Source organism: Cupressus sempervirens, chromosome 2 (assembly GCF_028749045.1).
Source record: "Cupressus sempervirens isolate cs-2001-9-10 chromosome 2, ASM2874904v1, whole genome shotgun sequence".
Classification (NCBI taxonomy): Eukaryota; Viridiplantae; Streptophyta; class Pinopsida; order Cupressales; family Cupressaceae; genus Cupressus; species Cupressus sempervirens.
This window is the reverse complement of record NC_143119.1, coordinates 127,078,072-127,148,924: the sequence shown is the minus strand read 5'-3', so window position 1 is coordinate 127,148,924 and position 70,853 is coordinate 127,078,072. Positions and strand designations below refer to the sequence as shown.

Below are 70,853 nucleotides of genomic sequence, written 5' to 3'. Positions count from 1 at the left end.
TGAATGTGGAAAAGATGATGAAGCCCCCAAATGAGCTCCTTAAATGTAAGAGATCTCCTCTCTAATAGCTTGAAAAAGGATCTCCTTAAATATTTGAATGTTGGAAGGTCTAAGTGCTTCTTACTTGTGTATGTGATTGTGGATCTATGTAAAATGAGTAAAATGGACGTAATTATAAAGGATTTAGAAAAAAGCTTTCTTCCACTGATTGACCATACACAAAATGATTCAGGAGCATCCTAGGCTTTCTTGCAATCCTGCATGTTGGAGTTGAGTGCCAATAGTTTCCAATTTTATGTTGATGTCGAGCTATCTAATGGATGTCGAGTTACTATAGCTCAAATGGATGCCAAGTTATTGTAGCTCTAGTGGGTGTCAAGTTACTATAGCTCTAATGGATGCCGAGTTACTGTAGCTCCTAGTGGGTTTCGAGTCACTGTAGCTCTAATGGATGCCAAGTTACTATAGCTCCTAGTAGGTGTTGAGTTACTATAGCTCTAATGGATGCCAAGTTACTGTACCTCCTAGTGGATGTTGAGTTACTGTAGCAATCTTGTGTTGACCGAATGTTCCTTCATGTACCGAGTGAACCTATTGGTGCCAAGTTTTCTAGTGAATGTTGAGTGTTTCTGTATGTGTCGAGTACCAGTATTGGTCTTGGTTGTTCATGCTGAGTTGTTTGTGAGTTGACTTTTGGCATTTAATTTATGTATGGGTATTTAATTTGTGTTGCGGCCGACTTGTGGCTCAACATATGTTTAATGTAAGGGATTTAATTTAGTCTATAATGAGTTGGGCCAACTTGTGGCTTAGTTGGGTATAAGTAAGGGGTTTTGTGGAGTCTTTAGGGGGAGTTATTCATTTAAGCTTGGAGAAGGGGATGAAGTATAGATGTGAATTTCGAAGAGCTAGGGCTGCGGCTTGAGAACCAAAGGATTGCTTGGTGGACCTTAGGGTACAAGTGTGGATTCTTCTTAGTGTTCTTATCAAATTGTGGATCTGAACTAGTTGGAATAGAGTTTGTAAGTGGATCTTACTGGGTCTTGTAGAATTAATTTTGTAATTGCTATTGTCTTTGGCCCTATTTTGGAAGGCCTTATAGCTAGGCATATTGCATGTAATCAGTTATATCTATGAATAAAGCATTGTGATTTGGTATCAAATCTTGTAATATTGTTGTGTTTCCACTGTGTGGTTATTTGCTAGGGGTTTGGACATCTCCTTTGGGGATTCTCTTGCCTTGCACTACGTTAGATGGTATCAGAGCGAAGGTTGTTCCTGAATGTGTTGACAAATTGTCAAAGCTGAGGAAGTTTACACCAAGATTTGTAAAGAAGATTGATCTTGTGGCCGACTAATCTTCTAGATTGGTAAATTTGTTGCTTAGGGTTTGCTAAAATTTTGGAAGATGCCTCCAAGAAGATTAGACCCTAGGGAAATTGATGATCTTAGTGATGTTGTAGAAGAATAGATCTCAGAGAAGGTTAAAGCAGATTTTAGAAATGAGATGGAGGAGGTTAAAGCCAATTTTAGATCTCAGATAACATTGATGAAGAGTGACACGATTGCTAAAATTGTAAGTGCTTTAGGTGGTGTACCTAGGCATGTGGGTACTAAAGGTAGTTATGAAGAAGTTGCCGAAGACTTCGAAGATGCTGGATCGAGTGGTGAGGACATAGCTGATCATATGGAGAGACCTATTGGAATTAGGGATGGTCAGTTTGTGTGACCTAGATCTCATTTGAAGCTGAAGCATAAGATGGAGGTTTCTAATTTCTTAGGTACTTTGAATCTTGAAGACCTGATTGATTGGATTGGTAAATTGAAAGACTACTCTGAGCTTGAGGATATTGAGGATCCACTCAGAGTGAGGTTGGCACAAACTAAGTTGAAAGGACATGCTGCACTTTGGTGGAAAGAATTGCAAAGAGATAGAGAAGAGGAAGGTGAAATGAAGATCTCTAGATGGAGATTGATGATGACTAATTTGAAGGCTAAGTTCATTCCTAATGATTATGAACTTGAGCTAATTAAAAGGTTGCAAAATCTGAAACAAAAGGATATGTTTTGAAAGATTATACCGAGGAGTTCTACAAGTTGACTATTTAGTCTGATCATAGAGAATTGTTAAAGGAAAAGGTAGCATGGTATATTAATGATTTTAGATTCAATATTCAAGATGAGGTTGGTATGCTAAATATTTCTTCAGTTGAGGATGCTTATCAGTATGCTTTGAGAGAAGAGGAGAAGCTAAAGAGGAAGAATCAAGGTAGTTCCTGAGGGAAGGAGAAGTAGGATAGCTCAATAGAAGCTAAACCAAAAGCATAAGTTGAACCAAAACTTGTTGAACAGAAAGGAAGGATGAGTGGAGGTGGGTTCAAAGATAATTGTTTCAAGTGTGATCAAGAAGGGCATAAATCTTTTGAATGTTCGATTGGGAGGACAATTGATGTTGTGAATGAGGTTTAGTCCAGGATAGTCAGCCTAAGCAAGGAGACAGTTTGTTGGCTTGATGAGTACTAGTTGGTGAGAGGATGTTGGATTCTTGTAAGAGGACTAGTTTGTTTAGGACTTGTTGTAAGTCTAGTGGCAAAATTTGCAAGGTGATTATGGATGGTGGTAGTATTGATAACCTTGTTGATGAAGAGATGGTTTAAAAAATTGATTTGAAGAGAGTGAGACATTATTATCCTTATAGGATTGACTGGTTGCAAGGTGAGCATGCTTTGGAAGTGAGGGAGCAATGCCTTATTGATTTCCAGATTAGGTTGTATAAGGATCAAGTGTTGTGTGATATTGCGGACATGAACAATTCTCATATGTTGCTTGGTAGACCTTGGCAGTATGATTGCAGGGCTATGCATGATTGTATCAAGAATGTGTTTACTGTTGAGAAAGATGGCAAGAAGTTTTCCCTAATTCCTTTGCAGAATGAAGAGCTTGGAAGGAGGAACCTGAGTATTGGTAGTTGAGTTGAGTTAGCAAATTTTGAGAAGGTTGGAGATGAGTGTGGAAAGTAGACTTGTAGCACACCTCAAATGGATGTGAAGAAGTAGAAGAAGAACAAGGGAAAGATCGTATAAATTGAAGATTTGGAGGATATGTATGTGAAGAACCAGTTTGGGATTTATGTGTTGAATCCCAGAAAATGTTTTTCCAGTTACTAGAACATCTTTTTGAACCTAGGGTGTCTAATGTAGGCGTATCCTAGGCTTTCTTGCAATCCTGCATGTTGGAGCTGAGTGTGAATAGTTTCTAATTTTATGTTGTTGTCGAGCTATCTAATGGATGTCGAGTTACTGTAGCTCTAGTGGGTGTGGATTTACTGTAGCTCAAATGGATGCTGAGTTATTGTAGCTCTAGTGGGTGTCGAGTTACTATAGCTCTAATGGATGTTGAGTTATTGTAGCTCCTAGTGGGTGTTGAGTTATTGTATCTCTAATGGATGTTGACTTATTGTAGCTCCTAGTGGGTGGTGAGTTACTGTAGCTCTAATGGATGCTAAGTTACTGTAGCTCCTAGTAGGTGTCGAGTTATTGTAGCTCTAATGGATGGCTAGTTACTGTAGCTCTTAGTGGATGTTGAGTTTTCTAGTGGATGTCGAGTGTTCCTATATGTGTCGAGTGCCAATATTTTTCTTGGTTTTGTTCATGCTGAGTTTCTGTGAGCTAACTTTTGCCATTTAATTTATGTATGGGTATTTAATTTGTGTTGTGGTTGACTTGTGGCTCGACATATATTTAATGTAAGGGATTTAATTTAGTTTGTAATGAGCTGGGATGACTTGTGGCTTAGTTGGCTATAAGTAAGAGGTTTTGTGGAGTCTTTAGGGAGAGTTATTCGTTCCAGCTTGGAGAAGGGGATGAAGTATAGATGTGAATTTTGAAGAGCTAGGGCTGTGGCTTGAGAACCAAAGGATTGCTTGGTGGATCTAAGGGTACAAGTGTAGATTCTTCTTAGTGTTCTTATCTAGTTGTGGATCTGAACTAGCTGGAATAGAGTTTGTAAATGGATCTTGTTGGATCTTGCAGAACTAATTTTGTAATTGTTGTTGTATTTGGCCCTAACCCGGAAGGCCTTATAGTTGGGCATATTGCATGTAATTAGTTATATCTATGAATAAAGCGTTGTGATTTGGTATCAAATCTTGCATTATTGTTGCTTTGTTGTTGTGTTTCTACTATGTGGTTATTTGTTGGGGTTTTGGACATCTCCTTTGGGGATTCTCCTGCCTTGCACTACATCATAAAATTAATGTCTCAAATCAACACTAATGCATAGATTGAGAAGGAGACCCAAAAATGGGTCCTTATCAAGGATGCACTACATCGTCAACAACACACTATGTCATAGATGAAGTACCATGTCCTTGACTCCTAGGTCTGAAAACCCTTGGGATTCCCTTAGGGTCCTAGAATAGGCTCTAGTTCTGGGCAAATGCAAATCTCGAGAAATCCCTATTTCGGTGTAAAAAAGAGATTTGGAATGATTGGAAGAAGCAAAGGGAGGACCCAAATAAATAGATCCTACCTCAAACTCTTCACCATTAAAGATGAGTACCAAGAAGGATCTATTAGGTCCTACCCCAATTCCATCTAGGAGGAATAAGAAGAGATGAGAAGAAAGGCATAATGCAAATAAAATACACATCTAACATTAAACCTCACTAAATAGGTGTTAAACCATCATTGAATTGAAGGGCTTCCAATTTAGGATGATACCCTCCTTTGTAAAGGGCAACACATTATTCTTACAAATTTTTTTTGATAGAAACTAGACTTGTTAATGGAGCTATTGCGGAGATTATTGGTATCATTTAAAAGCTAACTTGGAGGCCACTAGAGGTGCCCATGTATGTTATAGCATATTTTGAGAATTATAATGGGCCACCATGGAACCATGAAGATCCTAAATGTACACTAACTGTACCTATCACTTTGTGCAGTCAGAGACAACTTCCAATCACCATGTCATGGGATATCATTGTACATAAATCCCAACAACTTATGGTACAAAAAGAAATAATGGATATTGGCGTAACTGAGAAACAAGGTTTGACTTTTACAATTATATCTAAATTTAAATCAATCAATGAAGGATTTTAATAACATCTACGAGACTAAAGAAACCTATAGGACCCACTAGAACAAAAAGCAAGCACATCCTTGAGACAAAGGGTGTGAGAACATTAGGCCTTTTAAAGCTACTTCTTTAAGATTTCTCTTCAACAATGAATGTCAATCACTAAATATGCTTTCCTGTCTAGCTGTGTTGCCTCAAAAAGAGTACCTAAATTGCTTGCTTCTAGAATTTCCCCATAGTTGGAGTGGATGCCATTGTATGTTGGGAATCCCATGAGGAAGTGTCACTTGGTCTCTACCACTCCTGTGTTGCAAAATAAACATATTCTTTCCTCCTACTCTTCCTTACGTATCGTCCATCTACCCATTTCACATCTCAAATGATGAGACCTCATCCTAAGTTGTTCTATGAGTATTTTAGCTCTCCATTTGATATTTTCTCCTCAATATCATTTCTCCTAATGGGCTTGCATTGGATTAAATTCTTTGATATAATAATCTTTTTGTGTCCATTTTGTTTTGACCACATGTAACTCCAGAATTTTTCCTTTGCAATTTTTTTTATTCCAACATTTTTATTTGAACATTAATGCATACTAACATTCCATTTTCCCATCCATTTGACATTTTTTCTTCATCCACGTGTTCTTTCTTTTGTCCATCATTTCTTCCATGATCAACTTAGGCCAATGATGATTTTTCATACTTTGGGATTTCTTTAAATAACAAAATAACTGAATAATTGTTGAGGCCTCTAAAGGGAAGATGCTTGTTTCTACCAATAGGATCTCATTATGAACCATTCTTTAATTTTGAGATTGTTGATGATTAAATGCTTTTGGGTTCTTTCTATTTGTCTCCATTTCTGATTAGACATGTTGTTGCCCCAAATCTCACAACCATAAAGGACTACTGAGGTAGCTAACAAACTAAAGAGCATCATTTTGGTTTTCCAATCCAATATTTCTTCATTCCTGCATCTATTTTATAAAGAATTGGGTGTTTTCCAACCTTCTTGAATTCTTTCTTCTCTATATGTTTCCCAACTAAGTTTTTTGTTGAAGTCGATTCCAATGTATTTGTACTCATCAACAATCTCTAATTGATTTCCACTTTGTTTCTTTTCAAAGAGAAAATCATCACTTTGGTTTTGCTAGTGTTCACTTGCATCTTGACCACCTAATAGAAGGCCCCAAGCACCTTGAAGTGTTCACTCGTATCATTGATAGTTTTAGCAATTAAAATGAGATCATCCACATAAAGAAGTAGCTTAATCACATGCTTATCTAGTTGAACCCCATCACCATCATTCTTATCTAATCATTCTTCTAATTTATCAATATATAACCCAAAAAAAATTGGTGAGAGGGGGCAACCCTGTTTGACACCTATATCATTGCCAAAGCTCTTTGAAATCCCTTCTGTAGTTCTAATTATAGCCACAACTTGCTCGTATAGTCTACGTGTCCCAACTTTAAGTTCAGCTGGAATTTTTTGTTCTTCCTTTATAAGCTAGAGTTTGTCATGTGATATTGTGTCAGAGGCCTTTTTAAAGTCAACAAAGAAACAAAAGGCCTCCACACCCTATATCTCCATATTTTTTCAACCAAGAATCTTAGTGTAAGACCATGATCAACAATGGAGTGTTTTGGTCTAAACCCTGCTTGCCCCTAAGCTCTTTATTCGACCCACTTGTTGATCTTGCATTCTACCGTGCTACTGAAGAGTTTTCCCAAGAGGGGATTAATCATAATAATGCAATAACTTGATGGATGATTCATTTCATTGCTTTTGTGGAGATGGATTAATATGTTAGTTATTAAGTTTTTAAGAAACCCCTCTTTATTGATATCATTAAAAATGTGATAAATATGAGGTGCCAAGATATCACTACCCCATTTTAGATGTTTAACTTATAACCCATCAATGTCTTGGGCCTTTCTCCTTCCAATTTATTTATGCCTTGGAAGATGACTTCAATAGTAAGAAGTTCATTTGTGGCCTTGACTATTGGAGGTCTATTCTTGTCTTTTTCGTGCTCGTATAACATCCTTGCATATTTGAGTCATTGGGCCTTGTGATGTTGTTTTCTATCTGCTCTCTCTTTTGTTACAACTTCTTCTTGAACTTATTGGGTTTTTTTTAACCTAGGGTGATCAAATCAATCCTTCTCTTTCTCACATAAGATTCTTTCTTACCTCTTAACAACTCGTCATACACTTTTTAGTTCTCTTTACTTGTTCTCTTTAATAACTTTCTCTTAGCCAACTTGCATTCTTCATCAAACCAAGGTTTTTTTGGGAAAGTATTTTTTGCCTCTTTTTGGGGTTTGGTTCTTTTACACTTCTCTAATTCCTTGTGAATCAGAGAAACTAAGGTATCTTTGTGTACCCTTTGTTGATTTGTGTGTGTAACTTCTCTTTCAAGGCTCCAAATCAACCTTTCAACAAAATCATTAAATATTTTCTAAATTTCCTAGTTCATTATAATTGTGCTCTACGGGGACCCTTTCTTTTGCTTAAGGTGGGTGTCTTTTCCTTATTGCCCCTTCAAGAAGGCCAATTTTTTTAAAAATGGATTGCGGTTTGACCTTAGCTCTATGGGATATTCTCTTATTTCTATATCTTTTACCCTTTTGATGTGATCTTGAGAGCATACAACATAGTTAACAATGCTTTTCCCATTGTATTTTTTGCATGTAATGCCTCTTGAGCTTGGCCACACTTTCATGCCATTACATATTACCATATTATATAAGCTACACAAGCCCAATAATTTTGCTCCATAATGGTTGACATTGCCTTTGCTATCCCGTGATGCTCTTTTTCAAAACTAATCATTATCCTCTTCTAACTATAATGGGTCATTTCTTTCATTATAGCTTCAATTCAGATTGAGAGGTTGATTATTTGTTATCCTAGCATTGAAATCTCCAATTATGAGGGCTTCCCCTAGAGTATTAAAAATAGAGATATCCCTTTTCAATGACCTGTATGGATCATCTCAATTTAGGTTCTTTTGAACTTGTATATTTTTTATCCCTTCAATACAAAGTAGTAAGTTGCTACTCTTATATTAATATAGTAGTAAGTTGCTACTCTTATATTAATATGATTCTCTATAATTTTCAACCATATGTACTCTTTGTATGGGCCTTCTTTCTCTATACTTAGACATTTTCCTAATAGCCTCTTTAATCAAAATAGTGATTCCACCATATACTTTTCCACTATTGGTTCTTTTGTTCCAAACTCATTTTTTTGTTTTAACCCTCAAACTTTGAGTCTTTATGTCCATAATGTTCATGTGTTTCCATGAGCAAGATAATGTCTTTAACTCTAGATATGGAGCCTAAACCATGTCTTATTTTCCATGGGCAACCTTTATAATTCCAACTGATTATATCTAGGTGTTCTTGCCCCCCCCCCCCCATTTCCTATTTCTTATGTCTTGATCTTTCATTGATCAAGGCCTTACCATTCTCAGCCATACCCACTTTCCATCCCCCCTTGTTGCCTTTACCTTTTCCCATTATTTCCTTCTTTCTTCTTTCTGAGAAATGGAAGATCTTTATCAACATATATGTGTGCGCCTTTGAGGAGCCTCTTAATCCTCAGTATTACGTTCTTGTCTTCTATGTTCTTCAAAAATACCCTTCCATGTTTGCTAATATTATCTTTCGTCTAGTTACTGGTCCTTTGTGCTTGTTGGATTATTCCACGCCACTCTAAATGGTCCTTAAGGAAATATCATATCAAATATTTTGTGTTCTCCTTTTCTCCATAGTCTTTTAATCCTTTAATGATGATATTTTCTGCCTTATCATTTCTATGTTTCTCCTCTCAAATATGCCTTCTTACTTGCTTTTCTATGAAATCACTTGACATGTTTAACTGTCCTCTCACTACTTGAGTCCATGATTTGTCTTCTTCTATTTGCTCCCTGAGTTGGTTTTCTCTTAACTCCATGTTTGCCAATACATATTGTATTTCTTTAATTCGTGTGTTGTCTCTTCCACCCTCATTTAATTTGAATCCTCATGTTGATTTTTATTTCATCCACAACTTGTCCTAATAGAATCAACTTGTACTCGTCTTTTTCCATATTGAACTATAGTTTTTGAATTTGTTCTTTGATTGCATTCAATGACTGCCTTTATCCTACTTTCCTATGCATGATTCCTTATTTATACAGCCCAAAGCCTCTCTTTCATGAACATCAACTCATTAATAAAAAATTTGGACACGATGTTAAGGGTGTTGAAGATGGGCTGTATGTATTTGTGGTTTCGTTTTTTGCTGCTTCTATCATGTCTGCTGCATGAGACCCCCCTCAAGATTTGAGGAATGAGACTCAATATTCTTACTTTCCTCTCCTTTAATTTGTCGCTGGTCATGCTGCTCAACCATTCATAAAGTTTTCAACATAGTTCTTGGAAGTATATCTATTAGTTTCCCCCCTTCTTGCATACTTAGCTTGTCAAATCTTCCTATGTCTTATAATTCTTTTGTACTATTTATCATTGACATATATACATTTCTCACCCAAGATTGGTTTATTATCTTGGTACTGGCCTAGCTTGGTATATGTATCCCTACCTTAGATATTAAAACTAGGATTACAAACTACAGTTTGGGTAGTTGTAGAGGGCATTCTAGAAAATTTGAAAGGATCAAAGAACCCTTTTGGGTTAACATCCCAAACACATGCCTATGTTCTAGTTTATCTCTTGAGACTCATCATTTGTTTGAGTCTTTCTTATTGTGATATTGTTTCTCTATCCCATTTTCACTCCAACACTTGCTATTTCCACCTCTGATCCTGTCAACTCATCCTGAAAATTGGTGCCTATTGTTACCATGTTGTCGCTAGTTTTAATGGGATCTGATAGTTCTTATTCCCCATTCTCCCTCATATCTTTTGACTGAGTTTTGCCCACACTGGTAAATAGACAGGCTCAATATTCGAACTCTCTCACCTTTGATAGATACTCCAAAATGCAAAGTAATCCGTATACATTTATATGAAAAAAAAAGAAGCTAGCCTAAATCATATTGCACTTCAAAAAAAAAAAAATTATTTCAATGCACATAACAATAAAAAATGAAAATATTCTATCAAATATTTTACTTAATTACAAAACTTAATTTTAATAGAAACATAATAATAATGTTCAAGATGTTCAAGAACATCATCAAAAGTATACAAAAATATATTTTAATTTTAATAGAAACATAGTAATAGTGTTCAAGATGTTCAAGAACATCATCAAAATGTACAAAAATATATTTTAGTTATTAAAAAAAAAGGAGAAAAAAAAGAATACAAAATATCCGCTTAACTCTTACATTTTTGGACCTTGGTTATGGAAGCGGGATTCGAACGCTTATTTATTTATTTATTTGTTTTTTTATCAAAATCTAGGGAGCGGGATTCGAACGTTTTCTTCAAGCCAACGAGAAAACGGATATAAGAACTGAAAACACAACAGTGGCAGCTCCCGCAAAAAAGGGGAGGTAATTTCAAAGGTTAGAACAAACGCAAACCATATTCGATCTAGAAAGCCGGAAAACCGCTAATAACAATGGTTAAATTCTCTCCCGGGGACGAGCATAGCAGCAGTTCAAAGAGACCCAGATTGAGCTCTGCTGACGAAGCTCAACCACTGATGCCGCGAAGGCGAGAAAGTGAAATCATGTTTTCTGGGTCAGGGAATGACACGAGTAACGGCATGGTTGCTTTCATTGACTCCGAGACTCTCGACTGTTGTATTTGTATGGAACCCCTTTCAGCTCCAGTGTTTCAGGTACGGCCGATTGCATTCTTCCTCAATTTTTTTTTGGGAATTATAAAATGTCATGTTACGGAGAACAATTAAACGAGGGGGCTGTGTATGTCATCGAGCCCCGATTATATGCATTTGCCATCACATTAATTGAACAAGTCGACTATCTAGTCATGATGCGTGAATTTATTGTTTTATTTAACTAGAATGAAACCATTCATGACTATTTATCATCGTATAACTAGAATGAAACCCTAGTGACCTCAACATGAGATAAACCTTTTCACCAGTTGGGGCCGACTATCAGTTTCTTGGAAGAATATAGGAAATTCAAAAAAGTTTACAGGATGCTAAGTTTTCGGCCCAATAACTTATGAAGGCTCCCGGATAATGAATATAAACAGCTGGAAATGTTTTCAGTCTATATCCTGGAGTTCCCGCAAGTTTCTTGTACATGAAAACACTTTGTAATCCTGAAATGTAGAATGAATTTCTATTAATATACTAACGCAGTTTCTGGGATGCAGAGAAAAAAGTGTTAAATTTGAGGAAGGAAAAGGACCAGGAAGTGCAATCACAAGGAAAATTTTGAGGAAGCAAAGAATTGTTCAAGGAACTAATAGATATAGAATTGTTATGATTTAATGAGCTAATTTTACATTATTCCAAGCAGGAAGAGGAGGAAGAAAACTGCTTTGAAATCAAGAGCATGGAAGGTTGGTATATATTGAAGAGAGAGGTAAATATAACATGCAGAAGAAAAGGAAATGAAGCTTGAACATTGAAGAATTATCACGTGGGATGAGATATTTACTAACACAAACCATGGACAGATAATTGACCATAGAAAAGAACCCTTGTTGTCGTTAGAATGTAGCACATATGATGCAGGAGCATCCGAGTTCACAAGCAAGCTTGTGTCAACAAAAATTATTTCCATGTTTCAGCTCAGTTTTGTTTTGTTTACATTGTTTTTGGTAGTCTTTTTCTCTAGGAGAATTTTGACCAAATGGAGAACACCATCTTGTTAAATGCTTAATGGGTATTTGTAGTTTCATTAGGTAAACTTTGGGTGAAAACTGACTTAGTTATGCAAAACTAGAGGTTGTCGCTTAACTAGGATCCAAGTTAGAGGTTTGGACAGTTCCGAGAATCCCAAGAACTTTGGAAAAGTTACGTTTCGTACCGAACACTCCAATTGTTCCTAGTTCCTGGTGGAGTCGTTGATAGTTGCTTGTTCCCTTCCCTTTCCTTGACTGTTTTGATTACCATTGAAAATATCAACATAGCCTATGGTGACCCCATAGCTACTTTACAAACTTTTCACGAATTCAAGTCGTTCCTAGTAGAGCGAGAAGCTTCAATAGGTGCTCTTTCAGAGTATAGACTTACCCTTTTAAAGCAAAATCTTGGGTTGGGTCTTGTTAGGATCAAGCAACCCTGAGAAGGGGTGGGGGAGAATCAATGTTGCATCACTTTTAAACAATTTATCCTTTCTATAACAATGACATACAATAATTGAAGTGATAAAACATAACATAAACCATACACCGCAAAGGAACGCATAACACCATCAGTTGTTCTCGAGGAAACTTTGGCCAAGGAAAAACTTCGGTGGGTATTGAACCCACAAGATAATGCACTAGTATAAAAGTGTTCCTATTAGGATATCTGACCTTTTTAGGAGTTGACAGAATACATCTAATACATAAGTCCTTATTAAAGGACAATACCCTATTAATGGTCTTCAACCCCAGTAGGAGTTGATGAGAAAAAAAAGGGAGTTCACAAAAAAGGGAGTGTATATGAGCAATGTTAGTATGCTAATAGAAACCAAATTTAAATAAAGCTTCTACAAACTAAACAAAATTCATAAACTTCAAGATAGACTAAGATGAGCTCTCAATTGAGAATATGAGCCATTAATGGACTCTCTCAATAAGAAGCTCTCTTGTTGAGTAGCTTTATCTAAATGGATAGGATGTATGCTCAATATGCTTCCAAAGGCTTCAATGGATGATTGTGGATTTTTGGTGTGGATAGATGGCTTTAGTATGGATTTGGCTCTCAAAATAGCATTATAACTTTACTTCATGGATTGTGTTATTTTGCAAAGGGGAAGGATCCAATTTATAGGCAAGAGGCTTGAGGGATTGAGGGCTAAGATGCAAGGATGGGAAAAAGCTCATGGAGGGCTCAGATTGCATGAGAAGAGAGCACATGGATTGTGCTTCCTTATAGCCAATCAAGGAGTGACACATGTCACATGGTGAGAGGATGGAGGAAAGGGGAAGGATGAGTCAACAAAGGAGGCTCAAGGGATAAAATCTTCATAAAGACCCTCATAATGACTTGTAAGAGCAATAAAAGGGCTTGTAAGAGTCATTTATGACCTAGTGGACTTCATAAAGTTTTATGGTTGAGATATTTTGAGGGTGATGAGAGCAATTTCGACTTGGACTTGATTAGGAAGGTTTTAAGCTTGTTTAGGCTTGTGCAAATGATTAGAAGATGGATTAGGATGGTTTAGGATTAGCTTAGGGATAGACAAGTGGATGGCATTTAATGAAGGTGGGTGAAGGAGGAGATATTTGTTAACTTTGGCTTGGGTTAGTAAGTTTTAACCCATGTTTAGGGAATGTGACAAGGTTAGGAGGTGATTAGGATTAGGTTTAAAGACATCTTCTAGAAGAGTCTAGACTTTGGATGAGGATAAAGACTTTCTAGAATAGTCTAGAATTTCCTAGGATGAGGATGAAGACTTTTTAGAAGAGTCTAGAACTTCTTAGGATGAGGATAAATTAGATTTTTAGGAAATAAATAAAGTTTTATTTATTTCAAGGGTTTGGGTTGAGGAGATATTTATTAAAACTTTTTTAATAAACATAAGGATTAATATTTAATCTTAATTAAATATTTTGAGTTGGGATTAGGGGTAGGAAATGATGGGATTAGCCTTTAATTAAAATTAAAGAAGGATTAGAAGATTTTGAAAGAGGTTAGTGGTCTTAAGGAAATTGGCCAAGTTTTGGGCAAAAAATTTTTTTTTTATTTATTTTGGGTTTTTTGGTCAATTTATTAATTAGATAATTAATAAATAAGGAAATAATGTTTAAATAAGATTTAAACATTTTTGGGAGGGATTTCTTAATTAAATATTTTTAATTAAGATAAAGGGATTTAATGGCATAAAAATTAATTAATTAATTAAATAAATAATTAATTAATAAATGATGATGTCATCAGGACTTTTTCAGAAAATAAAAATACTTTATTTTCTAAAGGTTTTTAGGTGTCTACATTTTGCCCCTCTTTGATGTGATGCCGCAAGTGGCATGGCATCAAAGATAAGAAAATAAGATGCCCAAGGCTAGAGCAGAAGATGAGAGAATGGACTGTGAGATGCCCCCTCAAGAAGGTAGCGGGGAGAGAGAGCGAGGCTCGATGGCTTCTTGAAAAGTACAAGAATCTCGGATGAGCAAGGAAACTCAGATTGGCAAAGAGAAGGTGCTGAATTAGCTCAAACTCTCACTATGGGAGAATGATAAAGGAGAATCAGATGCAGAAGAGGAAGCAAGCTTAAGACCTTAGGGAAGGTGGAGGATGAAGGAGCAGAGCGCTATAAAAAAGAATCCAGGATAGGGAGATGGATGAGGGGATTATAAAGCTGATGCAACAGGATTTCAAAGAGTCAGATTGGTGGAAGATGAGTTTCGGAGATCCCTAAGATTAGGATTGTGGATCTCGAAAGATGAGGCTTGGTGGATTGATTTGGATTGGTGGATCCCTAAGACTAGGATTGTGGATCCCTAAAGCTAAGAGTGATGAGTGATTCAAAGAGATACTGATGCATAAGCTGGGGTAGGAGAGACGGATGCTGGATATGGATGGGGGATAATGGAGATGAAGGAAAACCATTGAAGCTTTTTGAGCGGGGGGATACTTCAAAGAGAAGTACCACCATATAGTTGAGCACTAGATTTGCTATAGGACTATTGGTTGATTGCCAAGATTACCAAGAACATCAAGGCCTTTTCACCAACCGTCCAAAGGACTGACAAACTAACTCAAAACAAACACACAAGGATTGCCCCAGCATTACACATGAATCTTAGAGGAAGCAGCGTGGAAACGACACTGGAGAACCCACAAGCAGAAAAGAAAAACAAACGAAAGACCTGATCAAGACCTTACGCTCTAATTGCCCCATTCGCAGCATACCATGATATGGAAGATCGTGGCAACCTTGAGGAGGGAACAAGGAGATTGCTTGGAAAAGATACTTCAAGACCCAAAAGGGAAGATCCCAAATCAAAAGAAAGTGAAAATCCAAAAGAGAGCCGTTTGCCAACGAGATGGGTAGGACAAGGTACTAACGGACCAAGATCAGACATGAGGAAAGCTATATCCTGCAAGGACCTATCGGAGAGCACCGAAGCTGGTGGATTTGGATGAGTGATGCGTCTGGCAAGCTGAACTAAGAAAGATAACACTTTGGTGACAGGAAATCTAGCTAAAGGATGCGTTGGAATAGCTAACCAAGATGTGTGATGGGTGCAAGATGCTGATCAAGGACGAACTGACACGAACGCTGGATAGATACAATGGTACTAAGCTAAAGAGGATGTACAAGCTGATGGACCAAGATATGTTACAAATGTACAAGTTTGTTCATGTTTTGGTTTTTGTGAGATGGAAATGTTTGTGAAAGATGGGATCTCTATAATAGGTGATAGGTGGATAGGTAGATGGTTTGCGAAAAGCTTAAGTGAAAATGGGGTTTTGTGTGTGCACGTGATAGTATACAAGCTAGGATACAGGATTATTTATAGGCTGGAATATAGTACAAACCTTGGACAAGATTCGGATAGACAAGGTATGGTACAAGATTTACAAGGTATAATACAAGCTTTGGTACAAGATTTACAAGCTGTACAGGAGGTATTTACAAGCTTCATCAGATTTTGGATATTTGGTTGGAACACCAAGGGAACAAGCAAGTGTGTCTTATGGGATGGTGGGTGAATGGATGAGGGATAGGATAGTGATAGATAATGGATTAGTCTTTAGTACACAAGGCGCCTGAATTACCAGGTTTTCACCAAGGTACCTATCCAAGGTGCTTGAATTGCCAAGTTTTCACCATTGGACGCTTATTTCTCTTTACTATTTTTTTCTTTTGTATTTTTCAAAAGCTGAGTATACCAAGGATCTTCAAGCATAGAACTTTTTGAGATGAATGATGTTAGTAGGATCATTCAAGAGTTCTCCTTCTGGTGTAGATAGCTGATAAGCTCCGGAGCCAAAGGAAGCAGTGACAACATAAGGACCAAGCCATGTAGGTTCAAACTTGCCTTTCTTTTCTCGATCTACTTGGACTTTCATGTTTTCTTTGAGGACCATGTCACCTGGCTGAAAGTGTCGTGGAAGCACCTTCTTGTTGAAATTCCTTTTGAGACGAGTTTGATAGACTGTGAGATGATCATAGGCTTGTTGTCGCTTCTTGTCTAAGAGATCTAGCTGGGTGAGTCGAGCTACTCTATATTCTTCATCTGATATTTGCCCTTGCAAAGATATGCGCAAGAAGGGAAGTTCAACCTCTATAGGTAATACCGCTTCGGCACCATAGACTAGGGAGTATGGAGTTGTGCCTGTGGATGTACGGAAGGAAGTTCGATAGGCCCATAGGGCTGGATTTATTTGTAGGTGCCAATCACGGCCGGAATCATTGACAACTTTCTTTAGAATTTTGAGGAGGGTTTTGTTAGTTGCCTCTGCCTGGCCATTACCTTGTGGGAAATATGGGCTAGAAAAACGGTGATGGATGCGGAGGGAAGTGCATAATTCTTCCATGTTGAGATTTTCAAAGTTACCTCCGTGGTCGGTGAAGATGGTGGATGGAATGCCGAAGCGGCAAACAATGTGGTACAAGATGAACTTGGAGACTTGAACTCCTGTAGCTGAGACTAGGGGGACTGCTTCCATCCATTTAGTGAAATAGTCTGTAGCTGTTATTATCCATTTATGTCCATCAGATGAGAGGGGTGTGATAGTTCCAACTAGATCAAGGCCCCAACAAGCGAAAGGCCAAGGTGGTGCAATAGGTTGTAGATCCTGTGCTGGAGCGTGCACAAGATTTGCATGTTGCTGACATGGGAGACACTTTCTGACAAAGTCACAGGAGTCTTCTTCAATGGTAGGCCAATAGTAGCCTGCTCTAAGGATTTGTCGCGCTAGGACAATACCACTCGTGTGGGCACCGCAAAGTCCAGAGTGTACTTCCTTTAACACCATCGCGGCCTCATTTTGGTCTAAACATCGAGAGAGAGTATCGTGATAACCCCGACGATATAGGGTATTGGCTATGATAACATATCGGGATGATTTTCGGATGAGGTTCTGGTGTTGGGTACGTGTGAGGTGAGGGGATATGATACCATCGTTAAGGTAAGCGTGAATCTCATGGTACCAAGGGGATTGGGGACCAACCAAGATACAAACACGGTTTGAATCCTCATTCGCATAGGCGGGTGTGAGGAGCTGCTCCACTAAAAACTCATACTGTGTAGCTGCTTGGGGAATTTCCAAGAGCGAGCCTATAGCAGCCATAGCATCTGCTGCTTTGTTCTGTATTCGAGGCACTTGTGTAAACTGAAGCTTTGTAAAATGTTGGGTTAGCTGATCAACTAGCTCTTTGTAGGGTAATAGCTTTTCATCTTTGGTTTGATATTCATTTAGGGCTTGCTTGATGATGAGCTGAGAATCGCCAAAGATTTGTAGATCAGCAATGTTCCATTCTGCAGCTATCTTTAATCCTGCTATGAGGGCCTCATATTCAGCTATATTGTTGGTGCTAGGGAATTGTAGCTTGAAGGCTTTTGGAATGTAATCTCCTTGAGGTGTGACCAACAATATTCCTGCTCCTGATCCATGAGATGTGTATGAGCCATCAAAATAAAGTTCCAATGGGGGTTGTTCTTCAATTAGACAGATATGCTCATCTGGAAATTCTGTGATCAACGGATAAGCATCTATTAGAGGTGCATCAGCTAGGTGATTTGCTATAGCTTGCCCTTTGATTGCCTTTCTATCCACATACTGGATGTCAAATTCACTAAGGAGCATAACCCATTTGGCCAAACGGCCTGTAAGTGCTGTTCTAGAGAGCATATACTTGAGAGGGTCAATCTTGGAGACTAGTTGGATGGTATGACTTAGCATGTAATGGCGAAGCTTTTGAGTTGAGAAAACATCTGCCAAACAAGCTTTTTCCATAGGAGTGTAATTGAGTTCATAACCAGCTAGGGTTCTACTGATGTAGTAGATGGCTCTTTCTCTGTTGTAGTCATCAAGCTGTGTTAGAAGTGCCCCTAGAGCAGTAGGTGTTGTTGATATGTACAAAATTAGGGGATGACCAGGAACTGGTGGAACCAAGATAGGGGGATTGATGAGATACTGCTTGAGATGGTCGAAGCTGCGCTGACATAAAGGATCCCACTTGAAGTTCTCATCCTTCTTCAGTAAATGTGAAAATGGTGTACACTTATCTGCAAGCTGGGAGATGAAGCGCCGAACAGATTGGAGCTTTCCTTGAAGAGAGCGAAGCTGTCGCAGTGTCTGGGGAGGAGGCATGTCTAAGATAGCCTTGACCTTCTTGGGGTCGATCTCTATACCTCGTTTAGAAACTATGAAGCCTAGAAGCTTGCCAGATGTGACCCCAAAGACACATTTCTTGGGATTCAGCATGAGATGATATTTGGCTAACCTATCAAAGATTTTCTCCAGGTCAGCAAGATGATCCATGAAGGTATGAGACTTGACCAAGATATCATCCACATAATCCTCCAAAATGCTATGGATGAGATCATGAAAAATGGCTGTCATAGCTCTTTGATAGGTAGCCCCAGCATTCTTTAGGCCAAAAGGCATCATGTTGTAGCAAAAGGTTCCCCAAGGGGTAGTGAATGCTGTCTTATGCTGATCCTCTTCTGCAATCTTGATTTGATTATACCCAGAAAATCCATCCATGAGGGACAAAATTTCATGTCCAGCTGTAAGATCTACAATCATATCTATGTTGGGCAAGGGAAAATCATCTTTTGGACAAGCTTTGTTAAGATCTCTAAAATCAGTGCAGATTCTGATGTCACCGGAAGGTTTAGTGACAGGGACCATGTTGGAGATCCACTCTGAGTAGTCGATAGGTCGGATAACCTTAGCAGCTAACATTCTTTCTAATTCAGCTTTGACCAATAATGCCACCTTGGGGTGCATTTTTCTAAGCTTTTGTCTGACGGGCTTGATCTTTGGATCAACTGCAAGATGATGAACTACAAGCTTTGGATCAAGTCCTGGCATGTCCTGATATGACCATGCAAATCGGCCAATGTTCTCTCTTAAGACCTCAAAGAGGAGGTCAGCTTGGTCTTGTGATAGGGATGCAGCAATGTGAACAAGTCTGGGGATCTCTGAAGAACCAATGTTGACTTCTCGAGTATCCTCAATTAGAATAGAAGACACCTCTGGTCGATTATCTTGAGGAGGCAATGCTAAATCCTCATGTTCTTCTTGTGGCTCTGGATTTTCCTGCTGAGGGGTTCTCTTCGTTGCCTTAGCTAGTCTCAGATTCACCTTAGTTCCAGTTTTGGGTGTATCAGAACTAGGTTGGGGATTTTCTCCAAAATACCCCTTGGGATCTAGCTTGTAGATATAGGCAGAATCTGGCTTTGTTTTCTTGTAAGGAGTTTCAGCTCCCATGAATCTTAGAAGTGCCTCCTCTGATGTGAACTCATCGATGTGTATGACACTTGGTTGGTCCCAATCTATGAGTTGTGGATGGGTGAGTGGTAGGTCAATGAGGTGGATGGATAGTTCTTGGAGAACAGAGTCTCCGAGGGAGATTTGGTCTAGGATATCGTCGTAGGCTCTCTTTTCAACTTCCTCAGGAATGTCTTCGATTTCGACAAGGTTGCGGTGAATGTTCGAAAAAGTGTGACCGTTCTCATTGGTGCCCCCAGTTGTGGGTATGCCAAAGCCAAGACCTGACTTCGATTCCCACTTGTGTGCGTTGATGGGGCACTGCATGCCTCTTTCTTCTGGTCCTAGACCACCACCTTGATAGTTCCATTTGTTAGTGATGAGCTTATGTTCTTGGGGATACTTTTGGCTGAAGTGATCAAGGCGTGCTTGATTTCTTTGAGGTGCATCCTTATGTAACCATTTGTTGATATCTGGAGTGAGCTCCTCACGAAGAGGGATTTTCGAGAATACAAAGGTTGTTGGGCCAAACTGTTTGTATCGAGGAGGTGGAATCTCCTTAGCTTTTTGATATGTCGGTCGTCCATGGGCATGTGGATCAAGTGGGAGTGCCCAGACAGCAAATGCATCTGACAGACTATACTCTCCACAACCTTTGTTATTGATCTTCACGGTAGACAGGGTAGAGGCGAGGATGGTTTCTGGGTCATTATAAGTGTGGGATGAGCTGGCGATGGATGTGCTGATATCAATTCCAGGGCAATGGTTTGTATATGAAGCTTCAACCGCATTGCAGTAAGCAAAGGGTTTTGGATCGGCATGGATGGTTACCTCAGTGCCTTGATGCGGAAATTTGACGCACTGATGGTAAGTGGATGGAACGGCTTTCATGGCATGAATCCATGGGCGACCGAGGAGGATGTTAAATGGTAGGTTTAGATCAATAACATGGCAGAGTGTCTCTTGGATGACTGGCCCAACCTTGATTGGCAGCAAAATAGTTCCTTCTGTGGTTCTTTCCAAGTTGTCATAAGCTTTGATGGTGATAACCTCACTGATGATATCTGCCTCAGTATACCTAGCTTGTTTTATGAATTTTAGGGTGCAAATATTCAAGGCTGATCCATTATCTATCATTACTCTTTTCACAGCAAAGTTGGATACCATGATGGCTATGCGAAGCGGAAGGGTGTGATCTGGCTCGACCACGGGTATGTCGGTGGGTTTGAACGATAGGGCACATGAGGATGAGAGGTGTCCAACAAGATTACGAAAATCAGTAGCATTGATATCAGAAGGGACATGGGATTCTATGAGAGCACTGTCAAGGATGTTCTTGTACACAGGACTAGTGCGAAGGTCTAAAATGGAGATTTGGGCTGGCATGTTCCCAAGGTGTTCCAAGATATTGTACTGGCTTTTTGATGGAGCTGATGTTGTTGGTGTAACAGGTGGGCCTGCGATGTTAAATCGCACTCTTCGAGTGGTGACTGCACACTCATTGTTCGGTCCTTGGATATTGATAACATTGACGGAAGGCTCTTTCTCGGATATACAACCTATAAGGCTACCATAGTCTATATAGGATGAAGTGTGGTCATTGTTCTTCCCATGCTGTTGGTTTGGCTGACGGTTGTTGGTGTTGTTGTTGTTGGTTTGGATAGGTGCTTTTCCAGGATTTTGGTTGTGGTGTGGAGGAAAAGCATTTTGATAGATCTGTAAGCCTGCATTGGGAGAGGTTTGGGCACCAACAGTGATTTCCTTCCGATCAATGAGGTCCTGCACATAGTCTTTCAGTTTCATGCATCTGAGAGTAGTGTGACCTTTTACCCTATGAAATTTGCAGTACTCATTATCTTTGTACCATGCAGCTTTGGATTGGCTTGGGTCAATTTGCTGGGTAGGAGGAAATTTGATGAGGTTTTCCTTGACTAATTTCTCAAAAATGACATCCAATGGCTCACCAAGGTGTGTATAGTTTCTAAGTGTAGGTTGGAATCTAGGCTTTTGTCCTGCAGCTACATTGATGGCATTAGCTTGATTGCTAGACCCTTGGAAGTTGGGTCTTGGATTGTGGTTTTGATAGCTTTGGTTATTCTGTTGTTGGTAGTTGATAGCTTGTTGATTGTTTGGTTGATATGGTGGGTTGGATTGGTTGTGAGAAGGACCAACAATATTCACATGTCTGGTGTCAGTGACGCCATCTGTTGCAACGTGTTTGTTTTTGTTCCAATACCTATACTTGTCATTGGAATGTGATTGATTTTGGTTGGCTTCCTTGTAAATCTTGACCACACCATCTTTAATGAGTCCTTGCTCAAGGATCATTCCTTTCTCTTTGATATCTTTGTAGGTCTGCAAACAGTTCATCGTCATGTGGTGAGCCAAGCTAGGATGGGCATTATCAATAAACATTTTCACCACATGGCATTTTGGCAAGGTGCAGGATATGCGGGTGGTAAGGGTTTGCCATCTTTGCAGGTATTCGGCAAGGCTTTCTCCACCTTTTTGCTTGGTGTGGACAAGATCAACTATTGATAGCTCTGTTTCAACAAGATGGGCATATTGGGCTACAAATGCCTCAGATAATTCAGCAAAGTTTTTAATTGTGCCATAGGGGATTCTATAAAACCATTCAAGAGCTGGTCCAGCCAAGCTTTTGGGAAAAAGGCGCAAGAGGAAGACATCATTGTATGCTACGTCCTGACAGTGCATGTAAAATTCTTTGATATGTGTGACAGGGTCTCCTTTTCCTCTGAATTTGTCAAATTTGGGTACTTCAAAGTGTTTGGGAAATAGTGTCACGGTAATGGCTTTGTCAAATGGGTAAGGACACACATTCTCAAACTTGAATGTCTTCGGATCATTCCCTTCTTGGATGGCTTTCAGAGCTATCTTCATTTGCTCCCATTCTGAATTGATAGGTGATGGCTGGGGTGCCCCCAATGTAGGAGTGCCTTGAGGTAGGTATGTGCTAGATGGGGCCACTGAATATGGATGGCTATGAGGGATTTGTTGATAGGGATTGTACATTGTTTGGGCAGCTGCATGGTGGATGACAGGTTGCTGAGGGGGAGGTGGTGCATATTGCTGCATGTGCTGTGAGGCTTGCTGTTGATATGGGATTTGAGGTTGGGATTGAGGAACATAAGCTGGCTGTGGGATAAATGGATTGCTTTGTGGAGGTAAGGTATAAGATGGTTGAGAGGCTTGGGGAAAGGATCGGAGGGCTTGTGGGGTTTGACCAATATATGTGGGTTGTGCCCCCATTTGGGATGGTATCTGCAAATAATTGGTGGTTGGCTGGGGTGGTGGATTACCTCCTAGAAGTGGCATTGAAAAGTAGTTGGTAATTGGAGGTAATGGATTAGTTGGTGGTGGAGGTGGTGGGAATTGAAAGCTTGGGAATGGAACTGATGGGGTTTGATAGCTTTGTGGTTGGATTTGGAAGCTTGGTAGAGTGGTGGCAGGGGCTGGGGTCACTTGGGAGCTTGGTAGAAAATTGGTAGTAGCTTGTGGGATTTGATAGCTTTGTGGAGTGAGGGTAGTAGCTTGTAGATTTGTGGCTAATGGTATTGAGCTCCCAAGACCTAATGGAAATGATGGGATTGTGCTTTGGGCTGCAATGAACAAGCTGGGGGTGATGAAAGGTTGATTACTTGGCCCCATGGGTGGCATCCTTGTTGTATATTTCTGAGGTTGGCCAAAGATGCTAGCACTGATTTGGGAGATGGGTGGATTTGGAAGGCTGGGTTGGGGAGCAGCAGCAACAATAGTGAAGGGGGTGAACGGTGAGCTGTTTTGGGTAAAGGGGGTTTGGAGCGGAGAGGTATGAACCAAGGATGGAGTGGTGGTGGCTGGGTTGGCTTGCGGCATGGAGATTTCAACTTGGGTGGATGATGGTATGTTTGGGTCTGTTGGATCATATGGATTGGTTGGAGGCTCTTCTTTTGGCATATATTGAGGATAATTTGGATCATAAGAGCCTATGGGTGGTGGTAGCTGCCCAAACAATGGGTGAGATGGATCTGATAATGGAGGGGGTCTTCCAAAGTCAAAGGTTCCTACATTGTCCCTTCAAAAATTAGCCATGATTGTCTCTTTGTTCTTGTCTATAATGGCATTTACCAATACTGCATTTCCTGGTTGGTTCATGAAAGCATCAATGTCAGTAGATGATGGCGTAGCTTTCTCTAGGCTGAAGGATGGCTAAGTGCTCAAGGGGGGTGAGGTTGTTCGATCCAAATGATAGGGCTCCATTGTTTCTTTCTTCTTGGCTAAGTGAGTGACGGGTGGCATGAAAAATGCTCCTAGGGATGAGATGCAACAAATGCTGGTGGATGCAAAAGGGGGAAGGCTTCTCTATGCAAATGATTTCCTAGGTTAAGGCAAAGCTATATGACAAAACCTAAGGAGGATTGGGCTGGAGATTCTAACTTCAAAGATATGTTGCCAAAGCACGAAAGGTCTGCTTTCCTATGTGCAAGCTTGGTGGTGATTGTGTCAACTTAAGGATAGACTGATGATCCTTTAGGAAGAACACGAGATTGACCACTTGTGGATCCCAACCTTTAGCTCAAGGTGATGAGGGATAACAGGTGACAAAGCTGGATTACCTTAGACAAAGCTTTGTCAAAGGGATAACCTTGGCGAGATTGATGGATTTGGAAGATTTTAGGAGTGGCAAACTTTTGGCAAAAGTGACAACAATTTTGAAGGCTCGGATGTGAGGTTTTGATTGCTGGTTAGATGGTTTGATTCTAAATGAGATGGATGAGCTAATAATGCTTAAGGGGATAACCTAAGATGGCTGGCTTTTCTACAAAGATGACTCTAAAGTGAAGCTTATCCAAGAAGATGTGGAGAAATAAGGGTGTCTAATCATAGAAATCATGCCTAGTTGGTAAGGCATAAGCAGGATTAACTCCTGGATGTTGGCTAAATTTGATGTTGCGCTCTAACCAGGCCTCTTGAAGTGCTTCGTCGGTAGCTTTGTCCTCTGCTTTGTGGAGTTGGGAAATTCGTGGGCTTGGTGTTATTTCTTTTCTCTTGGCTGAAAGTTCTTGGTATGCTAGAGATGGTTTGAGTTTAACTTTGTGGAACTTCTGTTTGGGTTTGGGTTGCTCTGACATCAATTTCTGAATCTGCTTGGTTTTGAGAGATTTTGGTTGTTTTGCTTCAACTTGTTCAACTTCTGGAATAGGCAGTGACTACGCTAAGTATGCCCTAAGCTAGGATTGACCAAGTTTGGCAAACATTCATTCAACAAATAAAAGATCAAGCAATAGATAGAAACAACCAGATAGAAGTTTTTGATTCTCAGAAAGTGATACTTGCGCCAAGGAGTGTGTATGTTCTACAAATGTTTCGATCAGTCACCTCAAACACATTAACATCCTAGATGGTTGTCTACAAGGCTGACAGTTGGTTTAGCTAAGGAGTCCTCGATATACCCAAGGTACGTGAGGCCCAAATCCGTAGATGAGACCAAAAAGATGTCACACAGCCGAGAGGAGCGGTAACCCACTTCTCCTCTTTCACTTCTCAAGGGTATAAAGTTCCTTGAGGCTTAGCCCGAGTGACAAAATCTTGATCCCAAGAGAGGTGTCTTTCGATTCACCTCCCGATTCTTATACTCCGCCAGAACGCTGGAGTTGAGGTCGTCCAAGGGGTGATGAAATCCCCAAGCAGGCCTCCTAAAAAAAAACAAGGTTTTGGATCCTAATCTTATGCACCCAAGATGGCCTCGAAAGATGACAAGGGGAGAGAAGACTTGGATGACCTTGGGCTAAAAAACACGCTTGTTCTTTTACCAACTGACTCTTATGTGTGCTAATCTAGACTTTGCAAGCACTCATGTTTAAGAGACAATGTTCAATTCCAACTTGAAGCGCCAACAAAAGTAAATCGATCGAAGAATGCAAACAATAAGAAGAGTTAGGGTCAACAAAAGCAAACTCGCGCACCCAGAGGCCCTCCACGTCAAGTATCGATTAATTTTCTTTAAGGCATTCAAGATTGAGTGTGAGTTTGTTTTAAGCCCAAAACAAAAGTGTGTGAGATTTGATTTCAAGCGCGCGCTGGAGGCTCTCCACGTCAATTGTTGTTCAATTTTAGTGCCCAAACTTGAAGTGTGATCGATTTAATCTAGAGTTTTGATCATTTAAGAATTTTGATAAAGTTAAAGCAAACATTCAAAGACCAAGTGAGTGAGTTAGATTGTGGAACATTTAACACCTTTTTCAAGTAGACCCATCCCTATAAATGACGCTGAGATTGCAATCAATGGTTAATATTTGATGGGTGATTAGAAAAGAGGTGAGTCCAAGGAACTACTCAAATTGATTTTTGCAAATTTGTATTTTAACTTAACAAGGTTTCTTAAATGTTCAAAAATCAAACTTTACCTAGATTGCATGTGGAAAAGAGATTTGTTTTGTTCAATTTTTAGAAGTTCCAAATGAAGTGTTTGATATTGCAATGGTTAATTGATCCTTAGAATTCAAGATTGGATTTGTTGTTTTAATCATGCATTCAAGAAAAATTTGATTTTAATCCATGACATTCAAGAGTGATTTTAGCAACATGCATTCAAAGACAAGTGGTTAAACATTCAAGTGTTTTCTTTTGAGCATTCAAGATTGAGATTTTGTGTGTTGTTTTAAGAATTTTGAAGTGCTTTGTTTTAACTTTAGATCATTCAAGATAGTTTTGGACTCAAAAGTGAAAATGACTCTTTGGACTTTGGTTTTCATTCAAGATTTTGTGTTCTAGTTTGCATATTTTAAGCCCAAAAATGATATTCCTAGATTGTTTTGATGCATGAAAAACCTAAGAAACATTTAAGATTTTGCAATAAGACATTTGTTTGGAACAAATAACAAAGCTTTTAGGACAATTTTTGGCAACCATTTAGGACTCTTAGTTTTCATGAGATTTTTTAAAAGAACTTTAGTGTGCACTTAGTGTTGGTGTTGATTTTGAACCTTTTGAAATGGAAACTTGAAGTTCTTTTTAAATTCCCAAAAATGAAGTGTTCCTAATTTTGCATGAATGCATCTAAAACCTTGATGTTGCAAGGATGCAAATGATTAGATTGGTTTAGTTTCACTTGTTAAAAGATTTTTTCTTTTTTGCAAATTTTTAATTTTTCAATGGATTTAAGTATGATTTGGGGATTCATTTTAAACACTAAAAAAAAGTGTGTATGATTTTGCTTCCTTAAAAAAAAATGGCCAAGATCTCCCACAAGAAGAAGAAGAAGAAGTAGATGGAATAAGAAGAATATAGACAAGAAGAGGAAGAAGAATTTCAAGTTCTTTGTCCACCTATAAGTTTGAAAAATCTGCAAACACTATGAGATAGATTATGAGTTCCTTTGTCTTCTTCATGCTCATGTGGACCTACAAAACCAATTTATACAATCCTACCAATCACAAAAACAAGTAAAATTAGCCAAAATCAGCAAATGACATACAAAACTTGACTAAAAAAGCTAATGAAGATGACCCATGCGGGGTCCCACCGGGCGTGCCAAAATGTATATGAGCAATGTTAGTATGCTAATAGAAACCAAATTTAAATAAAGCTTCTACAAACTAAACAAAATTCATAAACTTCAAGATAGACTAAGATGAGCTCTCAATTGAGAATATGAGCCATTAATGGACTCTCTCAATAAGAAGCTCTCTTGTTGAGTAGCTTTATCTAAATGGATAGGATGTATGCTCAATATGCTTCCGAAGGCTTCAATGGATGATTGTGGATTTTTGGTGTGGATAGATGGCTTTAGTATGGATTTGGCTCTCAAAATAACATTATAACTTTACTTCATGAATTGTGTTATTTTGCAAAGGGGAAGGATCCAATTTATAGGCAAGAGGCTTGAGGGATTGAGGGCTAAGATGCAAGGATGGGAAAAAGCTCATAGAGGGCTCAGATTGCATGAGAAGAGAGCACATGGATTGTGCTTCCTTATAGCCAATCAAGGAGTGACACATGTCACATGGTGAGAGGATGGAGGAAAGGGGAAGGATGAGTCAACAAAGGAGGCTCAAGGGATAAAATCTTCATAAAGACCCTCATAATGACTTGTAAGAGCAATAAAAGGGCTTGTAAGAGTCATTTATGACCTAGTGGACTTCATAAAGTTTTATGGTTGAGATATTTTGAGGGTGATGAGAGCAATTTCGACTTGGACTTGATTAGGAAGGTTTTAAGCTTGTTTAGGCTTGTGCAAATGATTAGAGGATGGATTAGGATGGTTTAGGATTAGTTTAGGGATAGGCAAGTGGATGGCATTTAATGAGGGTGGGTGAAGGAGGAGATATTTGTTAACTTTGGCTTGGGTTAGTAAGTTTTAACCCATGTTTAGAGAATGTGACAAGGTTAGGAGGGGATTAGGATTAGGTTTAAAGACATCTTCTAAAAGAATCTAGACTTTGGATGAGGATAAAGACTTTCTAGAATAGTCTAAAATTTCTTAGGATGAGGATGAAGACTTTCTAGAAGAGTCTAGAACTTCTTAGGATGAGGATAAATTAGATTTTTAGGAAATAAATAAAGTTTTATTTATTTCAAGGGTTTGGGTTGAGGAGATATTTATTAAAACTTTTTTAATAAACATGAGAATTAATATTTAATCTTAATTAAATATTTTGAGTTGGGATTAGGGGTAGGAAATGATGGGATTAGCCTTTAATTAAAATTAAAGAAGGATTAGAAGATTTTGGAAGAGGTTAGTGGTCTTAAGGAAATTGGCCAAGTTTTGGGCAAAAAATAAATTTTTTATTTATTTTGGGTTTTTTGGTCAATTTATTAATTAGATAATTAATAAATAAGGAAATAATGTTTAAATAAGATTTAAACATTTTTGGGAGGGATTCCTTAATTAAATATTTTTAATTAAGATAAAGGGATTTAATGGCATAAAAATTAATTAATTAATTAAATAAATAATTAATTAATAAATGATGATGTCATCAGAACTTTTTCAGAAAATAAAAATACTTTATTTTCTAAAGGTTTTTAGGTGTCTACAAGGAGTTCACTGCTCAAATAAAGAAGGTTAAAGCCACCTTCAAGGACTCACTGTTCAATACATGGAATATTACATAAGAGTTTTGGGTCATACGCAATGAACCACCATTAGTGCCACAATGCCTTGCTAGTTCCAATGAAAGCTCACATATGCTCTGCTACGATATCCAACATCAAGGCTCACACATCACAATATTACAACCATGTCATGTAAATCCTTGCATCCCAAAATACATTCCTTTACACTAATATAATTCACTAACTCTGTTGGCCCAATTAGAACTTAATAAAACGTGTTCTCCCAATATCAAAACACAAAATAAAAATATGCCATCCAAGAGTTAAGACCTTGGATGTTGTCCCTTCAATACCATGTAATTGAATTGGCAAACTAATTCAATTTACTAAGCCAATTATTTTGATGTCCAAAACTACTTCATATATTTGCCCTCCTGGGCTTGTGCCACTTTATGATATCATAACTTGTGCTACATCACATACCAAAACAAGCGATCATAATAGTAGGCCATATACATCATACCGCTGTAATTATAGAGTCATCTGATCATTCCTCTGTCGACTGTACATTGTGAATCCTTCTTGGACTTAGTCATTTTTCATGCATCTTGACTATCAAAACATGTCATCATGACTAGCGTCCATACCACAGATATATGTTGCCATCAATGACAATACTTGTATGGCCGCATGACATACATTTGACAACAATCTCCTCCTTTGGCATTGATGACAACAGTTAGTGAAAATGGCAAGTGTACAATGCCAAATAGCAAAATGCTCTATGTTGGTTCTCAAAATTGTTGGTTGAAAACCTACAAGCCTTGCCCGCTAAATCAACACAATTTTGGTCAATGAGGCTCTCCAAGACCCAGGGGGTTGTACCTTATATCTCAACTCTTATAGAGGAGAAAAATTGCCAATGCAGACTTGAAATTGATACTCCTGAGTGGGCAAGCACTTTCTCAAGGAGAAATCAAGTTGTAATGCTTTCAAAGTAACTTTTGAAATATGGGATGAAATATGCATGCAAAAGAGTAAGACAAAGAATATCACCTTCTCCACAAAATGGCACTTTTCCTTAGAATAAATAAAAGACTAGTCCTTTTCAAGTGGGAGCATAGAGTCAACAACAATGTTTGTCTCAGTCATCAAATTACTTGGAGAAAGGCGTGCTTCCATCAATTGCTGGACAGAGAACTTGAAGTTGTGAAACCCTAGTTAATTGAATTTAACTTCAAAGGAGATGAAGACCAATTACACAAAACCCCCGCATGAGTTTTGTTCATCAAGGATTTGCTTCAATTTCAATCCACCACCAACAGTATAAATCCAGGAAGATAACTTGCAAATACTGATTGTTATGATCAATTCCCAAACTGTAGAAGAGAAACAAAGTATTTTTATTTAATTTTGAAAATAAGTACAATTGGGCTGTGACTGGTTGCAATATCTACCCTATGCTGCATCTATTTATCAGTGTTTTTGTATATCTATATGCTTAGACATCTATATTCTTCTTATACATCTATCTTCTTATCATATAAGGTCCTGGTACCCTTTCTTATAGAAAATGAAAAGGTACAAAAAACTTCAAACCTTTAAAAAAAGAAACTAACTAATAACTAATTGCAACCATTCGCGGGAGATTATAATCGTAAAGTTTTAAGAAACTTTAAAACAAAAATTACAATCTCGAATCATATCAAGAATTTCTTCAAAAGCGATTCCCACGAAGGTCTTCAAATTCAATTAGGATGGCATGGACCTCAACTCTGTCTTCCTCAAGCTCTAGCTCATTGGCATCATTGGCATAGCTGGCATAGTTTGTTCGTAGTTCCCAGGCGGCCACGTACATGCTGTTAAGAACATCTAACTAGTCCTTCTCTGCTCGTGACAAATCTGGTTGCATAGTTGGCCTTGGATCATCCTGCTCGTTATAAGCTTGAATGGGTAGTCACATGGTGAAAATGTCTTTAAAACCTGCACCAACACAGAACAACCAAAATCTTGCAATGCAAGGACAATCCAAGTGAATTCGCCTTGTAATGTCCCTTCTGAGCAACAGTCAATAAATGCATTAAGTTTTAACCAACAATTCGTACGCGCGAGCATAAGAAAATTGTCACATTTATTTCTGCGCTAATTAAATACAGAATAAAAGTATACTTAGCTTTTAATGCACATGTCTTTTCATTGGTACTAAAAAAATTTCTTCAGAATGTAAATCTTTGCAAACTCGGCAGAGGATTCCTCATGTGTAATTGCAAAATCAGAACGCTCCGAAATCTCAATCTGCGAACTGGCGATATTGGACATAGAAAATCAAATTTGTTGTGAAATCGCAAAGTCGAAATCCAGAAAATCATCATAGAGCAAACGAAATCACGAAATCGGAGGTGTCCATTTGTCCTTTTCCTGAAATTGCAAAATCAGAGAAGTGACTTTTGCCTCTTGGCGAAATTGGAGTGTTGACTATGAAAATTAGGAATAGTCTGCTTGAAGGAAATAAGATTTTCAAAGCTCTATCCCTCTATATAGTTGATCTACAACTCTTCCTCTTTACATATGATCTTTATATACAATTCTATCTTTCTCGTATGACATTTTTCACTCCATCTCTTCCCCTTTGACTTCAATGACAAAGGCAAGATACCAAAAGGTACTAATTGTATATACATATAGCATAAATTTTGCATCCAGACAATCATATTTTACACCAAACAAAGGGTATCAAAGTTTACCTTTAGAGTCTGAAAATCTGTATACCATGTCTTCTTCAATGATTCTGCCTCTTGTATCTCTCGACACAATGCATATGCTGCTATTTCGGCTGCTTCAAAGTCTGGTGCCCTAAAAATTGCATTTGAGTTTTGTGTCAATTCAAGCACTTCTAATTCGTTTTGCATGATTTCAATCTTAGGAGTAATGAGACTCCTCAACTGGTCAAATCTTTTTTGACTCCTCCTTTTCTCAATTTGAAGAACATTGATTTTGTCCATTATCCTTGTTACCTTCTTATCAAGTTTTGTGATAACTTGGTTTGATGATTCATAGTCTTTTGCTATCTTTTCCAAGTCCTCGTCATCTTCTTTGATGAACTTCTTGAAATCAACTATATGCTTGGCTTAATAAAGTATGAACATTCATTTAGATATTTCGACATTTAGATATTTTAGGTATTTGGTCTTTTATGCAAGTTTTAGTTTTAGTTAGTTTCTAAATAATATGGAAACTTTCTTGTTACCAACCTTTTAGAAAATTTCCATTTTCTTTTGAAATATCCTTTATATAAGGAGACTTCGTCTCTTTATTGTAATCAATCTTTTAGGCATATAGATTTTTGTAACTTGGTATTAGAGCTTAGGATATTTTCTTTGAATTCTTTTATAGAAGTTTGAAGCTCTTTACACGTGGAATGTTTTTAAAAGTTTTAAAATTTTTTTTTTATGAAAAATTGAAGTATTGGTTTGAGAGCTTTGGTGTTTGCAGGTTTTTTGTGAAGACAGTTTGAAAAATCGCAGATTCCTGCCATTCACATGTTTTTTGGGTTTCTGTGAACTGATTTTTTTTTGCAGATGTCTTATGGTGCAAACAAGTTTTTGTTTTAGTTAGGCTTTTGGAGATTTTTTTTGATGATTTTTGTATAAAAATTCAAAGTTTTTAGGTTTGCAAATGGGTTTTTACAATTTTTTCCAGAAAAAAGAAGAAGTTTTGTACTTTGTGTGCATTTGTCTCGGGATTATGCCAACTATTTGCTGAAGGGTTTTTTTACTAATTTTTGATTGAAAAATGAGAGTTTTAAAAGCTTGAGTTTGCCTCCTTTTTTTTGTGCATAGAAAAACGGGAGGAATAGCGTCATTGACCAACATCATGTTGGAGGGAAATTAACAGTTCAACGGTCGGAACACCTAAATCTCTGCTGTAGACTTGCCAAATGGCTCTTCTGGAAGCATCTCATTGGTAACAGATAACTTCAGCAACATAACCACTTCTCGGTTATGTCGTTGATGAACATCATGTTGGAGGGATAGCTTGTTATTGGTTACTTCACTCTGTCTTCTTTTTTGATCTTTCCTTTGCTTTCGCAAAGGCCATCAATGATAACTTCATATGTTGATCCTCATCAAAAGTTTCATGATCCTCTTCCTTTTTGAGTTGTGTCAGTACCTTGCCTAGTTCACATGCCAACAATGGTTCTGCAGTTGGTTTCTCACCACCAAATGAAATGGGATTCTGAATAAGACTTTCCATTTTCTCTGTTACCATCTTTGCTCCTTGTGATTGCTGTGCTGTGATCATAGAGATGCTTGGCATATCAATCTTGGAGGGTTGATTTTCCACTTCACCACTGACTGCTGTAGCCAGCACCATGCTACTAACAATATCATCAACATTAATAACAAAAGGTCTACCTTCATTTATTACTTCTCTGATTTCTTCAGCAGACATAACGTCTTCATCCGTCTTTCTCTTTGTCTTGCCCTTCCTTTCTTATATCTCCAGCTTCTAACATAATCTCTCGAATTTCTTTATTGGAGATGAAGTTCCCCTGAAAGGGATTCTTTTCCTGCTCTTCCTTGAACTCATCCAAAGTAATAGGAACTCTTGATACAAAGAAGTCAGGCTGCGGAACATTGCTAAAGAATTGACTTGTGCCGTCTTTCTCTTTGTCTTGATTACTGCCCTTCATCTCACAAGGATTGCCAGATTGGTCTTTGATAGTAATACCCCTAGTGTGTGGTACTTGTGTACCCTTGACATCTTCTTCCATTAAAATTTTAGATATTTTAAAAAAGTTTCTTCTCCTATTTCATCATATTTACCCACCATTATCTTTATCAATCGCATCTTATCTTTGGCCTTCTTGAGAATCGTATGCATGTCTTGCAGTGTTTTCTCTATTATATGGTCCTCTTCCACAGCACTTTGCCTCCTCATAGCCAGTTTATCAGACATATCTCTTGGAATACTTCCATCTATCTCAATTAAGTTCTTCTTAGAATTCAAGAGATAGTTAATAGTAGAATCTTCTAACACTTTCTGCTCATCAACACTACATCCATCATAATATTTGTTTCATTGATTGATCATACCTAGGTTCTCAGTTTGCTCTACAATCTTCTTCATATATGGTTACCATTTGGTCTTTTTATCATTTTTTTTCTCTTCAAGCTCATCTACCACAAGAGGTGAATCAATCGTCATTGATCTTTTAGGACCTGGTCTCTTAGCCACAGCCTTGTAGTGCTTTTATCAATTGGAGCTGCATTGGAGACCTTATCCTTCTTCACTTCAACAGGCGGTGTTCTCTTGGATGATCTTTTGGTCACTCTCTGTGGTGTAGGAGCAATATTAGTGGATGTAACCACTGCAGGATGTCAGTTTGATATGTCAAAAGGTTCAAGGACAGTGGTAGCTTCACCTTCTACCATCGTAGAGATAAAAGCCTCTTCTTTAGCTTGCATAGCTTCACTTTTCTTTGTAAGTTCTGCTATCTATCCTCTAGGAATTCCTTCCTTCTAAGTAATACTATCAAATAGTCTTTGTCAAGTTACCGATTCGAGTTTGTGGATTTGGGCAATTTTTATTTCCATTTGTTGGCAACATGGCAATTTCATGTTGCCATGTTGGAAGAAATTGAAATTGAGATTGTCCAGGGAAAGATTGATGATGAGTGTGTGTGACGGGCACGAGAGCTCAACTTGCGTGTTCTTGGTCTCTCACCCACTTCAGATCCTCTTTCTGCTGGACTCTCTTTCCTCACTAACCAGCTCAGTATTTCCGATATCACTTTGGAGAAGCGTTGGTTTGGCCCAGGTGATGCCCTTTTCATCAGGTTTTTTCTTTTTTTGATAGGCTTTGTCCTCTTAGAGCAAAGAGAAAGTTGTTCTCTCTCCCTCTAAAATTTATCTTGATGAAGATCTCACGAAGGCACAAGTTACAGAGCTGAAATAGGCCCGGGGAATTGTGGTAGATGCTAGGTGGGCTGGAAAATGGACTGTTATTAGGAATTTTAGAGTAGTTGTTCTTGATTCTCCTCCTAGCGGATGGGATGTGAGACAAACTTCTAAAACAACATGACAGTTTTGATAGCAATCTGACAAGAGGAAGCCCTCCACTACATCTCTTCTTGTCAACTGTTGGAATGGTAATGACTCTTTATGGTCATTACCTAGCCTCTTTCACGATGCGGTGGGGTTCGCCAATAGTTTGGCTATCACGAAGACCCATGAGAGTCCCATGTGCCCTCTTCCAGGTTACCTTGGATACTACTTTTGGTGGGGTCCATGGGTTCGGGGGTGTTGCTTGCTTGATTAGGGATGACATTTTCAGCTACACATTAGTGGTTCATTCCAACGCCTTTGCCAGATTCATGTGGGTTCGTATTGGTTGTCAAAATTATCGACAGAGGGACATCTTTCTTGCAGTATGTTACTTTCCTCCAATCCCTTCTCCATATGCTATTCCTGAGGTCGAGGATGGAGATCCATTTTGCGATCTTCAGGAGAGTATCTCGCAGTTTGGAGCTTTGGGTGACATCATTAATTCTTGGAGATTTCAATGCATGGACCAGGAATCTCCAGACCCCTATACATGATCGGGGCTCTGACTCGATCTGCACTTCTAAGATAGATCTCACTAGTTTGGGACTTCAACATACCTCGGATGATGCTCTTGGACCGCTCTCTTCTTATGGTCAGTACCTCCTCCAGCTTTGTGAGTCTTTTGGTTTGTTGATTCTGAACGGTCTATCATCCTTTTCTGGTTCTAACCTCTTTACCTGCTGGCCCCATTGTGGTGGCGGTGCGAGTATTGTGGACTATGTCATCATCTCCTTTTCCTTCATTACCTCTATTCACAATTTCACCATTTCTTGTCTCCCCTTTGCTGACCACGCTCTTCTTAGCATTGCTTTTCGCGTCTCTCCTCGTGTGTCGCCTTCTCCCCAGCCCCCCCACATCTCGTTTGACATTGCCAACACCCCTACTCGCTTCTACTACCCCAAGGGAGATGGGGAGCTCTTTTCCTACCATCTCAGGAGACATTTGACACCTGCTAGTTTCAATGATTCGTATGAGGCCTCCGCCATGTTTGATTTACTTGCTTTTTCTATTTGGGAGTACATTTTCCTTTCTATCCCTCACTGCTCACCTCCCTCTCTCAGGTCTAAGCGTCAGAATGCATGTCCTGTGAACCAATGGTTTGATGTTGATTGTAAAGCTTTCCACCGCTTTGTTTGCTTCACTTTTGAGACTTAGTCCCTTGCTTTCACCCACCTACGTTACTCTTACCTTCGTTTTCTTCACCACAAGAAACGTTCTTTTGCTTCTTCTCAGTGCAGATCCCTTTGCTCCGCACTTATTTAAAATCCCTAGATCTTTTGGCGTACCCTTTTCCTCACTGTCCTCCCCGCCCTCCATCCTTGACTTTCACTTGTTGACTTCCCACACCACTATGCTTTTTGACAATACTGGAATCATGAGAGAACTTTTCAAACTTGGTGCTTCGGTTCTTAGATCCTACTTTCCTACACTCTTTAATAGAGTGGTTTGTACTGGGTTTCTGGAATCCTGGTCGCGACATGTGATTTACCTTATTCACAAGTTTGGACCTACTTCCGACCTTGGTAACTACAGGACCATCATGATTGGGCATACTTTTGCCAAACTTTATGCCATTGCTCTGAACACCATGCTATCTAAAGAGCTTGACAGGAAAGGGTGTAGAGCAAGAGGTCAAGCCAGTTTTTGGGCAAACCACCAGACTATGGATCATGTCTTCACGTTGCGGGCTATTATTGAATAGGCTAGGCACCGCTCTGAGAAAGCCTACTGCTGTTTTGTAGACTTCCACAAGGCTTTTGATTCTGTTCCTAGGATGGCCTTATTTTAGAAACTTAGTGAGATTGGGATCTCATATATGCTGTTGATTACTATTATGAGATTGTATGAGAAGGTGATTGGTCGATTTAGGACTCTGGAGGGCTTTTCTGTTCCGATTCAGAGCACCATTGGGGTGAAGTAGGGTTGCCCCCTTTCTCCCACCCTCTTAGGGTTATATATTGACGAGCTTGAGGATTTCCTTGTGAACTCTTCACTACTTGGGGACGGGTGCCATTTGCATTAGGTTTTGATCTCCATTCTCCTTTTTGTTGATGATGTTGTTCTCTTCGCCTCTTCTCCTGACAATTTATAGAGACTCCTTGATGGTTTGCCCTCTTTTTGTGATCAACGTCAGCTCGTGGTCAATCTGACCAAGACTCGGGTTATGATCTTTAACTGTTTAAAGATTTTTCATCTTCATTTCTTCTTTCAGGGGCAGGAGGTTGAGATTACTTCTTCTTACATGTATCTCAGTGTGAAGTTCTCGAGACTCCGCTTTAGCTTGAGACTGACTATTCAGTCCAAAGTTATCAAGGGCATGAGTTCTTTGGCCATGTTAGAGATAGTGTTTTAGACATCATTTTCAGGACATTTTGTCCAAGTTGTCCCTCCTGGGCTCCTTGATTTGATTGATTGTTCTCTATGGCTCGGTGGTTTGGGGACCTTCTCTTCTTGCTTCCGATTGGGCCTCTATAGAGCGTGTTTAGACATTGCTTTTACGACGTATCATTAGATGTCACAGACTCACCCACCATAGCATTGTTTCGGCTGAGTTTGGAGCTCATCCTTTCAAACTTGCGGCCATTTTTTACTTGATTTGGTTTCTCCACCGGCTTCGAGGCTTTACGAATTCGGTTGTCAATTGACACAGATATTCTCATTTGGCTTATTGTTCTTTTGTTACGGTTATGAGATCCAACACTAACACTAGATCTCGTTGTTGGTACGCCCAGGCCACCTCTCTATTGAGTTCGATCGAGATTGCTATTGATCGTCTTCCTCCTTACTAGTTCTCGCTGGATGCTCTTGCTCACCTCCTTCCCTCACGTCAGGAGTTGAATGAGCATGTCAGACAGGATATCTATAGATAGTACATTATCACTACCTCGCGTAATCCTCTTGGCGAATTACATCCGAAGATGGCCTTTTATGCTGAGCATTTCCTTGAGATTCAGAATGGTATTATTTTCTGCCCTGCTTATCTTTATCGGCACTGGAGCCATGCTCTGAGATTCTCTTTGGGTTCCTTTAGAATTGGCTCCCATCGTCTTTGGGTCAAGACTAATCACCATATGGATAGAGAGGACTGTATTTGACTGTGTACTCTAGCAAAGGTGGAGATTGAGACTCACTTTATATTTCGCTGTCCTATCTACTACGAGATCAGAGGGAGATTTTACTACATTTTTAGAGATTGCTTTTCTCTTTCAACATTCTTTAGCTATATCGACCAGTGGTGCCTTGCACTCTACCTACGAAAGGTCACCTAGCTTTGTGAACATACCCTACAGTCACTAGTACCTCAGGACCATATTTCAGACCAGCTCATCACTGCCTTTTTCTCCCCTTTGTCTCCACCACGGGGCGCGAAAAGGCCATCTAGTACCACTCACTCCAGATCGGTTCGACACTGCAGCAATCTTTCCAGGCATCGATACTCATCCAGTGGTTCTCGGCGAGGGTCTAAGACTCTTGATCGTTCACGGTTATACCCTTTTGTAATTGATTTCTTTGTACCAAGGAAGGATCCTTAGTCCTTACCTTGGCTTCTCTGGTCTTGTGTCTTGTTTTGTTTCTTCCCAATCACTGCTTGGTGCTCTTGCTTTGGTCGACTCTTTTGGTTGTATGTTCAGTCCCATAAACCCTTGTGGTCTTTTTGTTGGACATTAATATTTTTGTCTTATCTTATCTTATCTTATCTTATCTAACAATAAGCTTCAAGAATCATCTGTAGTTACCAGGCAGTTGCTTGTATAATCATCTTTGCAGTCAGCAATTCCTTTATTAATTCTGTAATTACAATAACAGAGAATGGCCTAATGGTTCAGATCAGATGAACCTTGTGTACTTGCAGATTGCTCCCAAAAACCCTTGATTGCTTTTAGAACAGCTATATTACATGGCTTGCTGCTGTTGTTTCTTGACTTGCTGTGCTGATAAATAATCATCAATTAATAAACTTGTTGGGAATTCTTTTCTCCCATCAAAATCCTTATAAATTACCCTCTTTCTCAAAAAATTGCAATATCCTCACAAAATCCTAGATTTTAGGTGTTGATTTCTGCAAAGATCTGCTGCAAATGTAATAGCACTGCCATAATGTATTGGTATGTACTTTCCAAATGGCAGCCACCTCTCTAATATAGGATGAAGTATGGATAGACATGTCTCTTCACGGGACATGTCTATTCATTAGAATGTAATTAATATAATGACAAATAAATATCTCATATATTTAATATATTAATATATATATATATATATTATATCTCACACTTATATCTATACACTTATATATGCATTATAGTTTATCCAACTAAAGCTACCAACTATTAACACTCCCTCTTAGCTTAGAGAGGATAAACAAGATTCATACACAATATGAATAACAAATTACCTCAACATAAATAATGGTTTCTAGAATGTCAACTCATATGACATCTAATCAATGTTACAAATATCAACACTCCCTCTTAGCTAGGGAAGATAAATAGTATAATCATATTACATATCTTATGATCACATAACACATGATATGAAGTATCATCTAACATATAATACTTAGTTTTACATATCACCTAACACATGATATGAGGAATCACCTGACGCGTGATACTTAGTTTTACATATCACCTAACTCGTGATATGAGGAATCACCTAACACGTGATACCTAGTTTTACATATCACCTAACTTGTGATATGAGGAATCACCTAACACGTGGTACCTAGTTTTACATATCACCGAACTCGTGATATGAGGAATCACCTAACACGTGGTACCCAGTTTTAGATATCATCTCAATATGATATTAGAGATATGGTTTGACTAAGAATATCGTCTCATGATATTTACCATAACTCAAAATTGTTCAAAGGTAATGTGCACTTACCATAGGAACATTCATAATCTATTGTGACGGGTTTCATCCATCACACATGTCTATCGTGATAGAAGATCAAGTTATTGTAAGATCGACATCTTCCAATAACATCAACAAATACAAGTGATAATCATTTGGAAGTCGTCACTTCCTCATGATTTACACAAGGCCCATAAGGCATTAAATGAGTTGACTGAAGCTCCTTTAACGGTGAACCTCCCGCTCAATCACTATGATCGCAAAGGTCATAAGTTGACTGAAACCATCTGCTCCCTCTGAAGCTTGAGTTAATTGACACTTTGACCTCTTTGAAGATGCTAGACTCCCTTTGAATCTCCCTCTAAATTTGAATTCCATATGCTTTCATCGTTGTGTTTCAAATATTTCCTTTCATAAGGTGAGCCCATATAGGGAATATAACGCATGAATCAATTTTCATCCTTCATTCCACCTTAAATACATATGTCTGGGACCTGATGTTTCTTATGCTCATAGGACCCGCTTCCTTTTTAACCTGTTTCTTATATTCCGATCTCATATTCTCTTCAAGGTTTACTCCCTCTAAATCACTAAGATCAAGATCACCAAAGGTTGACCAAATCACATCCTCTATCTCGCTTCCTCTCTTTCAAGGTTGCCCTTAATGAAATTTCAAGCTCCCTCTAAATCTCAATCTCCCTCTTTTCACTGCAAGAACATCTCGGAGGAAAAGATCAAGGTACATAGATTTTATAAAAATGAGAGAGAGAGAGAGAGAGAGAGAGAGAGAGAGAGAGAGAGAGAGAGACCACAATAATAAATAGTTTACGTAATGACATAAAACCATTTCAATAACATTGATAAAGATGTAATTTAAATATATACTCTGAATATTGAATGTATATATGCATGTATTCAATATACTAAGTATATATCTTTAATCTATGGCTTCACATATTATTACTTTATATATATTTATATAATCACCACATATTTTTCCAGCTATACTCTCTCATATAATATAACTACAAAATAATGTTTAATAATGATACATATTATTAATATGAAATGAAGATATAACAATAATAATGTAAAGAAGATACATTACCTTAAACATTACTTTACATACTCGGACATGATGCTCTATTAATAGTCCTCACCATTGAAAGGGTGTCTCATATGACTTGGCACTAACATCATTTCTCTATATTGTTTGGCTTCAAGTATCAATTATTTGTGTCTTTACACTTGGGACATCCTTTTCATTGGATTATTACTAATTTGCATGTTTACAAACATCTTATATACTCTCTAATCTTATAGACGACAACACTTACCTCAAGTAGTTGTTGATGTCACTTTATTCATCAAATTTATATGTATGTGTGTCATAGTTTGACTGTATAGAGCCACACAATTTCTTTTTCCAAGACACATGGGCCCCTATCTCCCTTTGGTGGTGCTTGGCTTATCGAAAGAGGGCTTTTACTCCAAGGCGGGTGAGTGGTGGTTGCAACTAACATAAACATTTTGACCAACCTCTTTGCATAGTGCTTCCAATGTTCTCAATGTCCACCACATGCCGTTCTCTTTTGAGGTTTCATGTTGTACATTTTTTAAATATGTTTTCGGTTTGATACATTATTGGTTTGTGTATCCATTCGATATGACTTTGGAAGGTGATGCTTTCCTTCCCTTGACTCAGATTACAATTATCCTATTTGTTGATAGGTAGGGTTAGTGTTGACTGTATCTGCAGTCCTATGCATGGCTTGCTGCAAAATATAACTGAGTTCATTGTTCTCATTTCATTGTAGCCGCTTCCATCCTCATGTTCATTCACTGCTATATATTGCATGCAATGTGTATATCACTATGTGGTCGCCCAGATATAACATTAAGTATATAATGATTGCACCATTCATTCCTGAGTACTTCACGAATTTTTATGTAATCTCAGTGTCTTCGATTTGCTGCTGCTGAAGATAATAGCATCACTTTTCCTTCTAAATCTCGGTGATATTCAGGATGATATATGGAGCAGGATAGATACTGTAGTTTCAGGTTGCTAAGCTGATATATAGCAGCTAGATAGAACTGGTTGTATTGAAGTTATGAAGTTGTAAAAAATCTGGTTTAAATTAATGAAGTACAATCCTACCTTACAAATACATGACAATTCTTCCACTAAGCAACATATACATAATTCCAAAAAGGAACAATTACACTGGTGCGAATAAACTATAAACATTCCTTCAACATAACCAGTGTAAACCAAAAGAAATATGCCTGTCATTGTGTGACTCGAACCTTTACCAGGCTGCTGCTGACCATTCCAACCGTTCCCGCTTTGGCTCCGTGCTTCCAAAAACTGCAACCCAAGCCTTCCCGTCTATGTCATTTCCACCCTCATGTGGGTAGTTCGCAAACCTTGTTCCGAAATTCCCAAAAAAAGAATACCAAAAAGGACACTTTTGAAAAAACTCACTTTGCCACTGGCCCAACCCTCCTTCCATGATGACTGCATCTTTGACTAGGCACATTTCTTAAAATCTCCCCACATCTTCATTCCTTGGCTGCTCCACTCATTCCAACTCCTCCAAGACCTTCTGCCAGGCTTCCTCAGCATTCTGATACATCAAGGGCTTATCCACTTGTGCTTTCCAACGAAGAAAGGGCACATAACCAAAGCGACACCCCTCATTGTCATTCTCAAAACATTCACTCAGGTCTGCTCCAATTCCAGGGACCAATCAGTCCAATATCGATTCCAACCCACCAAGTAAATCCTCCTCAAACAAAGCCCGCACCACCCAATTTATCTCTTGAGTGCTTTTATTTGACTCCAAACCCCACGCTATAAAGATTGAGATGATGTCTAGATTAGTCCTTTTAACTGCCCTCTCTTGAAGTTGATCACTGATCACACTGATAACCATTCCCTCTGTTTTGAATTTCAGTAAGCTCTTCACCCTTTCCCAACTTGCTGGGTTCTTAAAAGATTTCATTTGTTTGTCCAAATCGACTGAAAATGATGCCTCCATTTTTCCTCAAAAACTTCAACACAATATGCTGTAAATGAGGCATTCGACTTTCCATATAAAGGCATTCATCTTATATGGTTGTAACTATTCTCTGATAACTTGAGTGGCACTCCTCAATTCCCATGCTCAGCGAGTCGCATCATTTCCACCTGCAATCATTAAAAATCACCTTTTCTGCCATCATTTTATATATCCCATATTAAAACAAAAACACTTGGATACGGTCGCTGTGGTCTGTCAAAACAGATAATCTACTCCAACTACATTCATAACTCAGTGACCCTGTCAAAATATAAAGGCCAAACTTTGGACATCTTTAATTGTCCCATACAATATCTCTAAAATCTTTGAAAACCATACCACCAATTTCATTGAAAGACGTTGCCTAATTGGCCAACTTGTCGGCCTCCAAATTCCCTTCTCTATTTGTAGGACTGATCATATAGTTGGTCAAAGTGTCCAGCTCAGAATTTACCTCTTCAATTAAATTTTGTATATACCATGTTTGAGAGTGTCCTTTCTTTAATGCATCCTCTATTATCTTAGAGTCCCCTTCTATATGGATATTGCTCAAACCTAATTTGTGTCCCAGTTTCACAAATAAAGAAGCTGCCTGCAGTTCCGCCAAATTATTCGTGCCATCTGCCAATCTCAGGGCTGCTATGGCTAGAACCTCTCCTTGCACATTCCTAGCATTGCACTTGCACCCGACCTTCGATGCCCCATTAAAATTTTTCTACCCAATCTGCAACCGGCGGCCTCCAAACCATTTCCTTCCTGTTGATCATTGGTTTCACAGGGCCACTACCATTATTTTTCCAGTTCACCCTAAATACTGGCCACTGCCTTTGGATCATACTGTCCCATGATGAGAATACCCTATTTGGGTGCACATAAGATGTGACTGTTCTCATGGCTTCTTCAATTGTCCTGTAAATTCTGTTCCAAATTTTATCCACTGATTTAGATTTGTCTTGAAAAATTCTTCTATTCCTCTCTTTCCACAATTCCCAAATAGTTAAAGAAGGGCTGATGATCCATATCTTTGAATATCTAGGCCAACATTGAAAAAGACCACAAGTTATTTGGCAAGGGGCCAAAGCTGTTCAACTTATTTCTCAACATTTCCCAACATGATTGTGCAACCTCACATTGAACAAGTAAGTGATCAACATCCTCCACATCATTCTTACACATGATACACCCGGTTGGTCCAATAAAACCATACTTCTTTCTTCTTTCACATGTTAAATTTTTATTTTGAATGGCTAACCAAGCAAAAGCCTGGACTTTTTGCAGGCAATCTTTATCCCAACAAAGTTTAGAAGGTCAATCTTCATTTTCATCTTCGTGAAACAAAATCTGATATCCTAACTTTGTAGAATAGTTCCCACTCTTTGTTGCACACCAAATGATTCTATCTTCCCCTTCCCTTAGAGATACACACCTATCTTTGAAAATCTTATTCATTAACGTCTTCTGAGCGTCAGATAAAGCTAGGGAAGCAACATCTTTCTAGCTCCACTAAGGGCCGAGACGGGTAGATTTCCTTTCTACATAATCAATTACTTTGTCACCCCACAATCTTTTCAAGTATTGCATCAATTCTTGAGCATCCTCTAACTCAGAAAAAATACTACCTCCATTCCATGAATCCTCCCGAAAGGAGGCCATCCTGCCATCACCAATTTGCCATGAAATATGTTTAATACTAACTTATCTACATTCTAAAATGAAATTCCATACAACTGAGCCTTTTGATGAATTTCTAACCGTGAAAATTCTGGAGTCCTCATTTGATTCTAAATATTTTGCTTTAAGAATACACATCCATATCTGTGTTGGGTTAGCATACATATCCCATACCAGCTTAGCTCCGAGAGCCCTGTTTACCAGCTGCCATCTTCGTACACCCACCCCGCCCTTCTTCTTGGGTTTGCAGAGTGAGCCCCAAGCCACACGGGGAATTTTATCCTCATCATGAGCACCATTCGAGAGATATTTCTGCATTCTTTGTTCAATATATCTTAGCACCTTTATGAGGATCTTTAAGCAACTCATAGAAAATATAGGTATAGCAGAGATAACCGATTGTAGTAACAAAATCCTGCCTGCATAAGTCAGCCATTTCCCTTTCCAGCTATCCAATCTTTTAACACAACTATCAATTAAATCTTTCCACAAATTTGCTCTATTAGCCCCCTTAAAAAGAGGTATCCCAAGGTATTTGTTAGGCAAGGTGCCCCTTTTCATGTTAAGGATTCTACAAATATGATCATGAGAGGGGAGAGAAGTACTGAAAAAGAAAATGTCTGATTTCTCCCAATTGATAAACTGACCTGAAGCCCTGCTACAGATCTCTTTAACTGATTTAATGTTCCTAGCTTCACGAGTAGATGCCTCCCCCATTAGATAGTTGTCATCTACAATCTATAAGTGTGTAACCAGGTCAAGACCTCTGGCAATCTTTAGACCTTTCCATTCCTCATTCCTATTTGCTTTCTTAATGGATCTGCCTAAGACTTCCGCCATGATTGTAAAAAGAAAGGGGGATAAAGGGTCACCTTGCCTTATGCCTGTTGTGGTCTCAAAAGCCTTGTGGGGCTACCATTAACCAAAATGAAGATATGAGGGGTGGATAAACAGCTGGATATCTAATTGCACCAGCAAGATGCATGTTAAGAATAGTGGATCTTTGATAGACAAACAATTACAAAATGCTTGTAGATAAATTCTGATTCGAACTATGCAGAATATAAGTACTTATCTTTTACTATGACTTGCAGCAAACCTTTATCAGTCTTCCTTCTTCAGCAATGGTTAAAGCTCTTGATCACTGTATGATAAAAGTGAAGGTGACAACAATAATAAATAATATTGATACTTATCCGCAGGTACTCAGATGCCTTGAATCGATGCTTTCTCTGCAGCGGGGAATGAGCACATATATATAAATAGTGAGAGACATGACTCCAAAGTGAGAGACATGACTCCTTGGAGTCATGTCTCTACGTTGCCCAATAGCCATGTAGGGACATGCCTCTTCGGAGGCATGTTAGTTAACATAATAACTGTCCAGAATTTGTTTTATATGCCGTCGCCTGATAACAACACAAGGGCCCGATAATAATCATAACAAAGGCAAGGCACGGGGTATGAAACCCGACACAAGCAATATAATCAGTTGCTGATAATATGAAGCCCGATCAATATAAGTTGGTCAACATCATGCACATTTTACTGTCAATATTTCAGATGTATGACAGAGATATATGCATACGTATATGTATGCATACATCAGTATGAATATATGTACATATGCATATGTCTCTGTGATGCATATCAGACAGTGGTAGCATATTTATATCTCTGTAATGTATAGCAGATATCAGTAACAAAATACAGATGCTTATATCTCTGAGATGTATTGCAAATAGTGGTAGCATAAGAGATTCATGTTTTACTTCTTCTGATGCTAAACATTAACATTCCCTCTTTAGCTAGGGAGTAGTAAAACATTAATCAGAGTCATCATATAAGCAACACTGCATGAACAGTAAATGATCTCTACTTGCACTTAAGCAATGTCTAGAGATAGCACATATAATCTCTACTTGCAGTTATGCAACGTCTAGAGATGGCTCATATAATCGCTACTTGCACTAAAGCAATGTCTAGAGAAGCTTAGAATAATCTTTACTTGCACTTAAGCAATATTTAGAGAAGGCCAAAGATAATCTCTACTTGCACTTAAGCAATGTCTAGAGAAGCCCAAAAATAATTTATTATTTACAAGATCATCACCTTGTAAATAATTTTTCTATAACTGAATATGTCCATGAAAGATTGTCACCTTTCATTACATATCAAATACTATTAAGTAACCAATGGAAACACAATCTTAAATGAAATAACTCTTTTATTTCAAAAATTTTCCATTACAAATAATCATACCAAGTTTTTGTCTGAAGTATTTCAGTTTCACTTTAGCAAGAGGTTTGGTAAGGATATCAGCCGTTTGATCATTTGTACATATATATTCCAATTGAACGACTCCTCAATTAACCATATCTCTGATGTAATGAAATGGAATTTTAATATTGTTGAGAGCGATTGTGAAACACAAGATTAGAAGAAAGCTTGATACAACTTTGATTATCACAATAAATCATGGTGGGCTTCAAAGGTCTTTTGAAGAGATCTGAAAGCAACTTTCGTAGCCATACTGCTTCTCTGGCACCCAAGGAAGACGCAATGTACTCGGCTTCAGTAGAGCTTAAAGCTACTGAAGTTTGTTTCCGACTAGTCTAGGAAATCATACCAGATCCAAGATTGAAACAATATCCTGAAGTGCTTTTTTGCTCAATAGAACTCCCAGCCCAATCAGAATTTGAGTATCCAATTAATTCAAGATTGACTTTGTCATATTTGATTCCCATTCCAATAGTACCCTTTAGATACTTCAAGATGTATTTAGCTACATGCAAATGTACCTTGTTAGGTGCACACATAAACTAACTCAAGGTATGAGTTGCAAAGCATATGTCAGGAAGAGTATTAACCAGATACATCATGGATCCAATAATTTGTTTGAAGTAAGTAGGATCTACATCCTTAGATTCATTCATATCATCTTTTAGTTTGTGTTGGTTTATTTCCATAGGGATAGCAGCCGGTTTACATTCCAACATTCCAAACTTGGTTAATATATCAATTGTATATTTTCCTTGATTTAGTATAATATAGTGGTCCAGTTGCCAAATTTCTAATCCTAAAAAATAGTGAAGTAACCCTAGGTTCTTCATTTCAAATTCAGCAGAGAGATCTTGCTTACATTTCTCTATAAGATGTTCATCACCTGTAATTAGCAAATCATCAACATATAATACAAAGATAACCATATCATCACCTTCAGATTTGAATTATAGATTTGGATCGGCTTCATTTTTGGCATATCCCAATTTCAGTAGGTGATTATTTATTCTTTCATACTAGGCTCTGGGAGCCTGTTTAAGACCATAAAGTCCTTTCTTCAATTTACAAACATGAGGCTTGCAATCAAAGGTATTGAACCCTTTTGGTTGTTCAACATAAACTTCTTCTTCAATCTTACTTTTGGGAAATGTTGTTTTGACATCCATTTGATGCACTTTCCATCCTTTAGATGCTGCAATAGCTAGGATTGTTCTGACTGAAGTATCCTTGGCGACAGGGGCAAAAGTTTCTTCATAATCAATACCTTCCTTTTGAGAGAAACTTCGGGCTACAAATCTTGCCTTGTATTTTTCAATACTACCATCTGCAGCATGTTTAATCTTGAACAACTATTTGGAAGAAACAACTGATTTGTTTTTGAGTCTTGGTACAATGTCCCATACATCATTTTTCAATATAGAGTTATATTCCTCAATGATAGCTTCCTTCCAAGATTGATTTGAAAGTGCTTCCTTAACATTGGTAGGTTCAGGTTTTATGAGTTCAAATAGCAGTGCAACATAACAGGATTGATTTCTAGTGCTTTTGCTTTCCTGAATTACATCATCTGGTTCAACTTGATTTTCAGCTAACATTTTTCTGGCCCAAGGGGTCTCTTCTTATTGGTATGGTTGACGTTTTCTGATTCTATATGATTAGACATGAAAGAGATGTCAGAATTATCCTCCTTCTCAATTTCTGTAGCTTGATCTTCTTCTGAAATGGATTCATCACTATTACTAGAAATTTTAAAGTCAGTATCTTCTTCAAATATTACATCTCTGCTAATCTCAATTGTTCTTTGCCCAAGAATGTAGATCCTGTACCCTTTTGAAGTTTCACTATAACTAATGAATATTCTCTTTTTCTTGAAAGGCTCCAATTTGGTTCTCTTTTCTTTAGGTATGTGAATCTAGACTGGACATCCGAATATCTTCAGGTGGCTTAAGTTTGGTTTAACACCGGTAAATACTTCTTTTGGAATGGTGTTTTCTAATATAGAGTGAGGGCAATGATTTTGAATAGAGACAACAGTATTGGATGCTTCAGCCCAAAAAGAGTAATGAAAATTTTGATCATGTAACATGGCCCTGGCTGACTCAACAATAGATTTATTTTTTATTTCAGCTATTCCATTCTGTTGAGGATTATAAGGTACAAAACACTCCCTCTTAATCCCAACAGAAATACAAAAGTTTTTAAAGATATCAGAGGTGAATTCACCCCTATTGTCAGACCTTAGGGTTTTGATCTTTTGTCCTGATTGATTTTCAACTAAGGCTTTAAACTCTTTAAACTTGGATAAGAGCTCAGATGACTCCTTTTGTTTTAGAAAATAAATCCATGTTCTCCTAGAGTAGTCATCAATGAAAATTACATAGAATTGACATCCATTAAGGGAGGAACTGACATAGGACCACAAAGCTCTGTATGAATCAATTCAGGAATGCTTTTAGATTTATGATTAATTTTGGGAAAGGAATGTTTAGTATTTTTATCTAAAGCACACCCTTTACAAATACTTGAATGATCTGATTTTAGAATTGGTAGCCTTTTTACAATTTTACCTATAGATGATAACGTTCGAAAGTTAAGGTGATCTAGTCTTCTATGCCAGATTTCAGTGGAATTTGACTTATTATTACTAAGGGTTAAGTTTAATTTTGGATTTTGATTATTACAAAGCTTATAAAGATTTCCATCCCTGACTCCAATGGAGATGGCTTTGTTAATAGATGAGTTCTTCGTCCAAGATAGAACTTTATCTCGTTGAAATGCAATTCTGTACCCTTGATCAGCAAGTCCGGAGATGGAGACAAGATTTCTTTTAATCCCTGGCACATATAGGACATTCTTGAGTTGAATTGTGATTTCTGAATTCAGCTGAATAGAACAAGAACCAATTCTTTAAATAGGGTGAGAGGAATTATTTCCAATAGTTACTTCTTCTGATTCATGATTTGAGAAGGCTTCAAACTTATCCTTAAATCCGGTGATATGACGAGAAGCTCCACTATCTATGATCCAGTTGTTGTGATTAGTGCTTAACTCCCTTGAGAGAGCTACTATAAATGTATAATTTTCTTTATTTTTTTCTTTAACTTTTGTTAAAGCTGCTTGAATTTTTTGTTTTTCTGGACATACATAATAGGAATGACCAAGCTTATTACATTTAAAGCATCTTACTTTTGACCAGTCACACTGTTTGTGAGATTTGTGATTTTTGTTGAAGTCCTTATTATTCTTGAACTTTCTTTTCTTATTTGATTTGGAGTATAATGCTTGGATGTCACTTTCTTGATTTGATATTAGTTCTCTGGAAGCAAGTCTAGACCCCTCTTGAGTGCATTCATTTTTTAGTTGATCAAATTTTGGAAGTTCAGGACGTGAACTTAAACCTCGTATGAAGGTTTCCCATGATAGAGGAAGACCTCTAAAAGCAATTATGCTTAGTTCCTTATCATCCATTTGATTTTGCATAGTAGCAAGTTGATCCTTTAGTTCAGTAATTCTAAGGAAGTAAGAGGTAATGGATTCTCCATTTTTCATTTTTATGTAAAGTAGATCTTGTTTCAGAGTTAGCAATCTACTTGTATTATTAATTTCAAATGTATTTTGAATAGTGGAGAACATATCAAATGCAGTTTTAAGATTGGCTATGGATGGAAGTATATGATCCTTTACTGAATCTATGATTATTTTCATTGCTTTATTATTATGCCTTTTCCATGTTTTTTTGGATTCATTTTCAGGCATGGGTAAATTTGTTTCAATGTGATTTTCTAATTCCATCTCTCTTAGAACTTTTAATAGTCTGGTTTTCCAAGATGAGAAGTTTGATGCTCCATCTAGCCTATCTTCAATTCTTACGTGATTCACCATTTTAATGCTTAAAAAAAAAAAAAAAAAACTTTTTCTTCCTTTAACTTTGGCTCAGTTTTAGAATTAATATTTTGTAAGAGTTTTCATATCAGTACTGCTCTGATACCATGTTAAGAATAGTGGATCTCTGATAGACAAACAATTACAAAATGCTTGTAGATAAATTCTGATTCAAACTATGCGGAATATAAGTACTTGTCCTTTATTGTGACTTGCAGCAAACCTTTATCAGTCTTCCTTCTTCAGCAATGGTTAAAGCTTCTGATCACTGTATAACAAAAGTGAAGGTGATAACAATATATATATTATCGATACTTATCCGCAGGTACTTAGATGCCTTGAATCGATGCTTTCTCTGCAGTGGTGAATGAGCACATATATATAAATGGTGAGAGACATGACTCTTCGGAGTCATGTCTCTACGTGGCCCAAAAGCCATGTTAGTTAACATAATAGCTGTCCAGAATTTGTTTTATATGCCGTCGCCCGATAACAACACAAGGTCCCGATAATAATCATAATAAAGGCAAGGCACAGGGTATGAAACCTGACACAAGCAATATAATCAGTCGCTGATAATATGAAGCCCGACCAATATAAGTTGGTCAACATCATGCACATTTTACTATCAATATTTCAGATGTATGACAGAGATATATGCATACTTATATGTATGCATACATCAGTATGAATATATGTACATATGCATATGTCTCTGTGATGCATATCAGACAGTGGTAGCATATTTATATCTTTGTAATGTATAGCAGATATCAGTAACAAAATACAGATGCTTATATCTCTGAGATGTATTGCAAATAGTGGTAGCATAAGAGATTCATGTTTTGCTTCTTTTGACGCTAAACATTAACAATGCAAACCCAAATCTATCCAAAACTTCCATGAGGAATTTCCTATTAATATTATCATAAGCTTTTTTAATTTCCAATTTAATCATCATACTTGCCTCTTTAGCAGTTTTGAGGGAGTGAAAAGCTTCATGAACAATAATAATGCCTTCATAGATAGATCTTCTAGGTGCGAAACCACTCTACTTCCCTAAGATAATTGAAGGTAACAACAGTTTTAACCTATTAGCAATAACTTTGGAGATAACCTTATAAGTGGTATTGCAGAGGGCAATGGGTCTGAAATCATCAAAGGATTCTTTAGCACCTTTTCTGGGGATTAAAGTAAGAAAGGTGTTATTAAAATCTTTAAAGATGAAACCACCCTTTCTTGATTCTTCTACCACCTCCCATAACTCCTTTCCCAAAAAAATTAAGCTTTCTGAAAGAACAGGGTTGGGAAACCATCGGGCCTGGAGCTTTGTCGCTTCCCAAATTAAACAGAACAGTCTTTACCTCCTTCTCTGAAACGGGTTTCATCAACATTTGATTTTGCTCTTTTGTGACCGTCTTCGGAATTACCTCCAAGAGTCCCTCAATATTGTGTACCTCCTTGGAGTTTTATGCAAAGATCTCAGAGTAAAACCTTACTGCCTTCGTGTTGATTTGATCATCCTCTGTCAAAGCCACTCCATCCTTATTTTTAATAGAAAAAATCTTGTTTACTGCCCTTCTACCTTGGACCGAGTTATAAAAAACTTAGTATTATGGTCTCCCTCCCTTAACCAAAGTTCTCTAGATTTCTGTCTCCAAAAGGTTTCTTGTCTTTATTAGATCTCATTATAAGCCTTTTTCAAAACAGTTTCCTGAAGGTAAATAGCATCATCCATCCCTCCATTCATGACTTTTTAATTCAGATCTGCCAAATCCTTTTCTAGTTTGAACTTTTCATCAAAAATGGTTTTAAAGGCTACTCTATTCCAGATCTTTAGTTGCTCCTTTACAAAGTGAAGCTTTTAAAAAAATTTAAAAGCCAAATTACCTTATCTTCTTGGTGCAGAATCCCACTAGCCTTTCATCCTGTCCAAAAACCCCACCTCCCTCAGCCACATCTTCTCAAACCTGAAAGGGGCTCTTTCTGGGGCAGAATCGTTCCAGATCCGGAGGCAAATGGGGAAGTGATCTGACCTGGTTAAAGGCAAAGGTTCTGCCAGACTGAATTGCTCCACTTCCCACCCAACAAGAATCTATCAATTCTTTCAGCAATATTTGTGTAGTCCATCCTACGGTTGGTCTATGTAAAGTTACCATTATTTAATTCCACATCATGGAGATCATTGGATAAAACAAAGTCAGCAAAATCATGATGGCTTTGGCTGAGACAACTTTTCCCACCCAATTTTTCCTTAGGAGAGAGGATAGCATTAAATGCCCCACCTGAAACAAACAGATTATCCTTTATCCCATTGATCTTTGATTTCAGCAGAGACCAGAGTTGTAATTTTAAGTTTCTACTGCAAGGCCCGTAAATATTAAAGGCAAAGAAGCAAATCCTTAATTGGTATGAGTGAACTTTAACCAGTTGCCAATTTGCACCTGAATCAACAAGACTCACACTCAGCGAAGCCTCCTTCCATAATATGCACATTTCCCCAAAAGCACTATCAGCCTCCACAAACAGACCACCCCACGAACCAAACTTTTTTGCAAAAGAAAGAATACTATCACCACTTAATTTGTTCTCTTGAATAAAAACCAAATCAGGTTGCATTTGATCAATGCCACGCTTGATCAAACGTCGTTTGTCGGGGGCATTGCACCCCTGACATTCCACGAAAGAAGCTTCATTTCTGCTGGGAAGAGATGTAATTTCTCCCCGATCTCAGCAGTTTGAACTGGTCTGCTGCACTACCAGCAATGGCAAGTTTTACTTTAGCTGATTTAGGACCTCGCTTCTTTTTTTCTTTAATGTTAGGCTTCTGAATTTGAGACGGAGTCTGAGAAATGGTTCTTTCCTGCACATTATCCAACTGATCCTCCATGCCACACTCCTCCTGACCATTATCCTTATCATGTGAATAATTCCGAGTTGGATAGCAAGCTGTTTCCTCCACTATCTCTTATACTATCCATGGCCAGCTCCAGATTCCTAATGGGAGAAATTTGTGTATCTTTGAAACCTTCCAGGTTGGTTCTTAATTCCCCTTTTGGAGTAGAGACATTGCTGGTGGCCCCATCTAAGTCATCTTTAAATTCTGTATTCTTTCTTCTGTCCTCCATTTCTTCTCCAAACTAGGGATAGCCTGTTTAAATGCTTCCATAGTATCCGGCGCAAGAAGAGAGAGTCCACTTGATCCGAGAGCCTCATCTATAGCACAACCTTTGTCATAAGCCTCTGTCGCAATTTGGGAGTAAGGAGTTTCTTTTACCACTTGCATTGAGAGCGGAACATTTTGTGTTTCCTCCAAGTCCACCTCCAAACCTCAAACTGAAGCATATCTGTCATCCCTCTCAAGGGGAAGCTCAGTATCAATCACAAGGGAAATATTCTTGTGTCGTTTCACAATCATTTCTTCCTCAAAAGATATAGACCGGGGGGGGGGGGGGGGATCAGTTCTCTTTCTCGTAATGTCTTTGACCATATCTATGCACAGATTATCTTCGAGCCTTTTACCTTTAGAGTTTGCCTCTGTTGTGACACTCTGAGCTTCCGCACAATCCACTTCGATCCTAAGCCTCCATTTCCCATGAGAGGTTCCCAACATAACATAATCTGGCATGATATAACATTCTTGCATGTTAATCGGTATTTTAGAATACTGATATAAGTTATTGGAATGCAGAGCTTCCTTAGACGAGATGTAAGACCCAAGACTATTGCCAATAGCTTTCAAAGTCTCTTCATCTTTATATTCCCAGGGCAGGTTTTTCAACTTCACCCAGACTATCACATTTTTCACCTCTTCTGTGTCAGGGTTGAAATTTGGGTGCCAATCATAAATATAGATCCCTTTTCCATTCAGCGTATAAGGTCCCCCTTTCAAAATATCCTCTTTGTCAGATTTCGTTGGGCATATGATCACATAAAACTCGTTTGAGAGCATCTTCAGAATCATATTTTGTCCCCATATCCTCTCTATCCAGTTCTGCACTTTAGAAATAGAAGGCCAAGGGCGCAGCCATTTCATTAAAAAAGCCCTATTTTGGAGCCTATTGATAGATTCCCTCCATAAATGATTATCCACAGGTAAAGTCGTGGCTCTAATAATTTATTTAAACCCTACACCGGTAGTTACCTTTGCTCCGGAGTCTTTCCTGGTGTCGACATTCTCATGCCGCTCACCAGGCTTCTGTCGCCAAAATTTTTGTTCGATTTGCTTGAAGCGGAAGTTGCTTGGCACTGGGTAAACACTATTATTGTGTTGCCATCCCCAGTTCCTGTTCTTCCTGTCCCCATCATTCCAGTTGAAGTCGGAAAAGCCAGCATATTTATCTGTAGGTGTAATCTTTGTGGTCCTCCTTGGAAATCTAAACCTGGTGTTGAAAGCATTCAGACGATGTCTTTGGGGAGATTGATTGCTCCCATTAGTGTTTGCTCCAAAAACCTCACCATCCACTTGAAGTTTCAATTATCTAAACCATATCCCTTGTGATGCTGGGTTCCCCCATGGCACATATGGGCACATTCCAGGCCCATTCCCATATCTCCTTGGCTGTCGCCATTCCCGCCTACTTTCTCCATAGCTGTTGCCGGCCAAAGTCGCCATAGTAATTTCATTTAAAAATAATTAACATAAAAGTCCCCAAGGATAACAATGTTTCACTAATAATAATAAAGGCATAATATTTCCACAGACCATCTTAGCAAGAGAGACGGTGCTTCTGGATTTAATTATACCATTATTTCTCACGTCATTGTCACAGTCTACATTACGACATAAATATAGAGGAAACTGGGATCTTTATGATATTTCCTGTTAACAATAAAAAATGAAAACGTAACTTACAATATACTCGATTATTTTATACTTGGATTTAATTGCATTAGTTTCATTCTTAAATTATCTTTTAATTGATGGATCAGCACTGTTAGTATTTAATACAATCCCTTTTTAAATGAGCATTCTAGACTACAGAATAAGTATTTGATAAGAATGCTACTTCTCAAGTACCAAATTGGTGTTCTTATATATGCTTTATGTTTTTGTGCATCAACTTATCTTCCAGTTCCGTTATTATTTGCTATTAATGATCTCTAATTTCTGATGAGGCAGTGCTCAAATGGACACATAGCCTGTTCCACATGCTGTGAGCTATTGTACAATAAATGCCATTCATGTACTAAACCAATTGGAAAGATCCGTTGCTTGGCCATTGAAAAAGTGATTGAGTCTGTTAAAGTGGGTTGCAGATATTCTTGTAGTGGATGTACCGAGATGGTTAGATATTCTGAAAGACGCGATCATGAATCCAGATGTCGGTATGCGCCATACTTATGCCCTGTATCGGGATGCAGTTTTACAGATTCATCAAAAGTGTTTCCACATCATTTCACAACCGTGCATGGGGCTTCTGCAGTACAATTTAGCTATGATGCTTGGTTCACTGTGACAATGGATACAGATGAGCCATTTTTAATTCTGGAAGGTGAAGATATGGTTTTTCTCATCCAGAATAAAATGAAACCTCTTGGAAATCTAATTTATATACTTTATTTTGGACCAGTTTCTTTGGAAGAGCAGTATTCTTATAAAATTGAGATAAAAAAGAAAAAACGGTGTTTGACAATGGAAAGTTTGGCAAGAAGCATTGCTGGCAAATGCGAGACTCTTCAGGACTTCCTTCTTGTTCCAATTGAAACTTATGAGGAGAATGGACGATTTACATTTGAGATATCATTTCATTGCTTATGAATAAAAGGGGAAACACCGTAGCAAATTAAGGGAGTGCCATTAAGCTCCAAATAGAATTGTTCTCTGCTTTAATCCACACTTAAGTCTGTTCTATTCAGTGAGATCCAAATACGTGAAAGTACCTCAGGATATGTGCCTGACTGTTGAATCATTCTGTTATTTTATTTAGGACAATGGCATTTCTGGGTCCGTTTTTAGTTCGGTGACTTTGAGACCAAAGAAGTCTGAGCATCGTAAGTGCAATGCTAGTGTAAATGATATGTTAAGCCTTGGGTTCGTTTTACACTCCAACAATTTGAAGCATTAAGCGCACCACTAGTTTGTCGTGTTATAAATTAAATCTCATGTTGTTAAGTGTACAGTTTTGTTAAATTTTCCTTCTACATTTGACTTTTTAATACGAGAAATTTATTTGGGGTGTATTTTTCTTTTCCACTTTCTGATTTCTTTTCTACTGGACAAGAATGGTAGGCAGACATTGGCGATGAAAGGGGAAAAAGATAATCAAGTAAAATCCAGATGTAACATTGTGATGGAACGTTGCCTGACCGATTTGTTTGTTTTAGCTATTTTTCTTAGATGTACACTTTTTGCTGAAATGCTGCTGGATGGTTTTGAATTTACAATTTAACATATACACTTGGGACGTTGAAGTATATTTCATTTTAATGAGCTTACTGAGTATTTTATCCATGAATTTTGTAAATTGAATAATGATATAACAATTTGTTATTGTTGACAACATGGATGGTTGGGTAATGCCAGAGTGACAAGACAGTTGGGTTTTTCTTGTATCCAATAATTCATAAAATATAGTTGTAAAGATTATGTTAGTGATTGATTCGTCTGTTTTCACGCATAATGTAATATCAAATTATTCAAATATCAGTTCTTGATGCAGTTCCAGCACGTTGAAATTTCAAATTATTTAAATATCGGTTCTTGATGCTATAGAAAAAGATGTAGTTCTTTTAACATATTATACTTTTGTCGTCTTTAAAATTGACATAACAAATTTTGGTAATCTTACGTAATTTTTTTAAAGGTATTTGTAGGTGTTTTTTTGGTTTAAACATATTGGTAAAGTGTCATAAAGATAAAATGTTATCCTTCAACTGTGCTCTATGTAACCTTATTTGTGTGTTTCTTTTGAAGGTTTCCTTGGAGTTAAATTCCAAAATGCTTGTAAAAGTTTTTCTTCGCTCGATTTTTTAATCTTTTCTTTGTTTTCAACTTTCTTGTAAATAATTTTGATTTTTTTGGCATACAATAATAGTTCTTGGAATTCTACTTGTTTTGAGTTTGGTTAAGCATCAAACTCAAGGTTATATGTAGATTTTTTAAGTTGACAACACATCTTGATTTTAAATCCTTTGAGAGGAGATTTTTTGACATTCATTTTAAAATTTCATCTCATTCTTAGTTTTTGATCCTAGTCTTTAATGTTTTATGAAAATGGGCCCATTTAAGTCTTTTTTAATAGCACTTTATTGAAAACTGCAGTTATTTTTACTAAATATTGATTACATGGGACATTGTTTATTATCAGTAATATGCATTTAATTGATTCACAAAATTGATTACAATGCCACTTGTATTGATAGATTTTACTTTCCCACCCTTCAAAGCCCATCAAATTCAAGCAAGATTTAAAATGCAACCCATAAAGCATATAGTGCTTAACAAGAAACAACACAAAAAGAAGATAATATCAACTTGAGAACCATTAAACCATACTAGCAAAAATGGGCAAGTGGAAGAACAAGGTTTAGATGCTAAACATCAAAGGAACCAACCCATTGCCTCCTCCCTTAAAAAGTCAGGAAAGTAGTGGAACCCCACAAATCCATTAGGAATTTTACATATAAATGTGAATGTTATTTCACAATGGCTTCAAACAATAGATTTAATGTGATATAGGAATTGCGAAATAGTGATATCGCTATGTTGAATAACACATTCTTTTTTGATGAATAGACCTTTTCTATTAATTAAATATTAAAGATACCTATCCACAAAAAAAGGGGCCATGGGATACAAGATCACCCTACGAGTTACTCCAACATTGGTTGAGGGTATCAACCATCAAAAGGTGGGGAATTAGCTATGGAAGCCCAACTTTGGGTTTGTAACTTGTCATAGGAGTGGTAGGATACCACTTCCAATCTTTCCACCATGGGTGAGATGAATGAATACCAAGCTCGTGCAATAGATGGGGAGGCACCACAGAAACTAGAAGATCAATTGTTTGTCAATATGGATAGATAAGCTTGAACTGCACCTATAGGTCCTCCCATGAGCGAAGGCTCATAGTAACCCAGGAGAACAAGTCTTTGGGTGTCTTGATTCCCCTTCGAAATAAGCGTAGCACGCTAGCTTCTTGAATTTTAGCCAGTGGAACACCTCAAACAACAAACAAGGAACACCACAAATTTTGTTGGTTCATAGAGAGCTCATCTTTGTAACGCCCCGCCATGTGACCTAAAAGAAATTAACCTAAAGTTTTACTAAGTTTGACAAACTTTTTTTTTTAAAGATAAAGATACAACAACAAATATAATTTAGCGGAAGCATTAACATTCACATAAACACATACCCTAAAATAGATTACAATTCTTAAGGGTCCCATTTGAATCACATTTAAGTTTAATTAGTATTAAATCTAACACATTGCATCTTCACATCATGGAATAACTAAAAGTATAAATCCATTTAAATAATATAAAGTCATCTCGAATGCCACTTGGCAATAAACAGAATGCACAATCATCCACTGTACAACTCATAGGGTATGAAAGGCTGAAATAATATACATCATGAAATATATAACATCATCTCGTAAGATCTATGAAATTAAATACAATACGCTAGGTATAACCATCCATCGTAGAACTACAGGAATAGATAGAAAGGAGCATCTGCACAAACACATCCAACAACGGCATTTGACAGTCAGATCTCAATGGTATAAAGAAAAAACACTACCACCCAACCTCATGGAACCCAAAAAGGTTCGTTCCCATCGCGCTAAGGAGATAAACTCAAGTTCCAAACATGATAACAAACTCAAAAGTCATCGCACAAACCAACTCTAGGGTTACCCGGCTAGTTTCTTGATCCTCCGACCCCCTAGTGACTCTGTGCGGCGCTAGTATCCTTTCGTATTGACAAGACATACTAACGAGTCATCTCTAAGGTTACTTGGCTAATCTTTTAATCCTCTGGCCCCCTAGTGACTTTCTGTAGTACCAATATCTTGTTAATTCATTTTAAACCCATTTAATGAAATGTTATCACTTATTAGAACAACCTATAATGGGTTACCTAGGCAACCTCTTTAGGGCTCCGACCTCCATTGCAAGCCACTTCCCAACACAACATACATATAACCTACCCTAAGCTTAGTAAAATCAAAAGATCACAAAAGATCACATATCATATGTCAGTTTTTAAACAAGCATCTGACAAGCATTGAAATATCATTGGTCAAAATACAAGCATCACTAAAATGATCATCCTAATAGGACTGATCCAAGAAAGTACACAAACCAATCTACGTCATAACATGACATCACCAATAACTAATCATACAAACATGTCAGTCCTATACAAGTGACTGGAAAGCAATCCAAATACAACTGATCAAAGATTCAAAGGTTATATCAGATAGGTCACACCATTTACCTCAGTTTCACACAAGAACATTGGAAATCAATAACAATTGATAGATCAAAATAGTTCATAAAGAATCCAAGATACATTACAATGGTTGAGTATAAAAGATCGTATACAACGCATCATCATGACATCATAGACAAAACTCCCAAGCCTCTGGAAATACAACCTGACTGGTCAAAGCCAAGTCCAACCCTGACACCCAACAGTAAAATCACATGTCATAGAAAGAGTACATACAAAAGTAACTTTCATAATTCATTCTATTTTGGAAAACACACAAGTTTAAACTTCACTATAGGTTTCCAAGTTTTCATTTTCATTTCCAAATATTACAGTTAATGTTTTCGATCTCCATTAGGGTTTCAATTTCCAATTTCTCTAGTTACTAGATTCACTAAGGGTCTGTTTGGTTGTTGGAATATGATTTCAGAATTGGCATCCAAAATTCTTGATTTGAGATTCTGGAACTTGAAATCCAGGTTTTGGTTTTGGGAAGTCAATTTGGGTCTGTTTGGTTCACCAAGAATTCAATATGAGAATACACATTTCCTTCATTTGGTTGCACATTTAGGAATTGGAATTGGAATATCGACATGCACGAGTTTTTTTTTAAAGATGAATGAAATGTATTTTTAATACATCATTTTAGTGTGATTAAGATATACCTTACACATTATATGATTTTAAAGCCATTATATCTATTGTCATTAAAATTGTGGAAAATACTTAGTCCACCAAAATAAAACTACATTAATTTATAAATTATTGTGATATTACTAAAAAAATGGTTGAATATTTGTATACAAAACAAGAGCTTTTGGAGAGCTTGAGTCCCTGCCTTATGCAAGGAGTGGAAGGTATCCAAGGTAGATGGTACTTGCCATTGCACAACACATATTACGAGGTGTTAACAAATCACGTCTCAGAAGAGGTGGTACTTGTCATTGCACAACACATATTGCCAGGTGTTAATAATGTAATTTGCATTGATAATATTTAATTTAAAATGGATAATTTTAAATTATATGTAAAATACAAAAGTAGAAATTTTTTGTAGTTTATATAATATGTGAATTTAGTGCTAAATATAAATAATACTACTAATTTTTAATAACTTTATAATTAATTATTTTGAAGAAAATTGTAGAATCTGAAACTAACCAAATCTTAAATTTTATCTAAATTTTGTATTGTAAAATTTAATATAAAATATAAAATGCAAGTATGCTTCTAATAATACAAATATATAAAATGTAAGGTCCAAAAAAATAGAAATAAATATAATATAACATTTGTGAAATATAAAATATCTTTTAATTTAACTAGAATAATTTAAGTAGTAAGAAACAAATATAAAAAATATTGTACAATATTTAAACAAAAGAATATTTAAAATGAGTTAGAATATATAAGAATTGTTGAACATCTTTATATTATTTGTATTTTTCAGATGTTTTTGACACAACATGAAATACATTTTATTTATAATTTCTCATATTTCAAATTTTCATATAATTATCTTGAGATTGTTAATTTTGGAAAAAAAAGTCTAATAATTTCAAAATTTTAATTAGGAACTAAATTAAATTTACAATTTTTTAAAAAAGTTAACTCATAAAACATATAATAAAGTTCTATCTTTATTTAATCGTTGTCGCATAAGGTTCCAATATACAAGGCTAAGTAAGAGTCCAAAAGGCAATGCAAAACATTCAATAAAGTTCTATCTGTATTAAGCTCATTGTTGAAAAAGGCTCTAAAATACAAAGCCGAATAAGAGGCCAATAATTACATATAGAAGGTGGCGTAAAAAGATTATTTCAGCCTCTCGTGCCTTAAACATTTTACACATTTCATCATACATTTCATCTTTTGTCATTGAACCAATGTTAGCCCTGGCCACCTCTCGTGTCTTAGACATTTTTTACTGATTTTTTTCATTATGAGTAGTAGTAGAGTCAAACCACCTGAAATGTCCACAACCTCCATTCCTCTGCAATACAAAATATTAGTTCATACTAAAGAGATTACATGTCATTAGTTTGAAACATCCAACACCAAAATTCGCGCCTAGGATCTTTGCTCGTGTGCGACACTTTTAATATGCATGCCCCAACACCACATGGGCAATTATAAATGGGCACAATTTTTGAAGCCATGAATCCTATATCAAAAAACAATGCACCATGTCTTAATTGGTGTAGAGGCCAAACAAGCATATAAACATTCAGGAAATCAGTTGCAAGGAGGATTTATGTTGTTATTACGTACTAATGTATAAATGTTGTGTAATAAATAGTAAGATAAAATGTTTATCAAGTGGCTAAGATGACCTTAACTTGTTTCAGCTTTACTTGGTAGCAAAGATAAACTTGTGTTGGTCTTAGATTAGTGGACTCTTCACTGTTGGCATTCATCGCTTTCAAGACTTCAAAAGAAAAAATTGTTGATAATGTATACTACATTCATAGCTGGAGTATGCTCATTGCTGAATGAGTAAACAATTTGCAATTTGAAATAACAATAATAGAGTTTTCCCTTGCTTCCTGTGGTTGTATTCAACAAATTATATTTTATTCTTTTTTAACACAATCTCCAAACCTCCAAAGCACATTTTACGGTTGTGTTGATCCAACAACTGATTTTACATTTTTCGAGCTTGAAGGGTGAGATTGAAATTTTAGGAAACAAATAACATAGATGCACAATAGCTTGAAAGTTACAATAGTTTAAAATATGGCAAACTTTATGAAGTCCAATACAATGAAATTCAAACAAAACACCGCCCTTCCACGTGACTTTAAGATGAATTTGATCTATGGTTGTGTTGAACCAACTACTAGTTATATTTTGTCTACTAGATTTCAGAATTTGAAGGAAGAAATTGAAATTTTAGAAAACAAAGAAAATAGATGCACAATAGCTTGAGATCAAATTGATCTAGCTCCAATTGCAGAATATTTCATGGAAGCTCAATACACAAAAAATTTAAACACAACACCCTTCTTCTAAATGATTTCTAGATAAAATGCATTAGATTAGATTGAAGTCTGTGAGTACCACTCTTCCACATGAATTGAAGATGAATTTGATTTGATTATATTCAAAACTGTGAGTTATTGTTTACATTAAAAGATCAAATGAATCTCATATCAAACTTGTGAAATAAATCTGATGGGCTGAAAACTTAATGCTACATGCACATGTGGGGGCATGGATCACAATACAAGAAAGGTCCTGAATCACTTGCATAGCCTTGAAGCTCTTGGCGGTGCTGAGAATGGTGGGTGCTGTAAATAGTCATAAATAGTGATAAACAACTTTAGACCAGTCATCATATAATTCATGATATATTTATGACTAATCTACATCCGGGTAATTGCATTCACATATAAAGATAACAAATCAGAAACTTAATAATGTAATATCAAGTGAATAAGACTAAATTCAGATCATTATAACTTAATAGTGTCAACATAAATTAATGTTCTATATGATCTATCCAAAGTTTCCAATAAACAGATGATAAAATTCTGAAAATCCTTGGTCATATCCATCAAACGAGATGTGAACCCACAAAATTTAGTAACATTTAACAATTATAAAACCAACCTCAATAGTATATGAACAACAATAAAGGTACTAAATCCGTAAAAACTTTATTCTAACGTATTCAACTCTCTTCTCTTTGTTCATTATTAAGAACCCTTTGGCTTTATCAGGATCAGCCACAAAGGTGTCAAATGCTGCAATCAAATCACTAATACTAAGTTCATTGGTGGCTTTTAGTGCAGCATAGACATCTTGTAAATCTTTTAGCATACGCTCTTCATCCAATTCAATAAATTGAGGTTTGAGTAGGGTCTCATTTAGCTTATCAATTGAATGAGACATCCCATCCATGGAACTAGCCATACTCGCCTTCTTCCTCTTTGGTCTCTTGCTTGATGATGCTTCACAAACATGTTTTCCACTTGTTGCACTACATTGATTGGACACAGGAATATTCATATCTTCATCATCCAAATCAGCAACAGCCTGAATAGGTGTATGAATGTCCTCATAATCATCATCAAGACCAATACTCTCATCCATATGGTACCCTTCTTTTGTGTCTTGTGCTGTTGTTGCTGTGGTACCCTCAACCATGTCATTTCCCACAATCAAGGCTAAGTCATTGTAATATTGAAATGAATGCCTCTTAAAAACTTTTGCACTTTTAAATTCTTTCCTTTGCATGTTGTCATAAAATTGGATTACTCATGACTATCATTAATATCTTAATAAGTTTTTAAATGAAAACGATACATTTAAATGGCCATGTTACCTTAAGCAGCTCTTCCCACACATTGTCATTGACATCCATCAATTGTGTGGACTCATTCCATGCAAATCCACTTGTACTTTTTAGCTCTTTCATTATCCTATATCTTGTTTTCTAGGTTTTCAACTTGTTCTTGAAATTGTCCCTAGACAAATTCATGTTCATCTTTGCATTGAACTTCCATTCAATGGCTATCCACGCTTCTTTTTTAAATCCTCCCTCACCTTTCCTACCCAAAGTGACTTGTTCATATATACATATATACATATATATATACATATATATATATACACACATATATATATATATATACATATATATATATATATATATGTATATAGATATATATATGTATATATATATGTATATATGTATATATATATATGTATATATGTATATATATATGTATATATATATATGTGTATATATATATGTATATATATATATATGTGTGTGTATATATGTATATATATATATATATATATGTATATATATATATATATATATATATATATGTATGTATATATATATATATATATATATATATATATATATATATATATATATATATATATGATATTCAATATTTTGATTACATAAAACATCAATATAGAGCTACTGCTCACTCACTACGCACCCACAAAATTATCAATATTTTCTCTGTTAAGCTATAGTGTTTTTTTTTGGTTGATACAACATTACACAAATACTATGCTCCCTCTTTCTTACTTATCAGATTGTTCTACCCTGCTGCTGTAGACACTGTTTTTCCTTAGACTTTTCACACACACAAATAAAACTCACCAAACTCAACATAAATTTAACACAATAAAAAAAAGAGGAAAGCTAAAATTAAAGGTATTTGATCTAAGTTTCAAATTCACCACTGGAAGTTTCTGGAACTATTGTTACTTTGTTTTCACTTCGATAATCTTTAGCTCTTCGTATACAGAATAATACTTTGTGATTCCTTATAAAAGCATGTTGTTGTTGTAGTAGAGAGTTGTCCTGAAGTAGGAAACCTTTCATTGTGCCATAATCTTTGATTTTAGATGTATCTAACTCAATTGCAGATGATCTTTTGAATATGTTAGACTCACAGTTCATGGAGCAGATGCAAGAAATTAAAGGTGTTGTGCTCAATAAGGAAGTTGTTGAAGGGACAAAAATTGATGAATTTCAGGTGGCAAATGGTGTATTAGATGTTGAACAGGCTACAAAACTCAACAAAGGATTAGAATTGGAGGTGGAAAGAAGCCGCAAAGAGCAATAGGAATACTTAATAAGTCTGGCAATTTGATAGTAAAAACAATACTTGATCACAATGAGCAATATGAATACTCAATAAGTCTGTCAATTTGATAGTCAGCTTAGGAGGAAAGGCTGAAGAGCACCACCCATCCCCACGTCTTTTATAATTATTAATAAGTGTATACTTACATAAAAATAGCCAAATATAGAGTTATTCATCAAAATAGCAGAAAACAATTTATATAAAGAAAGTAAAAAAAAACACAAGGAAAAATTAATTATTTGAGTACATGCTTATTTTGAAAGTGAAAAAAGAGAAAATATATGCCCCATTGGTATGGAGATATGCTAAAATCAGCAAAACAGTGGTTAGAGGGAAAATTGGAATACTGTGACTTCACATCAGATATATTATATAAAACAAATTTAAATAAAGGAAAAACTAGAGGAAAATAAGGAGAGAAGAAAATGTGTACCAAATGTCTGAACTTATTATCAATAGGCAAATCAATGCACATGAGCTTAACAATGGCGTATGAAATTGAGAATCTCTAATTGATAAGACAACCATGGCTTCTTCACAGTCCCTATGATGTGCTGAATCATGTTTTCCAACACCTTTATTTTATTAAGACACTGCAACGACTATGCAATACATTAAAAAACATTAAAAAAAGATTACAAAAATATTTTACCCTGAATTCAAACATTAAATATTAGAAGGGTTTCATTTAGGTTTTTGCAAATGGGATTGCAAGCTTTGGGTTTAACCATGGAGGAAACTTCGTAGTTAAGTGCGCTCAGGCTGGAGTAGTACTGGGATGGGTGACCTCCCGGGAAGTCCTGGTGCTTCACCCCTGTGAGCATCACCTAGATCCAATGAGTGCTAAGTGTTCCATTTATTCTCATGAGAGATGGATTCATGTTGAATCACTACTCATGAAACATGGGTCAATGAGTTTGACTCAAAATCACACAGTTAAATCCTGATAGCAATATCACAATTTGACTTATTGTGGAAATTATCTCCTACTTATCAACTTACTAGTAATTGTTATAAATAGTTCGATATTTGACAATGGGCAACATTGTTATTCCACATTTCTATATTCATGACTTTTCTATAAATTTGCCAAATTTGTATTAGATGAGGCAAACCATGGCTTCCTCTGTTTCTTCCATGGAAGCACATCTTTAGCTCTATGAAATTTCTCTTTCAGCAGCCAAGCCCATGGCTCTTCAGGCTGCTATTTTACTTAACATTCCTGGCATTATTGCCATTTATGGCAGTGAGAATTCCCTTTGTTTAGACCAAATTCCCTCTCTTTAGGCTGAGGAAAGGCTGAAGAGCAACAAAAAAATCAATGGAGGACACAGCAACAAACAGTGCATTATCTTTCTCATAATCTACACAACTTAATCAATATAACTTCATAGCATCATCAATAAGCAATAAACAACCATATCATAATAAGAGAGATTCAAATTCAGTTTGTGTAAGAGCATCTTGTTTCTATCACCTCCAAGATGTATTCAGGTAGGGATATGTACAAAAAGATGGAAGTAATGTGTACGATCAAACACAAAAGAAGGTCACTTGCATTAAAGAAACAATTGCATCAAGTCAAGATGGTAAAGGGAGAAACAATCATAACTTTCTCCATGAAGAGTTTAGAGTACTATTGTAGACCAAAATAACATTACGTAGCACTAAAAAAATTAGAGCTTTCCATATGACATTAAGTACAATATATTTGAGCTTTCCATGTGGCATTAAGTACAAACATGCCATATTAAGATCGAGCTCTATAATCATCCCACATACTTTTGGCTATATCACCTCTAAACTTCCCCCAATCATCTCTATCACGTTGAGTCATCCCATATGTCTCAAGTATTGGTACATTTATCCCCTCACGATCATCTTCCTCTTCAATGTCAACTTCAGAAGGAACACCATCCTCAATGGTAATGAAGTTGTGTAGTATGCAACATGCCAAAACAATCTTAATTTGGGTCATGATTTGATATGATGTCGCATTTCTTAGGATAGGAAAGCGCTGCTTCAAAATGCCAAATGTACATTCAATTGCGTTCATGAGTGATGAGTGGCGGTGGCAAAACAACTCTTGTGGGTTGTTTATTGGGTTTGTCCTCGAGAACTCTTTTAGGTGGTAATGTGTGCAACAATAAGGTGCAAGAAATCCAGGTACATTGGGATATCCAACATCAACCAAATAATATTTTCCTAAATAAGATAAAAATTGATTAATATAACTTTTTAACAATTGTCAAATGTAGCAGCATATAAAAATACTTGACATACCAAGGGGAACTACCAACTGATTAGATCTTGATAGGGCTGAAGCTAGGACACGACTATCTGCAGCTAATCCTTCCCATCTAGCAAGGACATATTGAAACTTATTATCAAATGAAGACACACCCATAACATTTTGAGACAAGTTTCCTTTTTTATCACGATATGGAGCTTGAGTGTCGACATCGATTGTGACTGGAATATGAGTTCCATCAATTGCTCCCACATAATCCAACAGTAAGAATACTTATAATCAAAGGGAAAAACTTATAGAATTTATAGTCAAGGAAACAAAAGTGTACCAATAGGATATGTACCTTGAAGTACAGATCAAAATGGTCCTTCCCACTAATTTTTGGAGGAGTGTTTGGACTAGGTGGTAAGAAATAATTGCTATGGAGTGCCAAGATTGCCGTCAAAACCTTGTGAAAATATTGGCTTATTGTCTCTCCCAAGTGACTAAAGTTATGAGCAATCATACAATTCCTCAAATTATGGCCAAGAGTATGGAGAAACATCACCAACTGTTCTTCTAGCGTTAAGTTCAGTGTATTTTTGATGGTTCCTTTTTTCCTAAGAATATCAGCTAGATGAAAGAAGGCTTGTTTACTCATTCGAATTTGATCATGGCAGTTAGTTTCATTCGAATAGATAATACACTTATAAAAGGGAATCTCGTCTCTTTTGCACTTACATATTGCTCTTCTACCTTCTTGTGTGGTTGCTATTATAGATGCAACAAAGGTTACAAGACCAACAACAAGAGCACAAACGACTCTTCTCTTCTTAGCAATGTGTCCTAGAATGTGTTTATTTTTCATTAGATCCATCAACAACCTAAAACCAATGTAGAGACACATTCATTAGATCCATAAAATTTGTAAAATACAAAATCCTACGATCAACAACTTTGTGAGAGTTAACATCAGAATTCAATGACGAATATAATTAGACATGGATTTCAAAATATGCTTCCCAAACCCCCCAATAAATTCCAATTGATTTCAACATGCTTTGGAAATGTATGATATTAAATTGAGCACAAATTCTACAATAATTTCCATGTTGTTAATAGAGAAATTTGTACAATGGTTTTAACTTACTAAGTGCAAGACTAAGAAAGTTGCATATCACCTATGAAATAATTGCCCTATAGGTAGCCTATGTATATCTATCTGTCACTACTGCAAGGTAGCACGTGGTAGTTGGGGCAAACAATTATGAGATGATAGATTTATTACAATTTTACAACACAATGTTGCTGCATTTTTTTTGTTTTTACTAAAACAATTAAAAAATGATCATGCCATGTGTGTCAATGTAAAAAAAAGCTACATACATGGAAAAGCAAAAAGTTGATATGTACTATAATGCAATTTGTGGTAAAAGGCCCTAAACTTGGATAGGGCATGGCAACTTATTGGTGGATGAGATGTAATTTTTATAATATCTTAAATGATTCCAAATAATCAAATGAAAGCCCCAAAAAAATTTAAACATTAAAGAAAATCAAGTGTTAAGCCATTTTGTTTATTTGCACATGTAGTGAGCAGAAAAAACTCAGCTGTAAACAATCAATTTTTATAATAATCTTAAATGATTCCACACAATCAAATGAAGGTCAAAAAGATGAGAACTTTAAGATTGCACGTTTGTGCTGAAAATTAGGCCTAATGCACTAATGCACCCAAACCAATTAGGCCTAATGCACTACAAAGAATCCAAGTTGGAAAAATGGATGAAGAACATTCACCAATGGGTTGACCTCTGGACTTGGGTAATCAGTCAGACTAGTTTGGACTCAATTCCACAACTTTTCTTTGACACAGTACATCAGATCCTGAATCCAACTTTGATGAGTAGGTAACTCACTAGGCTAGAGAACCATATAAATTACAGGTCCTAACAAATCCATACAGAGTTGTACACAACAAGAATGGACAAGAAAAACAATAAAACAAAGTAAAACAATACAGAGTTGTTCACAACCTTAGGCCTTATTACAAACCAAGACATTTACATACAATCCAAAACCAAAATTAGTGGTGCCCCTACACCATTCACTATGATGATTCAATTTTGAAGTTCTAACATTCATACATTTTGTGTTTACTGTGTATAAGGTAATCTCACCTTTATGTATATTTAGCTAATTTAACATATCTACTCAGTACGAAGCAGGGAAACCAAATCTCGAGAAATGTAGAGAGTAAAAGGCAGAGTAACACAAAAGGAAGAATGGAGAAGAATAGGGCAACTAAAGAAATAGCAAGGCCAAGAATAGAAGTGAATGTGGAAAGAGATAAGAGTGCAAATCAAACAGATAACAAAAATGAACAAAAGTAAGCATAAAGGAAGGATAAAAGAAAGTTAAGAGTTGTTAATAAAAGGTGCAAGCCCTAAGTTCAAACATAAACAAAATATTGAAACTAAACCAGCACACTACAGAATAGCCAAGTGCCATAGGTTCATATCAGTAGCACAACTCTAAGATGATCATGCAATCTAAATTCAAATGTTTAAGATTTTTGAATAAGCCTCAACATTCAACTTTGGCTTGTGGTTCCAATAAATTTATAGAATATGAACCACCCAAAGTAGACATTAAAGCCCCAAAAAGATATGAATTAAATATCAAGGAACAACTCTAAGCTGATCTTCAATATAGAAAGAGTAAAATACCAGCTTGTAGTTTAAAATAAACGTACCATCCAATCTGAGGACACGAAAAACCTCAGAAAGATGATGATTAACTATAAACTTCAGGTTTGACCTGACATTTGAATACCTAGAACAAAGTGAGGAAAATATTGCATATAGTTCTAAGACAGAGTTCAAACCTTGAGTAAAGTATTAGCCTTTTGATGAACATTCCAATTGAAAATCAAATGGATTAGTGCAAAGATTGAACAAAGCAAAACCAAATTAAAACAATGAAGTTCAAATTGGGAGTTCACTATCACTCAACTTT

General features: G+C 37.0%; 1 protein-coding gene across 1 annotated transcript; it reads left to right on the top strand.

The window, feature by feature from the left end:
• Nucleotides 1–10,503: 10,503 nt before the first annotated feature.
• Nucleotides 10,504–56,731, top strand: LOC149571366 (putative E3 ubiquitin-protein ligase SINA-like 6). The gene is made up of 2 exons (XM_089812906.1): nt 10,504–10,887; nt 55,671–56,731. The coding sequence occupies exons 1-2, from the start codon at nt 10,666–10,668 to the stop codon at nt 56,307–56,309; spliced, it is 861 nt and encodes a 286-aa protein (XP_089669032.1). The 5' UTR covers nt 10,504–10,665; the 3' UTR covers nt 56,310–56,731.
• Nucleotides 56,732–70,853: the final 14,122 nt, after the last annotated feature.

What these genes read in the sequence shown, in the direction of transcription:
- LOC149571366 (XM_089812906.1), top strand. Translation starts at nt 10,666, where the DNA reads ATGGTTAAATTCTCTCCCGGGGACGAGCATAGCAGCAGTTCAAAGAGA. An exon ending in TTTCAGCTCCAGTGTTTCAG is followed by an intron (nt 10,888 to 55,670) that starts GTACGGCCGATT and finishes CTGATGAGGCAG; the next exon opens with TGCTCAAATGGACACATAGC.